General features: G+C 42.8%; 3 protein-coding genes across 5 annotated transcripts in view; all 3 read right to left on the bottom strand.

The window, feature by feature from the left end:
* Window positions 1-3,319, bottom strand: part of gad3 (glutamate decarboxylase 3) — a 20,202-nt gene extending 16,883 nt beyond the window's left edge. For both annotated transcript variants that reach the window (XM_076294891.1, XM_076294892.1), the window contains exon 1: window positions 2,965-3,319. The gene's annotated coding sequence lies outside the window, so the exon portion shown is untranslated. The remainder of the gene's footprint in view (window positions 1-2,964) is intronic.
* A 2,482-nt stretch (window positions 3,320-5,801) lies between these two features.
* Window positions 5,802-12,378, bottom strand: cunh5orf22 (chromosome unknown C5orf22 homolog). The gene is made up of 9 exons (XM_076294890.1): window positions 12,094-12,378; window positions 11,712-11,857; window positions 11,381-11,530; window positions 10,702-11,113; window positions 9,587-9,649; window positions 9,042-9,163; window positions 7,636-7,702; window positions 7,374-7,513; window positions 5,802-6,326 (listed from the first exon to the last, which is right to left on the bottom strand). Exons 1-9 carry the CDS (start codon window positions 12,166-12,168, stop codon window positions 6,167-6,169), a joined length of 1,335 nt encoding a protein of 444 aa, XP_076151005.1. The 5' UTR covers window positions 12,169-12,378; the 3' UTR covers window positions 5,802-6,166.
* A 31,821-nt stretch (window positions 12,379-44,199) lies between these two features.
* Window positions 44,200-69,467, bottom strand: cdh6 (cadherin 6). Of its 2 annotated transcripts, none has more exons than XM_076294888.1 (12): window positions 69,379-69,467; window positions 58,322-58,649; window positions 56,567-56,861; window positions 56,132-56,251; window positions 55,116-55,289; window positions 54,453-54,640; window positions 53,764-54,011; window positions 52,677-52,813; window positions 50,655-50,776; window positions 48,997-49,117; window positions 48,178-48,429; window positions 44,200-46,287 (listed from the first exon to the last, which is right to left on the bottom strand). In XM_076294888.1, the coding sequence occupies exons 2-12, from the start codon at window positions 58,538-58,540 to the stop codon at window positions 45,752-45,754; spliced, it is 2,412 nt and encodes an 803-aa protein (XP_076151003.1). In that variant the 5' UTR covers window positions 58,541-58,649; window positions 69,379-69,467; the 3' UTR covers window positions 44,200-45,751. The 2 variants fall into 2 exon arrangements, with proteins under 2 accessions (XP_076151003.1, XP_076151004.1); XM_076294889.1 differs by lacking the exon at window positions 69,379-69,467 and adding an exon at window positions 69,166-69,321.
* Window positions 69,468-72,089: the final 2,622 nt, after the last annotated feature.

The following is a 72,089-nucleotide window of genomic DNA, read 5'->3' as shown; positions in this document are numbered from 1 at the left end:
ATCTGAGTAGGTGGTTATTATTATGAAATAGCCCATGTGGATTAATTTTGTAAGCAAACAAAAAGTGTAAATAAAGCTACATTTTCAATATTTTAAATGCTTCAAGGTACAGACCTTTTGCTCAGTCTCTCAACCAACTTTATAGTCAGCTGTAATGGATTTCCAACAGCCTTGATGGATACATTGTGAGCATTTGTTAGCTGCTTGTCTTTCACTGAGTTTATTGAAAAGAATGAAGTTGGCTTTAGTAATATCAATTATCGGCAAAGTTGTCATAGAGGTATAAACAGTGAAGAATATGAAATGTGGCACATGGAAATAATATATTTCTAGAGACCTTGTCTTGTGTCATACTTTGGATGTTGTAGGTAGGCCTATTGTTGTACAATGTAGTAAAAAAAGAATCAAATAAAAAACAATGAATAAGTGTGTGTGTGTCGAAACTTTTGACTGGTAGTGTATGTACTATCATTTACAGTATTAGTCCTGCATTTAGGTAAGCTATGGTTGTTAAGCCTACTGTAAAATTGATGTGACAATCCACTTTCTACATTGTAAAACGTATTTTACATTCAAACAGTGTAGACAAATCAGATCTGTAAAATCACCATAAAGTGTCAAAATGGTATATAATGTAAACATGTAACACGAGATTGTAATGAAGCATATTAAATCTGAGGATTTTATTCTCTGTTGGGTAACATATGCTTTGAACAAAATACTTTTTGTCACACAACCATACAGATGATTTCAACACAGTTTGCTACTGATCAATCACCACTGTCATGGTTTCCCTGTTTTGTACACATTTCTGCAGTCATTCATATGCTCAGCTGTCATCCCTGATCCTAAATCCATCTCCTCTCCAACTCCTAGCTTTACTTGTAATTCCAAATTGAATAGAAAACCTAGCTGTGGAAAGGTCTTTGTAATGGTTACCTTCTTCATGTGACAGAGGCAGGAGGTAATAATGTCACAGCTTTTTTACTTTCATTAAATTATGGACAAATCGAAAATATACTCAATTATATGTGTACAGATTACAAACCACACCTGTTTACAAAACACTGCCTCAGAAATGGACGTTCTTCACTGATTCTTTGAAAAGTAGTATGATTGTGATCTATGAAATGTCCTGTTGCTATGGATGATAACAGAGTTTGCTGAGTCAATTTCCTCTGCACGGCGACAGTAATAGGCAGTTCATTACAGAGCATTTGTAGAATCGTGTCGGTGCTTGACATGAGATGCGCCACAGTGACGGCTTAATGAAAAAAAAACGATGCTGTGCCCTTTCCCTTACAAACATCCCTTACTCGTGCGGAGTGTGAACACCTTTGCGACAAATGCACATAATATTTCCATACACACGCACACACAGAAATCAGTATAAATTCACAAATAGTGTATGCATAAAAGTCTTAAAAATGCTTACCAAAGTCTGACACAATGAATATGATGTTGCACGCTATTTGCTATTACGCTAACATGCTATTTCAGCTCTGAGGGAAATCAACCCCCCTTCCCTCCCTAAGGGTTGTCCGACCTGTTTGAGAGCTGAACTGGGCTGGGCTGGTGCTCTTGGCCCTTCGCACAACTGTCAGCTCCAGATGACTCCCACCTGTGGGGCCCATACGCCTTACAACACCACCGCACAGCAGCCACAGCAGTTTTGCTACTCCAGAGCTAACGTGCGATGCAACTTGCCATTAGGGGAGACCGGGGCTGGTTGGAACACTTTTCACTCTCGGTTATATTTCTCCCGTCTTACAATGTGTTAAAATGGTCAAATTGTGTTTAACTGAAAGCTTGGGATCTCAGGTAAATACTGTATATTCAATGTCAACAAATGATCCCTTGTTTTGAGTTATATATGATTAAAGTGGGGTTGTGCACATGTGCCAATAACGATGTTAAAACAAAGATTGATGATGTTTTTATGTGTAAAATACACAGTTTGTAAATTTGTCACAAAATAGCCATAGGTAATGTATGTGCCAAAATCAGTGTACCAACCTGCCCCGCCCATATTAAAGCGGTGGTTCGGAGTAATTTCACCCTAGGGTCCTTTGCACCATGACCCCGAGAGAGCTACTCGACCAGGGTTTGACCGAGGGAAAACAGGTTCTGGGAGGGTGTTTGGCTCGGGGTCATGGTGCAAAGGACCCTAGGGTGAAATTACTCCGAACCATCGCTTTAAGACAAACTTTTTTGCACAAATGCTGTTAGCCTGCTAACATCAGTCATCTCAGGTTTTCAAACTTCATTTTAAATTACAGCTGAGTCCCCTAACAATCAATTATAATGAATACATTTTTTATATTCTTAACTATTATCCTTCTAGGATGGTTTTAGTGGGAGGTACATATTCTACGGAACCCTAGAGGGGTCATTGCAAGATATATATCCAGAAAACGCGCACTCATTTTACTAAATTATGTACACATTTTACTAAATCGTGCGCACATTTTACTAAATTGAGCACTCATTTTACTAAATTGTGCTCTCAATTTAGTATATCGTGCTCACGATTTAGTAAAACGTGCGCACGAGTTAGTAAATTGTGCACACGTTTTTACTAAATTGTGCTCTCATTTTAATTTATGTGCGCAATTTACTAAATCGTGTGCACGTTTTACTAAATTGTGTGCACGTTTTATTATAGGAAGGAAAACAGAATAGCTTTTATTAAATGCACAGGTTAACTAACCACAATCAGAAACAGGATATTTCAGTAACGCAACCCACACCTGTTACATGATCAGGTTCACCATGTTATTTATGGAACTGAAATGTGATCATTTTATTTCCTTGATCCTTCTCCTGAGTGACACCCCCCCCCCCAAAAAAAAAAAAAAAAAGTCGCAAAAGCTCCCAATGCTGACATGATTTCATAGTGTGGATCAAATGTCACAGCAGCTCTCTGAGACAGCACAGCAATTCAAGGATGTTCAGTAGACTCACCTCACTTCCTGCTCTTTGTGAAGTCTGGAGTCCTGGTGTGCCGACTGCACTTTATGCCTACTGTCGATGCCAGATCATACCTGTCAGATTTGTTGGCAGTTTGCCCTCACAAAATCAAATGATGATTGTATAATGTGGCCCGTGAGGATCCCAAAGGCAGGTATGCAATTTCCTTTTATTATTCTAAGACCATAAATAGTAAGTTGTCTTGGTCAGATGCCATGTGATGAGAATAGTGTCCATTTATATACTGCTGAGTTTGAGGGCAGTGCCTCTTATCTGCGGCCTGCAGCCATAAATTGGCCCTGCCCTAGTATCTCTGTTCATTTCCTCTGAAATGTTGTTTGTCCGGCTACTGACAACACACTAACATTTCCCTCAGGCATTTAAGAGTAAACAGTAGTGGCAACGCCTACAAAAAAATACATAAAAAAAGACATTGTTTCATGATGCGGTTTAGAATAAGTTTGTAAAGGTTAGGTGAAGTAAATGTTGAGAATGTACCCCAACCGAGAGATGCACTCTCTTCACAAAGTAGTCTGGAAACCAGGAAGTTTGGAAACCAGTCTAGTTCATCTACACTAATTTTGACAAATTAAATTTGCTCACCTCCCACACAGGGGTGTAACCAAATTCGCTAGCCTAGAATAATAAGGTTCTATCTGCATTTTGAGTAGTTCTGAGATATTGAGCTTCAAATTTTTAGAATTCCATATTATAAAATGTAATGGACTGAAACGGAAATCTGTACTGTTCATGTTATATGTGAAATCAGCATAGTCAACATAGCCTATCATCAGTGAAGGCATAATTTCTGTTTACAATTAGTACTTTAAAACATCTCTTAATACAAGACAGGACTTTATTTGAATAGATTGAATTATTACGGTCTGAACGTGGCATTACGCTTTGCTGCTCTCACATTGGTATTTTACATTGGTATCATCCCTATCTTACAGTCTGGTGAGCTTTTAGACCGTAGAGGATGCCTCATTATGACTGGTTGACATCGATGGAGTGACAGTGCTTGCAAGCTCCGTCTCTCCACCGATGCGGTGGGGTAGAATGGCAAGACCAAAGGCTGTGTGTGTACACAGGAGCAGTGATTACAGAGCCTCATTACAGAGATTAACACCGTGAGCTCTACACGCAGCTCATTTACAGCGGAGAAAATAAGTATTGAACACGTCAAAATTTTTTTCAGTAAGTATACTTCCAGTGAGGCTATTCGCATGAAATTTTCACCAGACATTAGTATTAACTTAGGTAATCCACACATATATAAAAATCCAAACATTAATGTTTAAAAGTAGAGTTATGAGTAAAAAAGTGGAATGGCACAGGGAAAAAGTATTGAACACACTAAGAAAAAGCAGTACACAAAGGCAAGGAATGGCAAGGAACAAACTGGAATCTATAAGTATTTAGAGAAATTATCCCTCCTATCTGTGCAAATTGATATAAACTGGGTTAGTACATACTGGTGGGCTATAAAAAGGTTTTTTGTTACCAAGGTGTCACACAAGAAACATTTCATGATGGGCAAAAGCAAAGAGCCCTCCTAAGACCTTTGCAACCTTATTGTTGCAAAACATATTAATGGAACTGGTTACAGATGCACTTCAAAACTTCTGAATCATCCAGCAAGCAGTATTGGAGCCATTATCTGCAAGTGGAAGGAACATCAATGCATCATCAACTGGCCATGCACAGGATCTCCTTGCAAGATTTCTGACCAGGAAGTCAGAAGGATAGTCAGAAGTGTAGCCGAAGATCCAAGGACCACTCAGAGAAAGCTCCAGAAAGACTTGGAGGCAGCAGGTACAATTTTTACAGTGAAAATCATAGGTAATGCACTCCACCACCATGGCCTCTACGCACGCTCATCCCGCATGACTCTTTTGCTGAAGAAAAACATGTCAAACCTCGTTGAAAGTTTGCTACACAACATTTGGACAATCTTATGCAATACTGAGAGAATGTATTCTGGTTAAAAATGTAACTTTTCGGATGTCATACTACACACCATATTTGGAGGAGAAATGGCACTGTGCATCACCCTAAAAATACCCTACCAACAGTGAGGTTTGGAGGTGGTGGCATCATGGTGTGGGCTGTTTTTCATCTCATGGTACTAGCAGACTTCATACAGTTGAAGGAATGATGAATGGAGTCATTTTTTTCTGGGAGAATCTTTACATCCACCAGGATGATGAGGATGAGACATGGCTAGACCTTCCAGCAGGACAATGATCCTAACCATTCAGCAAAGGAAACTCTCAATTGGTTTCAGAGAAAGGAAATCAAGGCCCTGACTTCAATTCAATTGAACAGTTTTGGAAGTTAACTAAAGATCAGGATTTACAAGAGGGACCCCTGAAATCTTCAATATTAAAGGACTATCTGTTTAAAAGAATGGGCCAAACTCACACCAGAATACTCTGATTAGTTTCATCATACAGGAAATACCTTGAAGCGGTCATTACAAATAAAGGCTTTTCCACAAAGTATTTAAGAAATTTCAGCAGGCGTGTTCAATACTTTTTTCCTGTGTCATTCCACTTTATTGCACATAACTCTACCTATGGACTTTAATGTTTGGATTTTTATATGGGTGGATTATCTGAGTTAATACTAATGTCTGGTGAAAATTTCATGCAAATAGCCTCATTGGAAGTATACTTACTGAAAAAAATGTTGACGTGTTCAATACTTATTTTCCCCGCTGTACATGCTATCATGCAGATGGCATATACATACTCCCATGTGCTGATCTTCAATACCCAATGCCACACAAAGACACAAACCAAAATAAAGCCATCCTTAGTGTCAGTGTCTCCAGGACAACAAACCGTGCTTCCACCTTTTATTTCAGGTGCAGTTGAACTCTTAGTGATAAATACATAATTTAATTCTGTATTAAATTTGCATACAAATCACTGTTAGCTCTCATTCCGAAAAAGTGAATATACAATGAGAAAAACTGGACATGGCTGTTTATTCACACACCTATGCAAATTCTAGTCTATTGTTCATTACTCCTGTATGTCTCGTGGTGTACATCAGTATGCGCTCTCAGGCTCATTTTTAAAGCAAACTATGATCATTTTTCAAGAAAAGTCTGTGGCTCTGAAAGCAAGTGAGAAGACAGAAGGGGACAGAAAAAACAACTCTAGACACAGGTGAAAAATGAGCTTTTCCCTCAAGTGGTTTGTAAGGAGCTGCTGGCTGCTGCTGCTGCTGCTGCTGACTCATAGTCTTTACACACAGCCAGTGAGCCATACAGCTGCTCCAGGATCTCCAGCATCCTACTCTGAATAGAGTCCACTTGCTCTGTCGGGCAGTAATCATCCAAACTGGACCTGAAATTGGAAGCATTTAATGGTGATTGGATGTGCGGTTAGAATATAGGCTGTATTATCACATAATACAAAGCTCTCTACTCCACGCTGCTGTTGCTGCCGCGCCGGCCTTGTGTACTACTGGCCCCTGAAAGAAAGTGAAGTTGATTTAAGAAGAAAGGGAAGAAGCAAGTGAATTTGATTTAAGGAGAGGGAGAAGACAAGACACTGTGCAGAATTGAAAGAAGCTCATTTTTCTAGAGTGAGGCTCATTTCTGAAGGAGAGCCGAGTTCCTGCTCTGTGCTGTTACTGAGTTATTGAAGGGCAGCCATCTGCTCAGCATTCCACCGCAGAGAGTCAGGCCTCCTCTGAGTCCCAATATATCACTTAGTAATGCAACAACATGCTCTGGAGCACATTATACTCCAGGAAGCTTAACATCAGTCAATATCTGTATTGAATGGACATTTCACCATTTATCAATCTTTCAATCTCACGTCTTACATGTAAGATTATTGACCTGATTATTTCTACTATGTGTTTGCTTATTAACAACACCTGGCTTTTATATGGCTTTTTAGTCTGTGGTACTGCATGTCAGTGTGGGTTAGTCTGGTGTGGGTTAGTCTGTGGTACTGCATGTTGGTGTGGGTTAGTCTGTGGTACTGCATGTCGGTGTGGGTTAGTCTGGTGTGGGTTAGTCTGTGGTACTGCATGTCGGTGTGGGTTAGTCTGTGGTACTGCATGTCGGTGTGGGTTAGTCTGGTGTGGGTTAGTCTGGTGTGGGTTAGTCTGTGGTACAGCAGGTCAGTGTGGATTAGTCTGTGGTACAGTATGTCGGTGTGGTGGTACAGCATGTCGGAGTGGGTTAGTCTGTGGTACAGCATGTCGGTGTGGGTTAGTCTGGTGTGGGTTAGTCTGTGGTACAGCATGTCGGTGTGGGTTAGTCTGTGGTACAGCATGTCGGTGTGGGTTAGTCTGTGGTACAGCATGTCGGTGTGGGTTAGTCTGGTGTGGGTTAGTCTGTGGTACTGCATGTCGGTGTGGGTTAGTCTGTGGTACTGCACCTGGACATGGTGACGAGAGTGGGCTTGGGTAGGGCCTTCAGGAAGAGCTCCACGGCGAGCAGCAGCTGCTGGATCTCCCCGTCACTGCTGACGTGGTGGGGCAGCTCGGACAAGTCACAGGTCTGCCCAGCCTGGTGCACCTGCAGGAGGTTCCAACAGCATCACTGAGACATCACCGAGAGGCCAGAGCTGGAGGACTAGCGGCAACTACCAAATTGCTGATGAGGGAAACGTTATAACTAAAGTGAACAGCGGCAATTACCATTTCATAGTCCGGGGACTCCATTCGGCTCTTAAGACTACTCACAAGTTGCACTAAAGGGCCCATTCTGAAATCAGAGAGAACAAAGCCGTGCTGTTTTATGAGTAAGCTCCACTAGGGGAGAGTGTCAGCTAAGACTGCAGCTGATCCTGAAAAAGATATAACCACTGGCACACATCAAGGCATGAACAAAGAGAACAAAGCATGAATACAAATACAAAGGAAGACTTGACATAGAATACAAACTGTGTGGCACATGGAAAATAACACAATTGTAACAAGCAGGCTACACCAGGCTAGTAACTGAAGCGATCTGTTCACGGAGCTTACTCTTATACTGTAACTGAAGCGATCTGTTCACAGAGCTTACTCTTCACAACAATTGCTGAAACAATTAGCTTCCACAATAATCAATGGAACTGGCCCCACCAGACGGGAAACCGGTCTTCTAAAACTATTTCTACGCTCTGCGAACGGAGCGCTTCAATTCCGGACCCAATGTAGCGCTACTGTAAGACATAAGATTAGTTCACATAAAGTGATAGCATTGCAATGTTCCATATTACTACATCTCTACAAATAACTGACTTGTGCAAGGAGACAGGAGACTGACAGACAGACAGGCAGATCCCGATGGAAATTTATGACCCTCAATCATTTTAGAGTTGAGAGCATCTCTAGCCATGCACCACCAGCTATACCTCGGAGACAAGAAATACTATTTGCTGACTGGCTGGCAAACTTTACAGTAGGGGATATGAGCCACTGGGCTTTCTTTTGAGGAATGCCTATGTGTTCTCTATGTAACTATCCACATTGCCCATCATGAAAATTTGACAAAAAATATTCATCTTTTTTTCTTTTATTCTTCGAAATAAGAGTACAATTTCAAATGATTGTTCTTCCTCTTAAGTTTCCATCACAATCATCCCATAGCCCCAAATCTCCACTGTCCTCAGAAGATGAGGCTGTTGAGTAACTTGGCATACACATGTGTTTTGTTGCTTCATTATACTGTACATCCTCTGCTGTGTAGGTTTCACACAACTATGCTTGCTGCATTAAAGGTGCTCTTAGCGATGTTGGGTAACGTCACTTCTGTTGACATTCAAACAAATCAGAGCTAGCTCACTACACCCTCCCCCTCCCTCCCGTGCAATTAAAACTCTTCTTTTATAACGCCCAGCTGGTGTGCTCCACTAATTTCTATACTGTGTGAAATTTTTCCCTATGAATGTGTCCTACCACATTTAGAAACCACTATTTGCAGAGTCTCTCAATCTTTCATCTTGCTCCAAGTTTTTTTTCAGCACACAATCAGACACGGCTCCTGCTGCTCAAGCAATGCTGTCCAGCAGACAGGTCTTTGGACTTTAGCATTTGAGGGCATGCAAAGCCATGTTTACCCGGGGTTAGCAGCCCAGCGCTCCACCGTCTCCTGGCCGTCGTCCTCCAACAGGTCAGCGAAGGCTGCTTCCAGATCCTCCAGCTGACGCGTACGTCTGTCCACACACTCACACAGCTCCTCCTGCGGAGAGGCGGAACAGACACCGGACAACCAGCACAGAGTAAACACACAAACAATCCCACCGAAAAAATAAATTGGGTCTTTCATGCGATTCAACATGATTTCAGTAACTCAATTTTGCGTTCACAAGACTAGCATGTGCTTTGTGATTGAAGTAGCTATATGTATTGGATATGGCTTATTACTGCATGTTTATACAGCCAGTGAATCATCACACAATAAACCACTCTGCAAGTGTGCCGATGACGACTGCGAAGGACAAGGTTCTTGTATTCCTGATGGTTTGATAACCATCCCTTTGACCAACCCTTTTGATGGACAACTCAGGCGAGAGTCGCCCTACAGCTATGCAGCGATCATTAATATGGCTCTCAGCAGGTATACATATTTCACACAATGTCCTTGCACTTGAACTCCTTTTACCTCATTCAGATCCTCACCAGGTTTTCGGAAACCGTACAGCTCCTGCAGAAGCACATACTCTTCCTGTGAAGAATAATAAACAGTACAGAGTTGGGTCTGTTCTATATATAATTGGTGAGAAATGGTGTTAAGATTAAATATTACTACTTTATATAGACCCTTTCAATTGGATAAACAAACACAGGTGTTCCTAGGGCATTTACTGTGGCAAAGAAAACAACACTGAGCTAATGTAATCTTGGGGACAAACTCACTTAGTGCTGCTCTAGCAAAGAAAAGCAACACAATCATGCCGGTGTTGTGTCTGAGTCCTCAAAGCCACCTTGCTTACAGGAGGTGGACATCTGAAGAGAACTAATGTTTAAGGCATTTCTTAATCAGTTTTATCAATCTGTTTGTTCTTATTTCTACACAGGTATTGTTTCAGTTTTATTTCTTTATGTCTTCACTGTCACTGCGTTTTTTTCCCTTTGGTAAATGTTGTCTTGTGTCTTTGTCAATGTGTTATATTTCCTCTGGTTAAATAAAGGTAAACATAAAAAAGTGTCCGAGTCCTCAAAGCCACCCTGCTTACAGGGATCGACATCTCAAGAGAACTAAACAAAATGAAAGTTTAACATTTTGAGTCACAATACCTCCAAATGAGTGTTTCCCTGAACCAACACTAATTTTGTAATGTGTAAATTATTTTAATAGATCTGTTTCTTCCTTTTCATCTAATGATAGTGCCATTTGGAAAAAAAACCCTGTGCCATAGTTATAAAAGTGTTTTATCAGAACCCTGTGCCAGGATAAAGGCCTGGCCACTTTCACACATGCTCTGCTAAAAGATTAATCAAATTCTTATCACAGAGTGCAGACCTCATCACTCCACTGATACAAATGATCCTTCAGCTGACAGGCAGATTACTGAATTAGGCAAACAGTTTAGTTTCTTACTTAGAGAGACTGCCAAGTTGCCAATAGTTTAATGACACTAGTGAAACGACTTCAGATTGTTCGGGGACAGTTATAATTTGGGGCTGGTATCTGTTTAAAGGCTATATGGCAATGTACAATACAGGCTATTCATACTGCAGGACTGCAACTTCAGGACTGCAACTACAACTGTTTACCTGTGTATAAATCTCCTTGAAAGGATTCTTGCATGAGAAAAAGTCAAGGTCAATGTCAAGGATATACGAATCAGACTGCCCAATCATTGACAGCAGACTGTTCACAATTGTGTCTGTTGAGCCATCACTATTCTTGCCGCTGGGCTCTGCTGTCTGAGCTTTGTTTTCAGGGACAACCCTGTCCCCCTGTGGATCTGATGAGGAGTTACAGGCGTCCTTGTTCTCCTTACAGTCACCTGTTCTTAATTGCTTGGCAGAAGTTATTCTCGTGGCGTCATCATCAAGCTTATAAGTAGGGTCCGTAACAGGGTCCACTTTGATGACACTGAGGTGGAGAGGCTTGGGGTTTTCCAGTTGACTGTGAGGGACGTACAAGGCATCGCTCAGGAAGTAGTCATCTGTGCTGGTAAGTCTGTAAGATGCACACAGGAGGCTGATTTAGGCTTATGCCTGAGTTTAAAAACAATTTTCCAACATGGGATACCAAAATGTCAAGTTAAATACTATACTGTGTATACACAGTACAGTATACCCTACAGCATTGAAAACAGCAGTTGAAAACCATTATCTATTGCATACGTATCAAGTAGGCCTAGCATGCCAACTCATTCAATCCAGGGCCTATCTATATTCCATGACTAAGGATTGTGTTGAAATTGTTCCGAGGTAGCCTAATGACCTGATTGTAGTTGTGGATGAGTCTCGTCCTACAAACATAGAATGCTCTCCTTCTTTGATCTGCTGGGCCCAATATGGATGTAGCCAAGCAACATGAGATATATGTCCAGCATACACCATCGGCATAATCCAGTTCTCAATGCTCAGCTCACTGTATAGGAAGAGTTTTGTGTGATGATGATCATAAGCATTGCAGCCATTCAAATGTACAATCGAGCAAATTAAACATTAAACACGTTAGAGGTTACTTTTCAAAATGCAATTCTACAGTACAGCACAACATTTGACACTTGGGATTATAAAGGCCTACACTAAGTGTTCAGTTGGCTCACCTCAACAAAGTGTCTTTGTCGAACACAGTATCCGCTGGCATGTTCACGGCGATTAAAAGGTCTGGGTGCGAGTCCAGGTGAACCATTTTCACATTTTTCATTGGAAGGTGTCTTGAACCAATAGCACGGTATATATGACGCACTACCTGTAAATACACATAGGAATAGAACTGAACTTCACATTTAAAAAATCCTGCACGATGTCAGAATGTAAACTTGAGTGGGTAGCTGGGAAATAAAAAAAAACATAAAAAGGACTGCACTCTGCTTGATGTACGCTACTATATTTAGTAGGCTCGTCCTTCCAGTTCTAACGTTATGGCAACTTGTAACACTACACCACCACTAGGCCTACGCTTAGTTTGTAAATCAGTTTACTTACATCGTTGTGGTCTTCCACAATCCAGACAGGCAAGTCTGAATAAATACGTTTCATTGTGCGTCTAACGATACTCATGTTCAACACGAGAGAGGAAAAAGACAACTAAACAGCTCTTTTGTCTCTACGTTAGCCTACATTAAGGCTAGTTTACCGCGAAGAGATGCAACAAACGCAAAACACATTGGGGGGAAACTGGCTTACACCCACTAAATGCTGTATTGGGATACACTTTACCACTGTACACCAAAACACGCTCAAACCTAGCGGTAACTTGCTTGTACAGGGCTCTGCTTGTAGCCTACTGAGTGTCCGGCACTTATTTTGGCTCGTGTGGAAACATTGAGATTTCCATACTCATGCCCTCGGAGACGTCATTATCGACACCTGTTAGCCTATAATGTAATCCTCCTGAGCTATCAAATAAACAAAATAATTGATTACTAATCGAGTACCCCTACATTTCCGGTTGCTGAACAAAGCGAGCTGTTCAAACAATCGGTGTCAGATAGTCAAGGCTCCAGAGGCTAGGCAAGAGACAAGAGCTGAGCTGAGAATATGTAAGTAGAACTATCTACTGCATCTGTTTGTGTTTCTGAAGTCATTTAGGAAAACAAGATTAAGGCACCCCTTACGAAAGTAACTGTTAATAAACAGTTTTTTGAGTGTCAAAACAGCTGTTTTTGAAGAATCCTTTGCTGCTGATATGCAGGAATGTATTAGGCCTAGGCCTATAAGCTTATTTTGGAAATGAAAAAAAAAAATGTATTGCAGTATTGTAGGCTACTAGCCTAAAATGCAGTATTTGGGACACGAAACTGCACTGTACTTCATTATACTTCAGAAAAAAAAACGTTAGACTTATTTCTCTCTCTCTCTCTCTCTCTCTCTCTCTCTCTCTCTCTCTCTGTGTGTGATATCATTTGCAAGCCACTGCCTCTTCAGGGACTAAATTAAGAAATTGATTTCAGTCCTTTTGCGACTTTCTTCAGTATGCTACACAAAGTACAGTTTCTCTCTGTAATAATAACTTCAGTCAATCACCATGGTTTCCAGACCTTCAATACTGTCTAAATTAAAGCTGCAGTTGGCAAGATTTTTTGATCATATTCTCTGAAACCGACACTATGCTCCGACAGAACAACATAAATCAGCAGGCTTTAGAAGAAAAAAAAACAGCACCCGGTTCTTCTGGTCCAATCAGAGCAGGGCTGTGTGAGATCTGACTGTCAATCACAGTCTGGTGCAGACTGGTGCACTGACGAGCACAAACTTGATGAGGGTGCTCGGTGATATGGGGGAGGGGCATGAGAGTTGTAAACATTCAAAATTGTGGCCAAGTCCCCTCAATCTGTCAGACTTGCCAACTGCAGCTTTAAGTGTTTATCCATAATGGTAAAAGTTTTCTGATGGCATTCTTATCTTCAGAGACTGTTGGCACAATGATGGCAAAAGCCATCTGATGGAGAATTGGATAGTTCTCTGGGAAACTAGCCTACAGGTGATGACAGATCAGATGAGATCATCTGATGTTGTTGTTTTTAAAATTAATTTGCATGTTTTTTTATTGTATTACATTCATTAAACACCCATAAAATGTAAGCTAGTTTGAATGCTAATTGGAACATTGTGATGTGATTATATACAGTAGACAATAAGTTGTTGCAATACATGATGATGACGCCATCATCGCTAATGCCTATACAATGCTTGTACATAACTTATGATATATTTGTAAAGTCATATAAGGAGTGAAAGGTTCAGGATGTAAGGATGGTTATGACCAGGTGCAGTACTCAAAAGGTTGTGTGCTGTGTGTGAGCCATTTTACGTTCCCAGAAATCAACAAAAATTGCAACCATGTGTTAGAGGACTAATCATGCTATTGTAAATACAACCCCAAATCAGAAAAGGTTGGGATGTTGTGTAAAATGTGAATAAAAACAGAATAATCTGCAAATCTCTTTATTTAGTTGCAAAAAGGACACAGGCAACATATCAAATGTTGAAAATGACAAATTTGACTATTTCATGGAAAACATGTTACATTTGAATTTGATACCAGCAACGTGTTCAAAAAAAAGTTGGGACGGTGGTGGTAACTAGATGCCTGAAAAGTTGTGTAATGATAAAGAAAACAAAAGGAGGAATGTTTTCAAAACTAATTAAGGTAACTGGTAACACAACTGGGTATGGGAAAAAAGCATCCCAGAGAGGCAGGGTCTCTTAGAAGCTAATATGTAGGGGTATTCATCACTGTGTGTAAACCTGTATGCACAAATAAGTAAAGTATAAGTATATATACTCTTTTGATCCTGTGAGGTAAATTTGGTCTCTGCATTTATCCCAATCTGTGAATTAGTGAAACACACACAGCACACAGTGTACACACAGTGAGGTGAAGCACACACTAATCCCGGCGCAGTGAGCTGCCTGCATTTCAAATGATGAAACAATGTCATTTTAATGCTTCTTAATATGAAATTGTGAAGTATTTGAGGAGTTCATGCATCTAACATTCAGAGAATCCAGAGAAATCTTTGCAAACAAGGGAAATAGCTGAAAAACAAATTGGATGGCAGTGGATTTGGACCTCAGATGGCACTGCATCAAAACCAGACCTGTTTCCAAACCTGTCATTGTATGGACTCAGGAAAGCCTCTGATAACCATTGTGCACAGTTTGATACTCAATTCAAAAATTCAAAAACTGCATCCAAAATTGTAACAGCTCAAACAGCCAAAATTGTATTGAGTCATGATACAGAACATTCCACTGTCTTATCTGGGCCTAAACTTGTTTAAAATGAATTGAGGCAACATGGAAAAAGGTCCTGTGGTTAGACCAATCAAAATGTGCCATTCTTTTTGGAAATTATGGACTCAATCATGGGCTAAAGAGGAGAGGGCCTATCCAAGTATCCAACCTATCCAACTTGTTTTAGTGCAGTTCAAAACCCAACATCTATGGCGGTGTGGAGGTGCATTAGTGCCTATAGCATGAGCATCTTGCACATTTGGAAAAGCACAATCAATTCTGAATGATGTATACAGGTTTTGAGCAACATGTACTGCCATCCAGGCAATGTCTATTCCAGGGAAGATCTTGGATATTTCAGGAAAACAATGGCAAAATTAATTCTGCACATATTTAATCAGTATTTCTCCATAGAGGAAGAGTAGGTGCTAAAATGACCTGTTTGCAGTTCAGATTTGTCAAATTAAGTGCATCATAGAATGAAAAACATGCCTTAGAATACTGTTGAGCAACTGAAATCCTATCGGGGAGTAATGGGACAACATTTCATTCTCAAAACAGCCACTGGTCTCCTCAGTTCCTAAACATTTCCAGGTGAAGCAGCACAGTGGTAAAAATGCCCTCTCCCAACATGTTGTTGGCATCAAATTCAAAATGAACATATATTTTCCATTAAATGGTCCAAATTTTCATTTTCAAAATGTGATATGTTGTTTTGGGTCCTACTGTATATGGGTTCATGAGATTGTTCATGAGATGTTCACATTCTGTTTTTATTCACATTTTACACAACGTCCCAACTTTTTTTGATTTGGGGTTGTACTATGATGTCATCATAGGTGTTTCAAAACTTTCAAAACATTCCAAGTAGACAACACATTTTCTGCCTTATCATGCCTTATTATTTTCTGCCTTCTCATCAAGTAATTGCAAGACTATCCAGGTCACCAAGTCATCACCTCAGAATCAATCTGAGCGCTCAGTATGAAAATCAAAGTAGAATGTGCACGTCAGCGGAATGTTCCATTAGCTCGCTTCTGTCGTGTCTTTTCATGTTTAATGCCATCTGCTTTTGACCTCCTTAGTCCGTTTTCTCTGTGCGGTAGCCTCTGGTGATCTCGTCTTCTCTCCTCCTGGAGAGTGTGTCCACACAGCAGCAGAGTTCGCGTCACTGGTGCCTGCTATATAGACAGTTAGGCCTACTTTCTCTCTCTCTTTCTCTCTCACTCTTTCTTTCTTTCTTTCTTTCTGTCTCTCTCTCCCCCTCTCTCTTTCTCTCTCTCTCTCTCACACACAGTCTCTCTTTGTCTCTCTCAATAGGAGAGGCATGCTCCTATGTTGAATTATTCTTGTGGTGTAATGTGTCTGCCTCTCTCTCAAAAAATGTTCTTTGCGTGAAGGAGACAGGTGAGAGAAGAGAAATAGAGGGGAGTTTTTTTCACTGGCAGCTCTCAGATATGATCAGAGAGCGGCAGAGGCATGATCTGCTCTTCAGGATACAGATCTGGGTCCACTTCAGATGGGTTATTAGTTCTGACTCACAGACAGGGCCCTGCTGAATAAATGATGGAAGACTGATGGCTTTCCATGTTCATTCTCTCCCTTTCCCTCCAGGGCTCCCTCTGCATTTCTCTTTCTCCTCCACATACATTCTGACCCCCCCCCCCCCCACACACACACACACTTCCTGAGTGTGCTTTCTTTCCGGAGGCCACATTTTTATGTGCTCTTCATAGACCTTTTCAAAGCCTATATGTGCATAAAAGCAGAAAAGATAATGTTGCTTAAACTTTGTATTAATGCATTATCATTTATCATGACTAAATGCTGTACCATATTTATAATCATCCTGAAATATGTCAGCAGGCTGTGAGATGGTATCAAAAGAATTTATCAACATGTCTCCACAGATTAACTTATACATCATGTTGTGTCGACCAGTCATGAAAACTGGGTCTAATTCCAGACTCTTTTCTTCAGTGGTTCCATGTTGGTGGAATGAATTGCCCAGTGCTCTCCGTTCCTGTGGTAGTTTTGGGTCATTTAAGAGGGGTCTAAAGACATTCCTATTCAACATATACTTAGTTGTTTAAGCGCTTATGTGTTATGGTTTGTATAATGTTGTTTTATTTTAATTGGGCTGTTAATTAATTTGACATTATTGTTTATTATTGATATTCTCCTTAATGTAGTCTTAGCATGTCATTGTTTTTATATTATTGATTGAATGGACATTATTGTTTATTATTGCCTTTCCCCTTTTTTTTTTTTTCATTGCTTTTTTATTAGGCTATTGATTGAATTGATATTATTGTGTACTATAACTATTCTCCTTACTATATTTGACCTACATTCTAATCTGTTCCCTGTTCAATTTTAAATATTATTATGTTGTTTTGTTTTTATGTGTCGCTTTGGACAAAGACGTCTGCTAAATCCATAACCATAACCATAACCATAACATCAGTTATCCCTTCCGTGGTCTGTCTGCATATATTTTCAGAGATCAATTATTTTTAGAATTTAGAATTTAGATCAATTATCTATCTATTACCTATCTTGTCCATAAAATCTAAGATAGAACAGCTACTGATTTGACGTTTTCCCCTCCTCTACGCACTGTTGTGTGTGGTTCTGCACCCCCCAACCCCCCCCCCCCCCCCCCAAGGCCCCCAAGCTCTCTCTCTGTAAGCCCCCCACACACACACACACACTCCTGTGTTGCTTGAACACCCTTGTCACATTCACTAGTGGTGGGGACACGAGGCCCCTGGGGCACTGTGATTGGGCACAGCATCAAAGAGCACAGTCCAGCGCAGGTGAGTGGGTGGCCGGGTAAGTGGGTGGCTTGTCTTGTTTGACTTGGGGGAGCTTGAGACTCTGGTGAGAGACAGAGAGAGGGAGAGAGAGAAAGAGAAAGGGACCATTCCCTGCATGTGCCACTAGTGACTAAAATATTCCACCGAGTGAGAAGACCGAGGAGGAATGACGACTAGAGGGGGATCTGTTTGTCAACCGTGTCCTACCTTTGACTTTTCTTCTTTTTTTCCTCCTGTGAGCACTAATGTGCTTCCTGCTCTAGTTTTCAGTTTGAATGTCTTGAGTCTCTTTACTGCATTCTGGTAGCTATAGAAACAAATGTGTGGCTTTGAAATACACAACACAAATGCTACAGTATGACTCACAAGCATTAACAGTCAGAAAAGATATAGCCCACTGACTTGACTTTGAGACTTTGAGTTGAGTTAATGGTGCACAGTACCACCATCATACTCATCACTCACCTACAGACAAACATGATTGGACTATAACTGTCAGAAATCATGATGAAGAAAGACTGGTGTGTATTGACAGATACAATATACCCATGAGTATGTGTATGTACTTATGTGAGTGTGTGTACGTAAAATGATTTATAATTAATGTATAAAATGAAGTTCTCAAAATTGCTTTCTAATGTATATGCTAAAATGATAGACGTGTTTTGCTTGGAGGACCTGCATTCAGTAGGCAGTGGTGACACATCATTAGGCAAGCACACACACATGTTGTTCACAGTGTTCTGTCTCTAACCCTCCCCCCAAACCCTTACAAGCTGTAGAGATATCCTCCTAATATGGCTTCAGTTAAACAGTAGTTTGTTTTGCTATATATATATATTTTTTTTATTTTGATTGATTCTTTGTTCCTAGCCCTCATGGGCTTATTAGACACTGCAAGAATACTTTCACTGTTATCTCCAGATAACCATGTGACGTAACACAGAACCCAACATAACATAACATGGCTAAACCACTAAAAATAAGGATACATACACATAGAGATGGCTTGTCATATGGTATACAAAATACTTTCCGCAGAGACCAGGCCTTTTCTATAAACTTTGCCAAAGCAAAAACATAATTTTCAAACAGCCAGCATAAAATATCCCTTTCATATTTCCAAAATATATCTGGATTTTTTAACTGAATTGATTCAAAAAGAGAGTTCCTTAAGTCACAATATAAAGGACAATAAAAAACAAAATGAAATTCATCTTCCACAACCTGAAGATCACAGAATTCACACAAAATAAGTGTTCAGGTGTACCTTTAAATCGACCCACTTCCACTGCCAGAGGTAAGGTACTACCTTCTTCTCAATTGAGCACTGCCTTCTCTTTAGATTAAGGAAAATATAAGGTTCTGTTACAAAATCATTCTTAAATTGAACATAATTTCTAAGTTTTGGCTTCTTCCATATGTCCTGTTTCCACTGATCTACATATTTACTTAGCAGTCCTTGTCTGACAACATTTATATTACATTGCAAATTATTTTGGTACATTATATGCAAGTCAGACGAAGACAGTATTATTGAAACCTTTCCAGACCAGGGGTAATGCTTTGCTCTATCCCAATTAAAAACTTTCCTAGTTAGCCTTTCCTCTGGGAGACTGACAAGGCGGTTCCACAATCGCACCATTTCACACATTTGTTTTACAATACATGGATCCCAACCTGCATCCCCATTAACCGCTACCATTGCTGCGTATTTATGCACACCAAGAAAACACCTTAAAGCACGGTTTTGAACAGAGTTACAGTCAAGAACCTCTTCAAAGCCCCAAACTCCAGCAGCATAAAACAAAACGGAGTTGACCAAAGATTTATACAGTTGTGTAAAAGTAGAGAAACCAAGATCTGTACATAATTTCATTTTACTCAACCCAGAACCTAGAGCTCTTCCAGCAGACTCTGCTAATACTTTCCTTCCCTCTGTAAATTTCATATTTTCATCAAAAACAAAACCTGCTATATGCTATAAATTAAAATATAAAAAATATAAAACACCTTTATATGAATTAAAAAATAATGAAAGTAACACAATTCCGAGTGCACAATGGCAATGTCAGATACTCCCTTCTCCTTATTGTCAGTCAGTGTTACATCCAAATGAGTTTGAAGTTGTCATTGTATGGCATTGTGCTGCTTTACAGAGAATGTGGACGTGTAGGCTACAGCTTATATGCTCATGCTGCTCTTACCCTCACAAGCTCTCTTAGCAAGCAGTGCTTCCCTCTTGACCATGTAGTTTGTGAAAGGCTATGTTGTTTACCATAGCCCTGCTATTCAGTGGGCCGCGGCTGAAGTGCCCTTGAGCAAGGCACCTAACCCCTCACTGCTCCCCGAGCGCTGCCGTTGAAGCAGGCAGCTCACTGCGCCGGGATTAGTGTGTGCTTCACCTCACTGTGTGTTCACTGTGTGCTGTTTGTGTTTCACTAATTCACCGATTGGGTTAAATGCAGAGACCAAATTTCCCTCACGGGATCAAAAAAGTATATATAGGCCTACTTATACTTATATACTTATACTTATGCCTGCTGTTCATGTCTCCAAAAGGTGTACACACTCCACAGTACAATTTTATATTGAGGAGCATATTCTCCACAGCTCACAGAGACATGAAACGAGTTGAATGAGGAGAGATACAGAGTCGATGCAGTATTGCTTGTCAAGTGCAGTATTTCCCATGGATGACTTCCAGGGACATCAATCGGGCAGTAGATATCTTCCAAGCTGAGAAATATAACCACTTCATCACACTTACCATCACACTTACTTTTTTACTGTCTGTGTATGTGTAAAAACACTACAGACTCATAGATTGTAATTAATTTAATTTAATCAGAAATATGTTTACCAACCTGGAATTATAATTGTGATATCATACACATACATCGGTCTTGAAATGTAAAGGAATTATAGCCACTGAAAAGATTGAGCAACTTGAAAGAAAAACCGATTCAGTGTATTCATTTCATCGGTGCAAAACACATTTGCTATTTTTGCCTGTTTATGTTTTCTGTGAAATCCGCACATTTTTTAAAAAACCTGCAGGGGGCACTGTTTAACATGCTAAAACTTCCCGTGACTCCCCACAAAGCACACCGATTCAGAGGGAGCAGAATTACAATAGGGACAATACGCACCATCCTGGTTCAATTTAGATCATTGCTATATTTCCCTCTTTCTCTGACAGGTCCTGTTCAATTGTCCAGACTTATGGCTTATTTGGCTTGACCTCATAAATCAGGTCAGACCATATGGGCTCTGTGTTTCGTCTGAGACTTATCATTATGTTTCGTCGTCGGCACCACATCCCTCCTGTGCAGACTCTGTCTGCAGTGGATGCCACCAAATCTCATCTTGCTGTAATTCCAAGAACAGGATTGACGGAGTCGTTAAAGGCAGGGGTAAAAACAGCTGTTTGCTCGGCAGCACTTGATCTCTCGCAGCACTTTCATCAGCTGGCTGTTTGTGTCAGACAACACAGTAAGCGATATGTGGCAATTGTTTTGATGGTGCTCTTTCTGTGATGACTTTTTCAAAAAGTAATCTGCTGTTCGGCTCTTCCTTCTCATTTGATCAGCTTAATCTGTTTATGTGGTAAAGGCCTCTTAACATTCAATATGTCTCTACTTGGAAATTCCCAGTAATTTGGTATGGCATGTATGTCATGGCAAGTGTGGCATGCTTTCTTTTAGCCATGTCAAAAAAGACAAAGAAGACCTTTAATCCTCCACCATGTGTGTTTGAAGGTCTGAGAGTTTCTTCTTTCATATCTGTCCCAGTCTCATGCCAAAATAGGGGTGTACGTGCTCACGACCAGTCCAGTGTAATGAAATCACCATGAGGCCCTCTCATCCCAAAGCACGAGAAAATGATCCTGCGCCCTGCTTCTGCCGGCCTTTCATGACGGCTAAACCATTTTACCCAGGCGCCATGCTTGGGCTTGGAAGGCATGCTGGTTGAATGGGCAGTGAGAAGCAGTGATGATGCGCACTTAATCTTGTTCTCTGGTCACAGCCATCAGCCTTCCAATCCTTTACAGGGAGCCGCGTGCGTCCCCTTTGATAGTGAGGCGGCTCCATGGGACACCCCATATGCACGGCAATGGGAGAGATGGACAGTGCAGATACCTGTCCCCTATTGGTCCCCTAGTGACATCATGGCCCCGTTCTCATCTCCGAGTGACCATGTGGTGCTGGTCCTTGCATCTCACCCCCTTTCTGAGTCTGATAGGCTGGAGAGTGTTTTTTTCCCCCAAAAAAGAATAAATCAAGTCCAGCTGGGAACTCAAATCGGGAAAGTGAATTTCCAACAGACAACCAAAGTGGCCTAATGGAGGCGCGTACCCGCACCATGTGGCACACATGCTTAGCAGACCAGCGCTTTTTAAGGGTGGCGGGGCGGTGTGACCTGTAGACCGTCTGCATGCCAGGGAGGTTTGTTGTTATCTGGTGCGATAAGGCTCCTCACGCCCCCCCCGCCCCCCGCGCTGTAGGAGGACATCTATCAGGCTGATCCAGTGAGGGCTGCCAACAGCAGCAGTACACTAAACAGCATGACGGTGTCAACATGGTGCCGTCGTTCGCAGCATTACCACTGTATTAAAATAACACGGCGATGCAGCAGCTTAAACACCTCAGATGAAGGACACACTCAGCACCTCATGCATGGCTCCTGCTGCGCAGAGAAACAGCATAGTGGCTCTTCAGACAACACTGCTTATTCAGAGCCCAGCAAGACACACCATCCAGCCCTAGAATGTGAAGGACCGGCATTCAGGCTGCCCACAGTCCACATATCTCCCCAAGACAATCAGCGCTTTTCAAAACCGAGTGCTCTCCTACAAGATTTCCTGAAAATAAATAGAGCATTTGCTCCTCTTAAGTGAAAATTCTACCTGGCAATGCAGAGCATGCACAGGCTGTTACAATGGCAGGAGAAATGCCATCTGTACATAAGAGCTACATCCTTAATTTTGAATGTTTCTTTTGAATTTCTGAAAGTCTTGTGCTTGCTTTTCAGAGTCATTATTCCTTTTGTATGTCAGGACATACACAACTATATTTGGGTAGGAGGCACAGATGCTGAAGCTGAGGGAAATCTATCTTCACATATTTGTCCTCAATCAGAATGCCAACAAAGGACGAACTCCCATGACAGAAGTTAATGTTGTCCACTTCTGGAAATTCCCTTGTGAATGGTATTAATTGTGTGTGTTGGTGTTATTGTTGGTAGTATTTGTGTAAATGTTGTTTTGGTCATCTTGTTTCTCTATATTTTGTCTGGTGTTTTCATTTCTCCAGTTCTCAGTAAATAGACAGTTCTCTCGTTCACATCAGGCTGATTGGAGCATTCATCATACTAGCCCAAGCCAGGGATGTAAACCAGAGAAATAAGACAGAAGAAACATATGTAAGACATTATTTCTCACCCAGAAACAGAGACTAAATGTGATCACACCTCTGAGATTGCATGGGACACTGTTCATTTAGATTTGCAGAGAAACAATGCTGTCCTGCTGTCCTCTGAAGTCAAGGATAAACATCACATGAACAGAATTATGTGTGTAAGAACAACCTGAGGAGTAATTGCCCAAAGACAAACAAAGGTCATCCTAAAGCATCCCCTTACACAGGTGCTGTTCAGCACTGTTGACAGTCTACTGGCTTTACTGACATTTCCCCTCATGGTGTTTATTAATGCTCACAGCATACTGTAGGCTATGTGATGATGAAGAGTATTTTTAGGGACTGACATTAACGAGAGCAGGGCCATGGAACATGTTTTTGCGTCTTGTCTGTACACTTTCACACAATCCAAAACAGCATCTTACCTGTTTTTTTTTTTGCTTGTGATTAATAGAAAGCAAACAGCTAAATATGGGAAATATGTTTCTTCCCCTCAAGTGCATATAACATACAGTAGCTCTGCAAATGAAACAGTGTTATCATTACACTAGTTTTCAATTGCTTTGTTTTGTTTTGTTTTGTTTAGCAACGGTGACCATAAATGAGAAATTATCCGATTCAGACAGAGATAGCAGTTTGCCATGGTTGAAATATGAAATATAAAATATGATGGCCTAGCAAGGTGCATGAGCCCACACTGATGAGAAGGGAGCTAGTGCAGGCGGTTACGGCTCTAACACATGGTCATGAATAATTGTAATATCCTCTGGTATGCTATGGCAACCTTGAATTTAGATCAGATATGACCAGTGTCCATATTAGAATTCTCAGGTGGGTGGAACAATCTTACACAGTGGTAGCAAGTAGCCCCTACTGAACACTTATATGACAAAATAAGATAAGATATAAGGTAAGATATACAGTACCGTATTGCCTTGCCACACAACAATATTGGTGGTAATTGTTGTACAGAAAGAGCCCAAACCAATAAGGAAGAAAAGAAAGGAAAACTAAGTAAATAGTTCAGAATATATGCAGGAGACTCTAGCTGCACAGAGATGCACATTCTTATTCTTTAGAAAAAAATGAAATATGTGCTAGAATTATGATTGCCTGGTGCCTCATATGTTATTAATTACCAGAGTTATTACTGAAAGAAGGGACCATTTCAGGTCAGACTACTTTATTAAATCAGACATGATTACTCGTTTTCCCCTTCACTGCAGAGACATGTCAAGTATTTTATAATTATATAATTAACTGTGTCACCCTGCACATACATAATACTGGATAGCACACTATATTAAATCAGCAGAGGCTGTTAATGAAACCTAATATGAAGACACATAAACATAAACACTGCTTGGATGTCAAAATGAGACGTCTCCTCTGAGTCCCTACCCCTGTACTGCGGTGACAGGAGCAGGAGTGTTGGTTAGCACCACAGGAAATCAAACAAGTCTCGCTCCACACCTCAGAGTGGCATGACTAAACTTCAGGCTCAGAAAAGGAAAGCCAAGTGGGTTTCTATGGTTACTGGGGATGCAAGTGAGTTGTCAGTCAATACGTCGTAATTAGTTTGTATTGTTATTCTTGGTGTTTTTGCATAAATGGAAGATTATTTCTCATGGGTTAAATATGAAACTGCTATTTGATCCCAAACACACTGCTGTGAAAGGTCTTACAAAAAAGACCAAAAAGAATCAAAGAAGGAAAGTGTGAAAACCCACAAATCCACAAACTATCGTGTCTTTTTTTGTGCGAGTCTTTCAGGAGCACATCACAGGATGGGTGGCTCAAAGCTTCCTATGCAAATGCATGAAACTGTATTCATCAGGCTGTCATAGCTTGGTTGATCTGTGAGTATGTGGGGGTTGTTTGTACACTTCCTGTCTCTGAATAGCCTCCCATGTGGACTCCAGCACCGCAGTGCTGCACCCCTGTCAGACCTTTTGTTCCCCTGTGTCACGTGTTTTCCATGCTATCTCTAACAACGGCGGCACCACCCCATGATAAGCCTCTCATTTTCATTTCTATCAAACACGGGAAGAGGGAAAAAGTCAATTCTGCCTCTGTTTTATGTCTCTAATTTCCATGATCTGTGGATTATGGTCGACTAGCAGCCATTCGGGAGCAGATGGTGGCGTTTTTATGTGCCATTCTAAGCTTCTTCCTATTGAAGAGACCAGAAAAGGGATTATCTTTGAGTTGCTGAAAATTATATTTTTTTCTCTCATAGAGAAGCTCTCATGCTGTGAGTTGCATTTATCTGTTTTGCTGCAGAAGATGGTAAGCTACCTTTGTGTTTCCTTTTGTGGTCTTTTATGGTGGTATAAAGTGACAAAACACATTTCTCCCATACTGATCATCAAGCCCAAAGACAAGTGGAACAAAAGCGAGGAAACCAAACGCAAGACAAGGGCCAAGTGACACACAACTGACCAGGGTCAACTTTATACCACCACTAGTGTCCTAAATTTCTCAAGGCCAAAGGTATCACATCAGAATGACAATTCATTATTCTCCCACAATGCATCTCATTTCTACTTTGGGCAGAGGTGATTTCCACACTATCCAAAAATGACCTTAAATGGTGTCAAGTTATCATACTAAGAGTAATTTGGCAAAAACGAGAGTAATCCTCCATTATGAGCTGAGCATAACCACTTTTTAAGGAGGGGGGCATTACAGTCAGTTTATAGCACTAGGCTAAGCTCACTCTCTCATAATAATGGCAGCCCATATGGCGGTGATATCTGAGGCATTGTTCTGCTGTGCCTTGGGTAAGATTACAGAGGCCGTGCCCTTTCTAACAGCTGTTTAGCCTTTGCACTGAGCGCCCAGGGCCACCGGCGTTGATGGGAGTGTTGCTGCCGCGCTGCGCATGGAATAGAGATGCATATCAACTCCCACCTCAGCTCCAGCTCGCCCGTCGAGTGTTCAAGGACACGTGCCCACGTGCCGCCAGACAAGTCCCCCTGGCGCCCCCTGGAGAGCCCCCCCGCAGCGAGGCGGACGCGACACCACACTGTAGGCTCTCCGCTGTCCTCATCTCATCTCCGCTTCGTTTAGATTTTAAGGACACTTCCTGGCGCTTGAATGCATGCCTGTAGCTGTCAGTCATGTGTAGTGCTTGAATCGGTTTAATACTGTCACAGTGTCTGCTGCCATGTTCTTGCAAGAATGTGAGCAGCAATAACATTCACCCCCACCCCCCTGATGCTGATTGGCTGTGTGTCATCGACACTACTCAAAGTGCTATCTGAGAGCATCTTTCCCGTTCAGGAAGACCCTTCAGACCCCTACACCTCTCCCCGCTTCTTTATTATGTTTTGCAGCCTCTTGTGTCACTGATGTGCGCTGCAGTTGAGCGCCGTGTGCGTGACACGATGATAGATGTTGCAGACATAACAAAGGGAGGATGGTGTAGACGACTGTCAATCCGTCTCCTCGGAGACGGCGGGTGATAGAGGTGTGGCAGGGGAGAGGGGGCTGTGCTCGGACAGGCCATGATGGATGGCATGGAGGCGCCGGACGTGGGCTGCGCCCCTGATGGAGAGGGCGAGGTGTGCCCCGACAGGTTCAACCAGTGGGCGACAGGAGAATGTGTGTGGTTGTGGGCATGTTTGTTTGTGTGTGTGTGTGTTTGTGTGTGTGGTTGTGAGCATGTTTGTTTGTGTGTGTGGTTGTGGGCATGTTTGTTTGTTTGTGTGTGTGTGTGTGTGTGTGTGTGTGTGTGTGTAGTGTTGCCACAGTTACCTTGAAAAAGTAGTCTGATTACTGATTACTCCTTTACATTCAGCAGCTCCCGACAACACCCTACACCACCTCAACATAAAAATGACAACTGGTTTTGCCAATGCTCACTTTATTGGAAGTGCATTTTAACAGTAACATGAGACATTCCAACCTGGTAGTTTGGACTTTTCATGTAGCCTTGGCAACTAGCCCTCTATAGGCCTGAATAATATGCAAGTTAATGCTATGCTGCCATGGGCTATGCTAAAGTCATCTGATTGGTTGATTTAGCAAAACAGTCCAATCAGGATGCTCTCTGTCTTGGATGCGCTTCAGGCACACGCACCCTCTCTCTCTCCCTCTCCATCATGTGCGCGCTACACTCAGATGCACACGCGATTTGAAGTTTCGGTCTGGCGTATGCGCTCTTGCTCGCTCGCTCTAGATTCCAGGAGATTCCGGGCGTCAGGGAGCCGCTATCAATATGCGGGAGACTCCGGGATCTTCCGAGCTAGACAGCACTTTGTAGCCAGCACGAGTGTAGCCTACAACATACCTTATGTTGTCATGTTTAGCTGACACAAACTCAAAATAATGACTGTATCTCCAGTTAGAAAACGCGCATCTCTCTCCTCCCTCCATTATTGTTTACGTTTGTGTCACTGCCTGGTATTACACGTGAGTTGTCCTCATGCTGAAAACGTGAGCATACATGACATTAATGCCCGAGACAAGAAGAAAATGGCAAAAATATTAACACACAGTGATTTGGTAACTTTAATCTGATTACTGGTTTGGAAATAGTAACACGTTGATTACTCGTTAGTGGGTAGAGGGTGGGTAGAGTACTGAAAATCTATACTCAAGTAAAAGTACAATTACTCCCTTCAAAAGTTACTTGAGTAAAAGTAAATATTCCCAACTGAGAAATATGCTCAAGTAAAATTAAAAAAGTACTTTGTTAATAAATGTTTTGTACATTTTTATAGTTTTGATTTTTGAAAAGTATCTTTTACGCTTTTCTCCTCATCCATAGGCTAATCATATAGGCAAACATATTTTAATTCAAATATATTTTATTTAACATACTTTAATATTATTATGACCGCCGCTAGCGAAGCTAGCGAAGCGGTCATATAGGGATTGTCAAAGTTTTTTTTTTTTTTTTTTTTTTTTTTTTTCCGTCATCTACTTCCTGAAATTTTGGTCAACGATACCCGGGGCACCGAAACACCAGGGCACATGAAATTTGGTGGGTATGTAGCCCCACTAGACTTTTACGGAAAAATTTCGTTTGGTCCCCGGGGGCCACTCCCCCTCCGCGCTGGGCCCCCCGAAACCCAAAAAATGCAGTTTTTCCTCAATAACTACCTGAACCGTGGCACCGAGGATGAAGAAATTTTTATGGTATGTTGGTCTCAAGGGCCCACATCAACTTAGCCCATAATCACTCATTTGTGATTTGCACCCCCCCGGTAAAAAATGAAAATGCAATATCATTCTGCTTTAATCGCCCCTCTCTTCAGTAAAGACGTTCAGAACTGCACCAAATTTTATGTGTATGATTAACCTGACATTCTCTGGGGGTATGCCAAGTTTCGTAGAATTTCATCCATGGGGGGGTCTAAAAAATTAAGTTATGTGTACATTTAGTGACTCTACACTCATTGGCCTGTAGATGGTGGTGCACACATATACACATGCACACACACACACAGGCACCCACATACTATCGGTATTAGAACGGCCGATACATAATTACAAATTCAGTAGGATTAAAAGAAAGCCAAAATAAATATTCATCATCATCATCATGGCTGCATTTCCAGTATTGGCGATAAGTAGTCGTTTGTCCACTAGATGGCGCATCGTTGCAGTGAGACGTAATTTTGTTGGAAGTTAATCTTAAATGGGTTGGAAAGACACTATGCTTCCTACAAGGACAAGACTGTAGGCTACAGTAGTTTACCGCAGAGAACGTCTAAGGGTAGGATGATTTCTGCATGACATGTAATTCCCATTTCCTCTTGAAGCCGAAATAAATCTGAGAATGTTTATCGGACATGCTTGTTTTTTACTGCAGGTAGGCTACGTTAATCCTATCAATAGCAGAACGTAGGTAAAATAATGTTACCGTTAGCATGGTTGAGTGATGGAGGCCAATTTGATTATTGATGTATTTGTAGAAAACCATAAATGCGTTTATAAGCTACCAAGCAAATCGATAACAGCACTAATTGTATCTTTCGACTGTCATCTCATTTGCTTATGACCATAACCTAGGCTACTAACAGGAGCTAAGTGAGTTAGCCACAACACGTTCGCTACGTGATGGTTTTTTAATGGAAAATATATAGGCTACCTGAAAGATAACCTGTCTATGATCCCGTAATGATCTACAATCTCCATTTAAACCAGATGTTTTAGAGTGCACGTTGAGATGTATTCAGGGCAGGGCTGTACCTACACATATTTGTTGCACGTGCTACAAAAATCATTCTTTGCGATGAATGATTTAGTACCAACGTTACAAGGGTCAGATACAGTTTTGCCTATGGCTATTCCGTGAGACTGAGGCGCTTTTTGTTTGTTCGAAGTGCGTGTTTAGGGTGTGAGAGGGGAGTCGATGTGCTTTGATTCCAGCTTGGTAGTTGTAGTCTATGCGATTAAAAAACACGTGTGTGTGAAGTATCCAAACAATGATAACGCTTTCATTATGGCTGCTTTAGCCACAGACCTTGAGCTACTGTACAGTGGGTTGGGTTCCGTTTAGAAGTGTCCACTTCATTCGCCCTTTCCGTGATTCACAGCTACGTGAAATGTATTACTACTGATATGCAAAACTATTAACTTTTTCGCCAAGAGGTGGCAGCTTGATACTGTAAGGTGTAAGCCATTGGTTCCAACGGAGATTTTATTTGGGTCGCCAGCATAGCCTAGCGACAATTTGTGTTGTGTAATAGGCCTAGCATAGGGCCTACCTTATATAGCTTATAGTTTGTTAACAGTCACGGTTTTGTCATAACTCCCTCTATGCATTTTTGCATTTAGAATAGCTCTAAAACCGGGGGGCGAACACGTCGCAGGGGGGGCGCCAGTGCGTGGATATCTCAATCGCAAAATTAAACAATATTTCTATCGGGCGCCTACCATGGACTAGGCTGGGTGAAAATCAAAAGATTGCGTCAAAAGATTGAGCTTAACCATTGACCTCATGGTTGCAAAATGCAAGGGAACATGAATCAGCATATTATTTGCACAAACAATAACGGAGAGTAGCTCTTCAACTTTGCCCGTTAAAATGTGTATGAACAGTCTCGCAACGCATTTCATGAAGGCCCTTTGGACATGTCAGTTATTTGCACCACTGGGAAAAACGGCATTTTGTTTTAGACTACTGGTATTTCATTTGTGCATTGACAATAAAGCTGAATATCATTTGAACTAGATGACTAAACTTATGCATATGTAGAAGAAGAAACATTCACAAAAATCCATGACATGACCTCTCTTCTTGATAGCTGTTGAAAACTGCATGGAACTGACAGGGATTGTTTTGTTTAATAATAAATAAATAAATACATTATGCTGCTACCTTCTGCTTTTCCCAAATACAATGTAGCCTACAGGTGTACCTTTCATCAGTCCAGTTGCAATGGATGGACTGTGATGAACTGCCCTACTTGTGATTGTTTAGAGATTTTAAAGGTTTTATAACAATGTTACAGATTTTTTGGCCCAGAAACAAATCTATTCACCTTTGCAGCGCCAGTAGGCTACTTTGTGTGCGGAATGTGTGCAAACACACATTTCAAACAAGCATACACAAAAGTTTCAAGAGTGAGGAATGGAGTAGAAGATGGAGACAAATTCATTAATATGATTTATTTTCGCGGAATGGATGTGCAGGACTGAGCGGCGGTCATATTTTGTACCGCTACGCGGTACATCTAGTTTCACACACTTTTGTCTTGTCATAGCCAGAATAAGCGTTAAGTGGCTATGGATTGAAAAGCAGTCACCTCCAATCCATTGCCAGCTGATTCTGCTTTGCGTTGCTAGAGGTCTGGTTATAACATCACCATACAGACAATGTGGCCCAAAAACAATGGCTATATTATAGGTAGAGATATATTTAGGCTACATATAGTACAGGCATGTACTATACACTCTGTTTTCTCAGCCGACTGTCTCATGTCAACATTGAGGCTAAACGAATGCTAGGTTTTTTCTAACTTGTGTGCTCGATTTCCAGTGCATTTGCTTTGCTTGCATGTAAATGAAGTTGAAGGCCTACTTTCCTTGTCCAATGTGATTGTTGAACGAGGCCATAAATGAATATAGGCGAAAGTTTCCGTGTCATACCTCTCATCTTGTTGCTACTCTGGCAGTCTTACCAAAAGATGCAGCATGCAGCTGGCAGGACGTCATTGCGTTAACTGAGCTGTTAGATACATATCTACTTCCGTGTAGTAGGCTACATAGGCCAGTCATTACTCTTATAATCGTGGGAAATGTAGCAATGCATTCAGAGGTGCGCTTTTCTCCCTCGAGATACTTTCTCCTCCAATAATAAACTTGTACTCCTAAAGAAAGGCAATTGAAAATGTTAAATAGTAGATTACTGGCTCAGCTTGAGTAAGAGTAGAAGTGCCATTTTGAAAAAGGAATAGGCTATGGAAAATACGGAATTTTTATTTTTGTTAGGCTACTCATGTGCGTTACTTGTAACGCATTACTACGACGGAGTATTAGGGCCACACATGAAGAAAAAAATATTTTTGCCATGACAAGATTAAACTCGACATGTCGACATTAAACTCAACATTTCCAGAATAAAGTTGAAATGTAATGTCGACTTTAAAGTCGCTATGTCGCCATTAAACTCGACATTTCGAGAATAAAGTTGAAATATCATGTCGACTTTAATCTCGACGTGTGGACATTAAACTCAACATTTTGAGAATAAAGTGATGAACGACCGCTCGGGACAATTGAAAGGGAGGACGAATGAAACATTACAGTTTACTTCAAGTGCAACAATGATTAGACATAGGCCTATATGTGGACAAAACATAGAACATATTAACCTCCATTGCTCAGCCAAATACTTTCCTGTTAGGTCCTTATCACGGAGTTACAGGCGATAAATGCGATGGTCAAAAGTAAACGTCATTAGCAGTGTAGCCTATTTATTGTAGGCTAAAGAGTGTTTTTCATCTAAAGGTTCAACTTCATGCTTGCACTAGACTAGGCATAAGTGCTCTCTCCAATCCTAGACTTTCACATTGCTTGTTTGTTTGTAATGGATGCAAAACAGCCTATTGCTAGAATGAAGCTGTCCTCCCGACCAGGCAACCCCATGTAGCTCATGCACACGCACACAGAGTGCATAAAGTACATGCACACATATTCCCTCACGGGATCAAAAGAGTATATATACTTAGGCCTATACATATCTGTGTTAGCCTCCTATATTTATTGCAGGTGAGACATGGAAAAGTAGTTTTAGAAAAATTAGTTTTGCCATGTTAACCTATGGAGAGTGACGGCCTGTGGGTCATGAAGGGCAGTTATTTGGATGTGCGGTGGCCTTACGTAAAACAGACTGAAATAACATTTTGTATAGAAACATTATATCATTGGATACATGTATTATTCTAGCTATATAAATGGCATAGTGCATGGTATTCCATAACAGCGAGATACAGCGCTTCACGATGACGGCAATGAGTAGTTAACAGACAAGACGCAATCTATCTGAATATCTGCAATCTATCTGAAATAACATCTATTTGAAGCCTATTATTCATGTCACATATTGTGTGTTAGTGTAGGCTACATAGCTTAAACTGTAGGCTATGTTTAAACTGTATTTCGAGTTTAATGTCAGCATGTCGACTTTAAAGTCGACACGTCGAGATTAAAGTAGATGATATTTCAACTTTGATCTCGAAATGTCAAGTTTAAGGTCGACATGGCGACTTTAAAGTCGACACGTCGAGATTAAAGTCGACATGACATTTCAACTTTATTCTCGAAATGTCGAGTTTAATGTCGACATGTCGACTTTAAAGTCATCATGTCGAGTTTAATCTCGCCATGGCAAAAAAAAAAAATTCTTCATGTGTGGCCCTAATACTCCGTCGTACATTACTAGCCTACCCACCCCTGCTCCTTACCGAAAAATGTGGTCAGATTAGAGTAACGCATAACGCGTTGCTGGCATCACTGTGTGTGTGGTTGTGGACATGTTTATTTGTGGGTGTGTGTGTGTGTGTGTGTGTGTGTGTGTGTGTGTGTGTGTGTATATATATATATATATATACATTTAACACATATATATATGTGTGTGTGTGTGTGTGTGTGTGTGTGTGTGTGTGTGTGTGTGTCATCCAAGGGTTTGAATGAGTCAGGCTCATCGTCTGGCCTCACCCTGAATGGCTGCTGGTTTGACTGCTGTGATTGTTTGGGTGATGGCGGTAGGCTCCTCCTGCACACCTAGGACTGGTTCCATAACACCACCTCACAGGACTCCAGCTCTCTGGCAATGTTCAAATAAAGAGCTCTGCTCTGACACACACAACACATATATTTTGAACCGCATGTTTCACTGTTGGTGATAAGCTGTGGCACACACATGTAGAGTTTGTTTTGTTCTCTTTTACATTTCCCCATCTCCCTGAATAGGCTTGGGGTGCAACCAGGGAGATGGTAAGTCACTATTATGTGACTTCCATGTAATGGTAGGCATTACCCTTGAGTTCTGTGTTTGTGTGTGTGTGTGCGCCTGTGAGTTAGTGTATCTATGGTTATATTCCCATTTCTGACATTGTATTTTTGCATTTGTGTGTGTCTTTGTGAGAGGGTTTGAATGTGATTGTGGATGTGCTGTCATTGCTGTTTGGCTTGCACAAAAACAAGAGCTTGATTGATGTGGCCATTTATTATAAAAACCACTAAGAGACCACAGCATTGTATTCATGTGATGGCTTGTCACTGCTTGTATTTGTGGGCTCCATCAGACGTATTTATCTTACGGGAAAGCACTCACAGCAAGCACAAGGTATATACCATATAATATGGTCACTCTGTATGTGAACTCACACAAATAGTTTACAAAATGGCCTCTTGTGAGTGAGAGGGGGGGCAGACAAAAAAAAACTAATTGTAGCAGCTGAGACCTGGCCTACCACTTGGGGAACACAGCATTAGCACATATGGAGAAAACAAACATGCTAAATAAAGATATATATAATTACATTGTAACAATTTAACAATTCATCCTTATGAAATCCAATGCAGCAAGGCTGTCTTAAAGCGCAATAGACAGGGGTGTCGTCTAGCAGTTGAAAACATTAGGAGCTTAGCCCATAGAGTCTGGTTGCTGCTCACTTTTGATAAATTAATCCACCGCCTCTAGCCTCAGTTGCGCCACATTGAATATTTTGTACAATCATATTTTGTCAATTAAAGAATGTAATGACCTGTTGCCATCTTGACATTTCTGTGTGCTATTAAAAACGAACTATATAGCCTATAGCCACCTAGCCTGGCCATCCCCTTGATACGCTTCGCTTCGTCAAGGGTCTAGAATCTCGGCTACTGACGAACGTTTACAAGCTGGAGGCGGGGACTCTGTAGAAGTTTGAAACGATTGGATCTGATTTCACCCAATCACTAACGTTTGGCCGTGACGTATGTTATGCGCCAGCTTGATCGTGAAGTAAGCTACGCTACGACGCTCACCAGAAATTGTGTGCACTCTATACAACAACCATTCCCCACCAGAGCGAACAAGATGGATGTAAATGACTGATGCCGGCTTTGTGATACAAATTTAAAGGGACACCAGGCAACGTTTTCATGTTAATTACTCATCTTCGTAAGTCGGTATATGGTTAAATGACTCATTACAGGGCGAATGAAGACTCTCTCGCCCGCCCCTACTGCCTGTAGGAAGAATATCCCGCTTGCAAGTTCAGTGTATCGTACCCAGCGACCGAAGCAGTTTCAGTTTCCATCCTGCATCCACAGCACAGAGGGAGGCTAACGAAACGCTAGCGATTGTAGCAAACGTGTGTATAATGGCAGAGCCGGCGAAGAAGCAGCGAAAACCCTTGACGGAAGATGCAAAGAAAAGGAAAAGAGCTTCAGACTGAGTGAGGGGGAGTTTCGTAGAGAAAAGGCATCAGGCTTGCCTGGTGTCCCTTTAAGAGTTAGTGGAAGAATAGCAAATAGCAGATTACCATTCGACAGTAAGGTTGAAAATAACATATTGTAATGCCGATGAGAAGTTAGGAGACGGGGAGGCTGATAAATCGTTCCAAAACTCTGGTAATTTATTTCCTATAGATGTACAGGCTAGTGCACGGGCAACAGGAGGTGTCCACTACCAGTGTTGGGCAAGTTACTTCAAAATCGTAATGTACTATGCATTACTTATTATTGTCATTTAAAAGTAATTTGTTACATTATAATATTACTGTCTCTGAATTGTAAGGCATTACACTACTATTGCATTACTTTTAAGTTACTTTCACCAAAATATCTAGAAATATGGATTTGCCATTCTAAATGCAGTTTATTACGCTCAATGCAGCTTGCTCTTCCAATGGAGGGAGATGTGGTATAGCATAATGACTGAGCTAGGCTTAAGGCAACAGTAGAATGCAATAGGCGCAGTGCTCATAATGCAATACAAGGAACCATAATAGTCAGAATGTTAAAAACCGACAAAAGGTCAAAGTCTGGTAAATTGTGATAGAAATACTGTAACTTTAAGGCCTAGGCCTACTCATTAAAATCAATAGAGAGCCTACTATATTGTAAATCAAAGCTTAAAGGAACCGTATGTAAGATTGTGGCCAAAATGGGTACTACAATCACTTTCAAATTACTGTAGAGCGGTGTATCCCCTTCCCCTCCCCTCTGACTGGCAGAGTTGGCAACCGGATGACGAAACACTACTGACTTTGTGATTAGTAGATAGGTGGAGGGTGGCGCATTAGGCCAAAACACAACATGACAACATCAACATCAGTTGAGGGCTGCAACTTCACTTTTTAAATGACAATATCCTGGCCAGACTACTGTTGTCAGTGATATAAGTATTTGAAATGAACATGATTTCTTAATGTCTAGTGACATATCAGGGCAATTTTATGATGAATTGAAATACAATTTTTACATACGGTTCCTTTAATAAAGACATGTCAAGATGGTGGCCTGCTGGCCATTTCGGTGCCCTAAGTGAGTGGCTTTGAGTGAGTGACATTTAAATGATAACTCAAACACCTAAAGTAAAATAAAAGGCCTATTATTTACAGACCATTACTGTGTATTTTTAAACATTAATTTCTGAAGAAATGCTGTTTTACTTATAAATGGTGCACTGTCACTTTAAGAGCATTGATCTTTACGTTGTCATAATGCCCTTTTGCCAGCTCTTGTTTACAAGCCTTATTTGTTTGAGTTACATTGATAGCACAATATTAACAATAATATGCACAATGTTAAGTTGTTTTAAGCAACCTTCATTGCTTTGGAAATGGAAGTATGCAATGACATGTTGCTTCACATTTCGTTTTGCGAATACAAGTGAATTATGAGCCTGGTATCCACCTAGCTATCTGAATGGAATGGGTTTCAGTCGACTCAGCATATCATGTGCTTCATGTAGCCTAAATGCTTGGAAAACGAATGATTGAAGACCCACCAATTCTAGTACTACGTGGTGATTGAGAGAACCCAAAAGGTATCAAACTTCCATGTAACTTCGTGTTAGTGCATTTTGACATTGTAAACGTTATTGATGAAGAGTGAAACGCAGTTTGCAGTAAAGCTACTATTCATTGGTTACATTTGGGTGCCCCCTCTGTCCTTTGGTGCCCAACGCAAAGTGCGTGATGCGCGTGGTGGGAGCGGTGGCACTGCCAGGCTACACAATATTTTTCTGCATTTCTATCCCTTTATTCTCTTCAATTTAAGTTCACAGCACAAAGCTGACATGCACAACAGCATAGCTTGTGTTTTATCAAGAATCAAAAAGATTAGCGTGGCACTACTTTAGATGTTTCATTAATTTACTTGTGCTATTTCGCGAGCTGAGAGATCTTTCGGTTTCGCACACAAAGTGCACTACTAACTATTATGTTCTTCATAGCCTTGTCTCTGACAAGCTGAAAATAATGAGCGTCTGGGTCTGCAGCACATGCTGTAATTTAATATCGAGGCTACTGCGCGATACAAATCAAACTTTTCCCAAATCCGTAGGGAGTAGGGCCACGACATCTTTGCCCGAAATAAAATGTGTTAAACACTTCTTTTGTTCGGACTTCAATTCCTGAATATTTGGAAGCGTAGCCAGCACAGACTGAATTGCTTCATTAACTTCCGCCATTGCCAACTCCTCTAGGAGTACAATTCAAACACAGCTCACAGAATCTCGACGTCGTCTCTCACAACTCCCGCTTCCTGCTTGCTGATTGGCTCGGGGTCGAATTGTTCATTGCGAGCGAGGCCAATGGCCGGAATCCCAGACAGAGTCGTGGAGGGAGGTGAAAATCGAGCAGAAGTACGTAGGAAGGCAAGGCCAGGCTAATAGCCACCCAGCAGAGTGGAGTTTTAAATAACAAGATGCATCGTTCATGTTATGCTTAGCTTAAGGAGAACGAGTCATTGAAAACTCAAATTCGATTCTACAAAGGGAAAGTAAGTAAACCGCAAACTGTAGGCTATAGAGTGCAGGGCAGACCTAAATCATAGCGAGAACTCCAGGAATCAAAGGAAGTGTTCACCTACAGTCTGATGCCTCTCCAAACGCAGAAATGAAGCGCAATCACACCATTACGTTAAGACGTGTTAAGAAAAAAATATTCATATTTTGCTTTAGCCTAATCCAATGAAAAAAAAGTAATCCTATGCGATCAGTAGGCCTAGATGCACAAAAAGGGTCATGGTGTATCTAGCCAGGCCTACGCGCATCACAATTACCAGCCAGTTCCAAACAGGTGAAGAGGCCTCTCCACTTTGCTGTTTAAACAAAGTCGAATAAAAAAGTCCAAATCTACACACAACGCAAAATCAATTAGTAAGCTGACAGGACATTTATATACATGGCATTTAGGCAACCTTTATTGCAACGTTGGCACGGCACGATGTCCAGACTAGCTCAACAGTAATTTTCGTTTTTTTGCGTCCTGCCTCGTCATGTTGGCCGTAATATCTGGATCGCAAGAGAAGAAAACCTGGCTGCTCCCATTATCAACCGCAGCCCATTCCTTATATTGTTGTTTTGTATTATTTCAATTATTTTTTAAATATCTAGTCATGGCAGACATATTTCACAAATGTTTTAAACAATGCAATTACCCGTTTCCACAAACTCAACCACATATTTTTTGTGATTTTGTTCCAAAGACAATTCAAAGATGCTATCCTTGGTTCTTTGGCATCTATATAGGCTGCCGTAAAATCTGGCTCCTGTTGCACAGTTGCCGTAACAACATAATCTTCCTGTGAGGAATGGGAGCTTGAGATTCAAAAAGCCGCCTCTCAAACGATGTATTAAATTCTCCTGTACATTTGTATTACAACCAGGGCGAGAATTGCCTGGAAACGCAAGAGCTGAGATGGCCCACATGAAATAATCAGGGTCGACATCTGTGTCTGCCCACGGCAATAATATTTTCAATTGTTGAAATAGCACATTTATTTCATGGTTGGGCGATATTATAATTAAATTCATTATAGTCTGATAATTGATGTCTCGTCTCACCTTGTGAAAAGAATAATCTTTTCCAGCTGAAGCTGTGTGCCAAGCCACAAACAGTACTGTGCCATGGCAGGATTTCCCCCTCCACTCCCACACACAAACGTCCACAGAGGGAGTCTGTAGAGCAACACACAAGGCCTCCACATCACTCCAAACAGCACAAAAAGACAGCGGCTGTCGAGTCCCAAATGGTCGTGGGGAACAGAGTTGTTGACAGAATATGGCCTTCATTTTCCTCGCTGTTACCATTCTTATAGCACTGCACAAACTAATGGAACTTTACTGAGCCAGCAACAGAACTTCTTAACAGGCCTATTATCAGAACCTTTTTTCTACTTGGCAATGCTCATTTCTGAAACAGGGCGAGGTATGAATATTTTTTTCTTCCTCATGGAGAAAGACGAATATCATATTTCTTGGAAATGAATGAGCACTTTTCCTTGAAATCCTCATCAATCCCGCTCTTTGTGGATGTGATGGGGGGCTAACTTTGATCTCTACCCTAGTGAGATTTCATTCCGACACAGTGATGTACACCCTCCTTGTTAAGGACATAGCCAACGGTAGGAGACGCCATCCCCTATTGGTGTCAGAGAGAGAGAGGGGGGGGGGGAGAATGAGAGTGGGGAGGAGATAGAGAGAGATGGAACAAAAGGAGGGAAAGAAAGAGTTAGCAGCAAAAGAGATGGAGTGCAGAGAACATGGATGAGGAATGCTCTCCAGAGTCGTATAAAGCACGGGGAGCGGACAGCTGGCTGAGATAGATGGATAGGTGCTCCTCTCTTCTCTGCCCCTCCTTCGCCTGCCGCTCACTATGGGAACCATTTTATGATGCCTTCGGAGGGGATGAGAGATGGCTCCTCACATATATTGCTCTTCCACAGGAGACTTTTAGGGACCCAACAGGGTTGGGCGAGCTCACTTCTATTACATCTCATCCTGTATTTAAAATGTTTTTTTCTTTTAAAAACAATACTTTTCAAGAATTTTCTTTTCAATCTTTTGTTTATATCGATGAACACGGATGAGGTGATAACCAGGGCATGGCTGTGTTTAAAAGCAATAACATAACCACTGAACTGGTTGCTTTGTAAGTGTCCAGCTCTGAGGCAGGAGGATGCGTTAGCTGCTTTTATGATGCTGATCGCTGTAGATAACTTGTCCTTGGAGAGGGAGCGACTCATAACTCCTTCCCGTTGGGTCTGGCTCTGTTTGACTAAACACCTGAGCCCAAGCCGCACGTTAAGTGTCGTGTGCTCCGCTCTGAAATTAAAACGAGGAGCTCGTAGAAGAGGGTGCAAAGACACATCGGAGCGTTCCAGCACTGGGAGCTTTGCAGTCTGGAAGAGAGTGAGTGAGTGAGGGAGGGAGACTGGCTGTAGTCCAGCAACCCCTACCCAAGTGCCCGAAGGAACTCCGCAGAATGACTTACATAAGGTAGCCATAACGCACTGCAGGGCGGAAGAACAATCCCCTTTTTTCTCCTGTGGGATGACACTCTGTAAACCCCACATAGCATGTTTCGCTATATTTCCCCTTTGATTTTACAGCAATATTCAAAAGGCAATCTGTTTGCTACTGCTGAATATTGGCTCCCGAGGAAGCTGTTTGTTACATGAATATGCTATGCGCTGGCCTAGGCGGGAGTCTGAAGCAGTCACGGGCGCTTAAGCTGGGCATTGTAGAGCACTGGGGGCTTCGCTTGAAGGGGCCCGGGCCCTCATGAGAACTATTCTGCATGCGAGGAATAAAGAGGAGACTTGTATGCTCATTAAGATTTCAGGGACCCTTAATGCCTGCATTTCAACTGGGCCCATTGAATGAGGGTTTGTATTGTTGTCTTTCAAAGGTTCTATAGGAAAGTCCCAAACAAATGGATTTTTAAAGTGCGAAATTACAGAGAGCACTCTTACCCTGAGAGGGTCTTTGATTGAAACAGTGGGACTGACTTTGCGAAAGGGAGGGTTTATTTGGATGACGAGATGAAACACAAAGCCAGCAGCACACTCCAAGCAGTCTTCCATTGTGTTTTTATTTTTGGGTGCACTACTTCAAAGTTTGCAATTTGTCCATTTCCCTTTGTCCTGTGACCTCGAGCCCAGTGCATCCATCAGCGCCTCTCTCTCTTCTGTCACACCTTCATTAGCGGATGCTGGCGGAGTTTAGAGAGAGCCACTTCACCTGGTCCAGTGAAACACTCAAAGGTAAAGATTAGTAAGTGGACCTAATAGCCACTCAATGGGTGTCTTGAAAGGATCCCCGAGAAGCTTTGGAACACAGATTGAAGCAGTTCAAGCGTTTACTGTTCCACTGACTACTCGGTTCTGTAAGGTATTCAAATGTTGAGAGATTTTAAGTTTGTTTTTTATATACTGCTCTCTATCCTGTTAACATGTGTTGTATTGCATGGTGTGTTGCTGTGGTATGATATAAATGCTATGAAGTAATATGTTATGATGTTAATATGTTATAATGCATTATGAATGGCCCTCAGAGCTTTCAGCGCCTCTGTTTTTATTTGAACCAATGGGGAATGGAAATACTAATTCAATCAGATAGGATATATATATAATTATTTATATATATATTTTTTTTAAAATCTGTGACTCAAGGACTCAGTGTTAAAAAAAGCAATTTGAAGAACTTCTTGCTAATGGACTTTGCTTTTAGATGCCCCGACGGAACCCACAGTTCTGCTTTTTTGTACACAAGGGAGACACTTTTCCTCCTCCATGTCTCTCTTAAGTAGCCGGTGATCTGGACTTATCAGTCTGTTTTTCAGTCCTGTCCATTAAATTATAGATATGTGCAGCAACCATGAGAGAGTGCTGGAGTGACTAGGGATCCCCGAGCAAACCACCACAGGACTTTTTAACTCAGAGTACCTGGGAGGAGGCGTGGGGCTGGGAGGAGGGGAGTCAGCCGCCCTCCAGAGAGGAGTCTTCTGCATAAGACCCAGTGTGATTTCTCTCCATATTCTCTGGGAAAAAAGAAAGAAAAAAAGAAAAGTTAAACTGAGGCTAAGACTGTTGGATATATCTCACTGATCTCTCCTCCTCTCTCATCTCTACCTTATATAAGAAAAAAAAAGCTTTTAAGTGCTGATGCATTTGGAAATGTACAGTTGCATCTGATAGACAGAACACAGAAATACATTTTTGTTTAGAGCACTCCTTTTCCTGCCACTGCAGGTTTACCCTCTCGTCCTAATGGATCCAGCAGAGAGACACAGAGAAATGCCAAATGGGTTGATGGGGGCAGTTTGTCAGTAACACAAATGTGTTGAGGGTGGTTGAACCTTTTTAAGTTTTCATGCCATGACTTGAGAGGGCCTGTCTTCCAAGTTGAGACGGGGAAGGATGTTTTCACTTCAGATTTGAGTTGGGAAAAGCTTTGAAATTGTATGGCTGGAGGGAAAAATAAGAATATACTTTTTGATCTGAAACAGTTCAGTGATGGAATGAGCCCCAAATCAGAGACTTGCGCTTGTACGGAGGCCAGGGGTGCCAGTGTGGGGGCTGTAGTGGAACCAAAGAGCCAAGGCCCTCAGAGAGGAGAAGTGGGAGGGGGGACCTCATCTGCGTTCAAATGAGCAAACAGGAAGCCTCACATTCCCACCTGGGGGAGGCTATCCCACAGATATAGAGCTGTGCATATCAGACATGGGCACAGGGCACTTACTTATGCATATACACACACACATATGCACACGCACACACACACACACACACACACACACATACACACACACTCTCTCACACACACACACACACACACACACACACACACACACACACATGGAAGCTCATATCTACACCCCCTTCCCCCCACACACATGTATGACATGCAGAAATCCAGCAGGAAGTTTGTCCGATGCTTTCACAAGAGAAACCTCTGGAGCCAGCCTCTCTCCAGCACACACTCCACTGTGTCCTCTTCATTTCACTGGCTGACTGCTCAACCATGTCAAGCTGCTCTCCTCATGCGTTTCCTAGATGTAGAGACTTCCATCACTGAATGTGCACAGGCAGAGAGAGAGAGAGAGAGGCTGACTGCCAAGGGGTGACTCAGATTCTGTTATACAAGAGAAAATAGAGGCCAGTTTTTCTATATTTAGTAAAGAATGAAATGGTTTCATTCAGAACCGTTTCGGTTGGCTCCACTGCCATTTGGCATGGAGCACCACCTCTATCTTCCCTCTCCCGATGACCTTGGAGAGTTTTAAAACTCGGCATCCATGATTCTTCACAAGTTACTGGCTTTTCATAAATCCCCAAAGTCTGGATGCTGTAATTCCTTCACATCATAACAGTGAGGATACGCACCAGTTTGAACATCCCATTATAACTCAAAGACATGGAAAATTGAGAGTTAAAAAATAAAAATAAAGTTCCGCTGGATCTGCAAAGCAGAGAGGTGTGGGATTTATTAATTAAGTCAATCCATCAAATTCACACAGCAGGATATTCTCTAATGAGGGACATTCCGAAAAAATAAATTAACAAAGTGCATTTGGCACACTCATAGCAAACTAGCCTATGCAGCACAGTATCCTATATGAGTGTCCATTATTCATCAGCGCAGTGCAGAGGTAGCATTCGGCTGCGCTAGGTTAGGGGCCACTCTGGAGGATCCTGGGCTGAGCTAATGCATGCACCACGCTCATCTGGGAACCTGAGACTGGGCGGACCAGTGTTTAGCATTTATCCTCACATGATGCCACCATTAAACATTCACCGTCTTGGAGGAAGGGGGGAGCAGGGAGGACCGCGAGGCTAATGGAGGCAGACATTGCTTTGGGAATTGGAGCGGCCGCCCGCTGCACGCTGAAGGCTTTCAGGCTCCTGCAGATGTGAGGAAACTGCGGCCGCGCCATCGTGCTCTCTCTGAGGGCTGACCAGCAGGCCACCAGGCACAAGCCCCCACCCCTGTCAGACGCGGCACGTGATTCTGCCCCTTGGAAAACAAAACAAAACCAAGCAAAACAAAATAATCAGGAAGACGATATGCTGTGGTCCATAGTGACCTCTGTCATGAAGAAGCCCAGCGATAAACAAACCATCCGCATTTACAATGAACAGGATGAAAACTTAGTGTGTGTTTTTTTTTTGTGAAGATAAAACTGAATGTAATATAAAAGGGTATCTGTGTCTGGCTGTTTATTAGCCATTCCATTTGATGTAGTTCATGGTGGGTCCACGTTTGCTTGATGTCTCAAGCTAATGATGCGTCCACACAGGGCCAGAGACATAGCACAAGGCAGTTGCCATCTTACAGGTTTTGAGCAGAGGCTCTGTTGACACAGTCTTTATTGAAAATGTCCCTATCTGCTATGAAACCACACATTCCCAATCCATTTTAAAAGCACCCCTCTCCCCCTCCCCTCCCCCTCTCCAAATGCAGTGGTTAACCCAGGGATCTCAGTTATAGATTGCTCTAATTAACAGCGATTCTCTGTCAGTCTGTATGAATCACAGATGCACTCAATTACCAGTAGAGCGCCAGCACACACATCTCATGAAAGCAACTTTTGCAAATCAGTGACAGTCATTAAGGTGAAAAAAAATGTCTGGCTTTTATGGAAAAGAAACTGTTTATTTTCATAAAATCAACACATCCTCATATGAACTGTAAACTGCTCACATTTAAGTTTTACACCTCCAAAATACATCAAAAAACAATAATGATAGACATCGTGTTTCAAGGATATTACAGTAATCATATGTCTTTATAAATATTTGGTACAAAATCTTACAAGGTACAAAGCAAATTAGTACATAGAGTTGTCTAGGTTCCCAAAGTCACTGTAACAAAGCACTAGATCATTGAACCACACAGCAACCATGATCTACCACATACTCCCAATACTGTAACATGACTTTAGCCCAAAGTCTACACTTGCAGTGTCATAAAATGCTTAAGCACACGAATCTCAAAGCATGGCTCCTTTCTGGGCGAAAAAAAGCCAGCAGTAGCCAGGTGGCATCTGCCCTCATAAGACAGAACCAAATGTCCTTTGTTTCACAAAACACAGATAAATGCAATCTCAAGTTTAAGCTCCTGGTGGCACAAAGAAATAAAACCACTGAGGGTTCATAAATTCACCTTCAACGGATTTAGACTATAACATTGTGTATAAGTTTACTAAAACAGACATTTGACTTCAACTCTCAAATTGATTTTTTTAACAGGTCATCATCACCTGTGCAGTGTGCAGAGTGCTGAGTGGAGGTTAACTGAAATAAACAAATACATTTAGCACACATAAGATCCCCATCTTTATTCACGGAAAACAAAAAACAAAAACAAAAACCAAGTTCCTCAAATGGCAGTACACAGAAAATCAAAACATATACACATCATTGGGTGTTAAAGTTCTGGCTCGACATTTTGTGAACACTGCACAGTCACAAAAGAGTGTACGTCATCGAAGTTGAGAAACATTCACTGAGCATAATGTGGTCCTCATGTCTCCACTCCAAAGGAGGAAATAATGCTGATGTAGCACTTCCTCATTAAGGATGAAACACTCTCCACAGAAGAGAGGAGACTGTGTACTCGCCTGTTATATCCATTTCTATGACAGCAGAAGAAATCTGTAACCAGTTAGACATTCTCCAATATTTTGGTTTTTCGAGAAGGAAATGGACACTGTACTTAAGTCACTGAAGAAGGACTTGATTACTGATTACTGATTATTGAGATGGCCTCAGCCTTTATCACTGGGCAGTGTCCTTCACAACACATGCAGTGCCTGCAGTGCCACAGAGATGGCACAATAAAGTGAGAAGCACCAGAAAGCTTTTACAATCCTTTGATTCCCTTCATAAGGGAAGCCCACTTCCTCTTCAGTGTCTGCCTGGCACAAAAATAACAAACAAACTGCTTGATGCCACAGAAAGAGAGAGAGAGAGAAAGAGAGAGAGAGAGTGAGGGAGAGAGAGAGAGTGAGGGAGAGAGAGAGAGAGAGATTGGCGGAGAGATTTTGCGGCATCAGTTACAAAAAAGAGTCAAGGGCACTTTTGTTTTAAAGAAAAAAAACTCGGGCTGCATATTCCACTTTCCTTTACAGAAACGGATTCTGTTTTTCTTAATTTTCTTCAGATTGTTTTTTCCGTCTTTTCTCAGCGACCGCTCCGTTTTTGGGATTCTCAGGAGTCCCTATCGCTGTCCTCGCCCCCGTACATGTCGGCGAGCTTGCGGAAGCGTGGTCCCCACTCGCTGAGGTAGTTGTAGTCTTGCTCCCCAGGATCCTCCGTGGACGCCGAGCCCAGCGAGCTGAGCGACTCGGCCACTGAGCCGTTGCCCTCGTAGGCGTAGGTGGCTAGCGAGTCGTACGGAGGCGCCGTGGGGTTCAGGTCATTCTCAAGCACCCGCTGGTTGATGAAGTCCCGCACGTCGGCGTTGTCCCGCGATGGGGGCATGCCGCCCGGTGCTGCCACGCTCCGCCTCAGCAGCGGCGGAGGCGGGAAGAGCGTCTCGGAGGGCATGATGTCCCGTCGCTGTTTGGCGGCCTCCTCCATGGTCTCGGGGTGGCGCAGGGCGCCGATGTCGAAGGCCTGCGTGTCCTCCTCTCCGCCGCCCTCGTCGTTGTAGCTGACCACGTTGTCCCGCACGTCCTCCTTGGAGATGATCAGGGGCTCCTTCTTCTTCTGCCTCTTCAGCGCAGCGAAGAGCACCACAATCACTGGAGGACAGAACAGGACACAGAATAGGCAGATATTAGAGAGCAGGTCACAGCCGAGGGGAGGCAGTCAACATGGAGACAGGAGAGAGAGAGAGAGAGAGAGAGAGAGAGAGAGAGAATGTTGGAGGTCAGGTAGGTAGGCAGACAGACAGACAAACAGGAAGACAGGCAGATTCATAGATGGACAGATTATTATCCATATACACTGACTCATTTGGGAAACAATTTCATCCAGAGCTATCTGCAGCACAGGTAGCCCACGCATTCTCATCAGCAGATAGATTGGCACAAGAACAAGGGAAAGAGAATGAAACGAAATGAAATGAATGTGGCGAATGAAAGCGATCCCTGTGTCTCAGGCAGGCAGCGTTTGATGTGTGCTCCTGTTGCTCCCGCCAATGCGTGCAGCAGCCCCCCCACCCCCCGCAGCGCAGCGCAGCGCTTCACACGTGTGCCCAGAGCCACAGTGCTCTAACGACACCCTTGCACTCGGCTGCCTGACTGCCCGGCTCCCTTCACTGGCCTCTCCTCCAGCAGGAGAAAGGGCCCTTGCGCTCGTTTCACATCAATTACCTCCAGGAACACATGCATTAGCACAGGGCGAACACGCGCATTAACTTCAGTGGTCCAGGCCTGATTTGGGACCAATAATACGCCGTACTAATTACATCATTCTTCATTGTAATGACTCATACCTTTCTCTCACCGTTAAATATTCATTACTCAAACCATTGGGTCTAGGGAGCAACCTTAGACCTTTTCATGGAATGTGTCATCAGCTATCTGTAAACGCAGGTAGATTGCTAGCCTAGAAATCTAGACGCACCTTAGCGGCAGCAAATGTAATTTGCAGCCAGGGTCGTCTAGCAACTCTCCATTGGCTTGCGAGCTGGAAAAAACATACCTCGGTCAGGCCAATCACATTGTGAATAGAACCGGTAGGCGGGCTTAACATAATGATGACAGAGTTGCGACGGTTCCGTGTGAATTCCCTGCTACTTGAAAACAAAGAAGCTGGCTACTGCTGGTGAACAGCAGTCTTTCGAATCGGCTTTGGCCGCGATTCTTAAAGACTTTCCTAAAAAACAAAGATGTATTCAGAGTTTTGCCGACCGGCTATGACAAAAGTTTGATCTACCAACTAGCTCCGCTGGTGGGAAAACGCATGGGACTCATGGGTTGTAGCGCTATCCTATTGCGAGAGGGAATTTGAAAGACAAGCGTTTATCCCGCCCCTCGTATTGAGCCCTGCCAATGGTATGTTCCCAGACCCAGCTGGAGCACCAGAAGTCCTCAAAAGGATGGAGAAGATAACTTTTAGTGGAAAGCCAGTGAACTGCATGAATGTACTGGCTCCAGGAGTGTTTTCACTAAAGCAGGTGCTTGATGAAATGGATACAGGTAAACAGAAGCTGCAGTGGCCTTTCCCTTTAGCCTGCTGCGGCCTATCCCTGGCAGAGTGGGCCAGGCAGATGGACGAGAGTGGTGGCCGCAGGGGGAAACAAGCAGTGGTGTGTGTGTGGGGGAGGAAGAGATGGGGGAGGAGGAGCTGGACGAGGAGGAGGAGGTGGAGGGAGAGGAGGTGGAGGAGGAGGAGGTGGACGAGGTGGAGGGAGAGGAGGTGAAGGAGGAGGAGATGGAGGAGGTGGAGGTGGAGGGAGAGGAGGTGGAGGAGGAGGTGGAGGGAGAGGAGGTGGAGGAGGAGATGGAGATGGAGGAGGTGGAGGTGGAGGGAGAGGAGGTGGAGGAGGAGGTGGAGGGAGAGGAGGTGGAGGAGGAGATGGAGATGGAGGAGGTGGAGGTGGAGGGAGAGGAGGTGGAGGAGGAGGTGGAGGGAGAGGAGGTGAATGAGGCGAAGGCAGGGCTGGCCTTAAAGCTGGCTGCACTTACGGAGCAGGATGATGACACACAGCAGGATGGCTACCAGGGCGCCAGTGCTGAGGCCGGCCACTCCGGACTGGGCCTCCGCGTTGCACATCTCCATGTTGCCGTCGCGGTCGCACGTGCACACCCGCACCGTGAGCGTGCTGGTGCTGCTCTGCATGGGGTAGTCGCCGTCGGAGATGACCACGGCGAGATGGAAAGAGCTCTGCTGTAGCCGGCCATAGCCAGTGCGGCGGGTGAAAATTGATGCCGTGCTATCTGAAAAAGGCAGGCGGTGAAGAGACATTAGAGACAGATCTTCTATGTGTTTGCTTGAATGATCTGCAATCAAACGTGTTTAATGGTGGAGTTTTGAAGTGGGTGCTCATTAAGTAAGGCTAACAAGAGCAAAACAATGTGGTGCAAAACTCTTCTTTAATTAGCTCTGTTCTCTACAAGTTTCCGAAACATGCTGCTCGCAGTAAACAAGGGCATTTAAGGGCATTTGGGTTTGGGTTTGAAATGTCTTAACAGCCCAACAAAAGAGCTGTGGTTTGTATGTTGATTGTTAGTGTTATCCTGTTGCATTATTTTACTGATATTTATATTTTTATTTAGGCTTTTTGTGACTTTACATTGTTCATTTTAATGGTCATGTAATGTGCATTGATGTATCAAAGTCACTTTGGACAAAAGTGTCTGTTGTGAACCATAAACATAAACCTAACTACAATACATTCCCTACAGTGACAGCAATGGCATTGCAGACATGTCCATGTCTAGCCTGTGAGCTGTGGCCTATGCAGAGATTGCAGGGCTTACTGGTAGGCTCAGGAAGGGATTTACCTTGGTTGTCTTTCAGAGTGAAATTGGGTCTAAACTCTAAACTCTCCGGGGCCAACTTGAAGAAAAAGCGATGGCCACCGGCAGGATCGTCTTCATCCACTGCTGTGATGGTCTGAATTTTCTGCAAGAGAGAAGCCACAGGACAATGAATTCCTTCAGCTGAACTCACAACCTGGGAAACACATGCAGAACCCAGTAAACTTTATGTGTCTTTGAATGATAGTGGAAAAGGACAACAAAATGACAAATGATAGCCAGGACTAAGTAAAAATCCATTTCTCTGGTAGCGAAAAAAAAGTAATTTAAAATGGCACTTGAATTTGAAAGTGCCACAATTCACACGCATTTCACACATGACCAATTCTTTCCTGCCCTGATATGCGGCACTTATTAAAGCTGCCTAATAGCCTTAACCTTTACCCCAAATGAGTAGTTAACAGTAGAGAATGAGTTCCCTCAAAAATGACTATTTCCATCCATGGGAGCAATAAGAGAGGAAAGACAATTAGCGAGAAAAAAGCTTCTTCTAGTGTGTGACGGAAAAAGTCCACCTTTCCATTTAACACCTCAAAAGTGAAATAAAGGCTATTCAGCCCAAAGCCGATTTATTTGTGTCAAACGAGGAGCAAAACAAACACTGAGGCAGGCTATGTAATGAATGACTTGCTCAACCTCTAGTCAACATGTAGGACTGCTCATTAGGGAAAACATAATTAGCTTATTAATTACTTCCTTTTTGGTTGCTGCATGTAGTAAACAATGCCGGAGAAAGGGGCTTGGATGACAACAACAAAAGCAAGCGCACACTGAATGGTGGCTCATGACTGAAATGGAAAAGCAGTCTGTCTGAAAACCCAACATTCTAAACTATGTCTACCCCCCCCCCCCCCCACCACCACCAACACCACACAAACACGCATGCCAGTGCCTTTGACATGCATTTGAATTTACAGAAAGGCTGAGACTTGTTCTTGGTGTTTAACTGTGGCGAGCATAGGGCTGTGGTGCTGCGAGCTGTGTGGCATTGCATGACAAAAGGCGCAGGCTGTGGAAAGTGCAAGTGGGCGGACTGGATGGGGTGAGATGTGCAGAGATGGACAATAGGTCGGGATGAAGGCCGAGGCGGCTGGAACGTTATCAGAGAGTGGCTCTGGAAGGCTGACAGATGTAGCAGTCATCACAAAAGAAGGTCCGCAACGCCAATTCGTGGAGGTGGGTGGGGTGGGGTGGGGGGGTTGGAGTGTGTGTGTGTAGGGGGGTGATCCTCACCACCGCTGCCTATCTACCTGCACATCTCTGCGTGGGTACTTTAGCAGCCAGTGCTGGGCTGTGAAACCTGATGGGGAGTGCATTAGTGGATTTTTAATGGACGTGTCTAGCCCCTCCTGACCCGTCCTGATACAGGTTCATTTTCCCCATAGACTGACACTGTGATGAGACTACAGGTTCATTTCCCCCATAACCTGACACTGTGATGAGACTACAGGTTCCTTTTCTCCATAGACTGACACTGTGATGAGACTAGGTTCATTTTCCCCATAGACTGACACTGTGATGAGACTACAGGTTAATTTCCCCCATAGACTGACACTGTGATGAGACTACAGGTTCATTTTCCCCATAGACTGACACTGTGATGAGACTGAGTAGAAGTGTACCTGGCCAGACTTTGCATTTTCACAGACAAACGTCTCGTAGAAGGATGCGAGGGTGGGTGCGTTGTCGTTGACGTCCAAGACACGGATAAACACTGGAACACTACTCTTCTGCTCCCGATTGTCTGGTGAAAGACAAGCAGTGCTGTTAGATAAAATATGCCTTTGTGTGTGTGCATTATCTATAATTGCCATGCTTTGTATTACTGCAATTGTTGAACACTGACAACTGATGCCCACTCAAAAAGCAGAAGTAGATTTCTCATATTCCCAGCCAAGCTTAATTAAATTCCTCTTGTGATATCTGACAAAGCTATCCACACAATTAGCTGGATGTCAATAGAGTAACGGCTCAGAAGAAACGTCAGTCTCAATTGATTACCTCAGACTCCGTAACAGAGAGCAATAGGGGGAGATGAGACCAATACCTCAGTGCAACACCAGGGCAATCAAGCCATGATGGGCTTGTTATTCATTTACCTACGACAAGCCAGTGCCAACTGACTGTGAGACCAACAAGGGAGAGACTTGAGGGGAAAACTAAAGGAAGGGATTTCAAACACCATCACTGACTGGCTTTAATCATCAATTAAAAAATGCAGCACATTTATGGCTCTAATTGAAATGGTGGGCAAAGTTCAAAGTCTATTTAATAGCTATGCAAAATCCATATGGCAATTTATTCAACCCAGTCTACCCTACTCGTCAAAGGTCTGACGCATGGTCAAGGGTCCTTGGCGTCAAATTCCAACGAGAAAGGTGTACCTTCTGCGTTGTTTTCCGACGTGGGGGTCCGTCAGATAGACATTCATGTTAATCCCTCATCGTCAAATATAGACGAAAGGAAATAAATGTCCATCAAAGGTGATGCCGTCACGTTAGACTAATGATTTGTTTGAAATGATCTAAAAACAAAAATCGCAGACCATCAGAGCCATAGGCTACCTTAGGTTACTTTGATCTTGCATAATTGTATTCAGCTTTGGTGTAGGTAACGTAAGGTAAAATAATAATAATAATAATAACAATAAACTCTAACTAAACTAACACGCGCATATTTCTGTATTGCGACCATTGTAGCCTACAGTTGTAACAGCGCGTAACAGTCGTTTTACTCCCCATATGCGCTCATTATAATAGGCTCTGCTCCTGCCTAGATTCGAACTCAGAACTGCCTGAAAGTTGCAGACCTGTTCTGGGAATACGTGCATTAACCCACTCGACTGTCAGACAACGCTATCTGCTTCGAGTAGGCCTATTAGGTAGGACTGTACAGTCCTCAGTACACAGTACAGTACACTCCTCAGTCCTACTCGAAGCCTATTATAATGAGCGCATACGGGGAGTAAAACGACTGTTACGCGCTGTTACAACTGTAGGCTACAATGGTCGCAATACAGAAATATGCGCGTGTTAGTTTAGTTAGAGTTTATTGTTATTATTATTATTATTATTTTACCTTACGTTACCTACACCAAAGCTGAATACAATTATGCAAGATCAAAGTAACCTAAGGTAGCCTATGGCTCTGATGGTCTGCGATTTTTGTTTTTAGATCATTTCAAACAAATCATTAGTCTAACGTGACGGCATCACCTTTGATGGACATTTATTTCCTTTCGTCTATATTTGACGATGAGGGATTAACATGAATGTCTATCTGACGGACCCCCACGTCGGAAAACAACGCAGAAGGTACACCTTTCTCGTTGGAATTTGACGCCAAGAACCCTTGACCATGCATCAGACCTTTGACGAGTAGGGAGTGAGACTGTGTAGATTTAATACCATGAGCAGGATCCTGGACACAAATACAGGTGGGTCAGCTTCACACACCACAATATAACTTTAGTTCATGCCTGAGATACTTGCTCACTGAGTGACTGCTCTTTGCCCAACATTGGCATTAGGGCCCTTAGTGCTATACAACAATTATGAACTTTTATCTTGGGAATGAATCCTCCACTCTGACCTAGACCCTTAGCTACCCTGGGTAGGTTTGCTTAACGTAAGAAAGACACTCACTGAACTCAGTGGCAACAACAGAGATGTTATGCCAGGCTGCCTTCTCCCGGTCCAGGGACTTGAGCAGGTAGATGGAGCCGTTTCCTCCGTGAACATTAAAAACACGATCTGGATCCGTGTGTCGATCAATGGAATACCTTGAAAGAATGGAAGAGAAAAGTTACCCCTGACTGCTAATTGGCCATTTACAGACCACACAGAGAGCACTGCCTGTTGGACTCATGCACACAATAATAAGTCTCACAAAGTGGCGGCTACAAAGATAACGCTTTGGCAAAAGACAAAGGTGACTACAGACTACTGAAAATCTCTGTCCTTTGCTGCTGGCTGTCAATTCCCTCTCTCTCATCCCCCCCCCCCCACCCCTCTCTCTCTCTCTCTCTCTCTCTCTCTCTTTTAGACACATGCAATCATTCACAGGGATTGTTCAATTTCCTAATTGGCCTCCTGGTGTTTGGAGCAGTGGTGTTAGTTGTTCTGCCTCTGATGACTCCGATAATTACATGCCCCAAGGTCCCGTTCGCAGTCAGAAGAGGGACCTATAATTGCACTCCTCCGCTCGTCCCCTATTTGCTCTGCCACTCCTGGGGAACAGGCTGCCGTGGGACGAGATGGAGAGCCATGTAAATCAGCTTGATCTTCAGTGGGAACGGCACTCTGATAATATGCTCATTTGCTTTAATAATGGCTATCTATTACAATTACCTGCACGAGAGCTGTCTGGGGGGGGGGGGGTGGAGTGGTGGATGCGGGTATTAAGCGAGAGAGAAAGTCGAGCGTTTTTCATTTGTATTCGTAAACAGGCTCAGTGAGGATGCTCTGAATGAGGTTCATAAAGATTAGCAGGCATGTCTGGTTCATTATTTTAATTGCAGTGTTTCTATGTCTCGAGAATGAATGTCTCTATATGTGTGTGTATATGTGAGTATGCATGTATGTATGTATGCATATGTTTATATGTAGGTTTGTATTGTCTGTGTGTATGTATGTATGCATGTGTATGTATGTAGGTTTATACTGTATATGTATGTTATATGTATGTATGTATGTATGTATGCATGAAGGGTACATGAGAAGAGAGCCCCACCTGACAGGGTCGTGCCGGATGTCGGGGTCCATGGCACTGACGGAGCCCACGGTGGAGCCGGCGGCGCTGTTCTCCTTCATCTCCATGATGTAGGTGAAGCGCTCGAACACCGGCGGCTCGTCCACGTCCTCCACGCTGATGCGCACGGTGGCTTTGCTGACCGCCTGCATCTGCAGGTCCACCAGAGGACGCGGGTTCTGCACCTGGATCTTAAGGTCATAAGACTTCTTCCTCTCAAAATCCAGGGGCTGGAAACAAAGGTTAAGAAACAAACACAACAATGAGTAAGCTTGCCTTCCCACGCAATAACCCTGCTCAGCCAAGGACTTAAGGAGACACGGCCTCTGCTGAACCGTATTAGAACATTGGACATGTTACATCTACATATTAGTTTATCTAAAGCAATTTACAAATGAGGCTTAACATTCATTGCAGAGGAGACCTTAGGGTAACATTAAATTATATTTTACAAACTCCATGAGACTAGAAGAGGATGATAGTGCAGAAGTTTAAGTACCAGGCACAATGTAATCAAATGAGATAGTAGTAGAAGGAGGTAGAAGGAAGAAGAAAAAAGGAAATCAATGGTAAGTGTGTTGGGTGATGATGCACCATGATCTAATAAAAAGATCTGACATGGTATTGATGCAGCCAATAACAAAAGCTTCAAGACTCCAAGGAAGTTTCACCTTTTTAACACTGAGCACCCCTTCTTGTGTGATCCTGTCAGTGGTAATATCAAACATGTCCTGTCCATCTCCACCGATGATGCTGAAGTCCATCTCGGCGTTGACGCCAATGTCCCTGTCAAAAGCCTTCACCCTCCCAATGGGAGTGCCCATCTCTGTGGTCTCCGGGGTACTGAACGAAAAATCACCTGCAGTCGGGGAACAGCACACAGACACATGAGCTCTTCCGGCAAGCGGGCCAGGAACCAGGGGGACAGCTGATAATAAAGGACGCTCCGCTAGTTTCCATAACTTCACACAGATGCGCCAGCTGTAATATTAGAGAAAGGGCTTAAAGGCATCAAGCCCCTAATGCCTGCATCCAGGGGACTGAACTGCCTGTTGGGCTTTATTTTGTTGCTGGAGCTCCGGAGAGCGGGAGCTGTCGAAATGGAGGGAATTAAGTGCGCTGAGTCCCTTTCCTCCGTCTGAATCAGGATTATCACACCGACCTTGTGCACTTTGTGAAGCTCATTGTGCCATTTTTATTTGGGAAACCATTTCACTTCATTTCATTCCCGCCAGCACCTCTGCTCTGCCTTTCAGCAGTGCTGGCTCAGATACATATCCCCCACAATTTCTGCATACGTTATCATCACCGCACATAACTATGGGGATTCTTACTTGTGAGGAATCGGGGAGGGTTGTCGTTGACGTCAGTGAGCGTTATGTTGACGATGGTACTTCCTGTGAGGCCTCCCCTGGATCCGCCCATGTCCTTGGCCTCAATCACCACCTGGTAGTGCTCCCGCTGTTCCCTGTCCATGTCAGAGGGCCCCAGGGCTGTCCTGATGATGCCTGAAGGAAGAAAAAAAACTTCAACCTGCATACTGTCTGGCAAGCACATTTTACACTGCACATATCTAACCACATCAGGAGAGATAAGGGCTCTAGTAGGAGAAGACTGACCGGATTGCATGCGAGAGACGGATTTGTATTGATTTCTCCAGGACATTACATAGGTACACAGTCACCTTGCGTCTGATGGAAATCAGTGGCTGATTGACAGATAGCTGTCCGCACAAGTAAACACAGACAGCGGCTATTGTGCTGCACGGTGTGACGACCGCTTGTACAGCTGTGTCTTTGATGACGTGACTTGACCAAAACCAGTGGATGTTCAATGTCTGCTGTGTTAAATCATCAATATATGAAGGTCTTTTAACAATACAAGGAGGTGGTCGATTTAACCCTACTGTCCATACACAGATGAACCCTGGAGCAGATCTTTTTTTTGAATGGCGTACATGTCTCCAGATTACCCGTCCTCGCTGATAAACACGCAGCTTTTTGCAGTCTAGAGCTCTTAGAATGTCATGTCCTCTGGTGTGATACACACATCATCACCCAGGGTGCATTTGGGATAAACCATATCAGTGGTAAGCTGCCTGGTAAGCTGCATGGGGGGGGGGGGGCTTTTGTGTTTCCATTTCTCTCTTGTTTAAACATAGACCTCAATGGGAGATGTTCCAGATTGTACATTAGAAATGATTAAATTCGCTGGCTGTTATTATTATTATCACTCCATTTTTTTCTACTAGGGCAAAAAACACTGTGAGCCTGGACAATAATACCAGCTTCAGCCTGACTGGCCCTGTTTACTCTCCCAGTTGGCTGAAGGAAATGAAAAGGGTACTGACCTGTGGCTGGCTCCACTGAGAAGTAAGGATGACCCTGGCTGATGCTGTAGGCCAGCCTGGCGGCCATGCCGAACATTGAGTCGTCTGCGTCCTCGGCTATTACCTGGGTCACGGATGTGCCTGTGAGAGGCCAAACAAAAACTCCATCAAAAAAAGGGGAGATCGTGTTTTATGGCTTCCCAATCTTGTAGTGTGGCTTAAAACGCCATCCTTAGGGTCAACACCAATAACATGAACCATATTTGACCTTGAAGTGTTTGCCTTACACCCATCTTAGGTTTTTGAGTAGATATTACTTGTACTAAAATATTTAAAGATAATTTACAGACACCAGGGTGTTGACGTCTACATATGTTTTGTCTCCATCAGTTAGAGGTCAGAGAGGTCACTAAGCTCTCATCTCACATATGACAGTCAGCGTTCAGTAGTGTTTACCTGCATTCGACCTCTCTGGGACGGTGGCGTAGTAGACCTCCTGAGGGAACTTTGGCTCGTTGTCGTTGATGTCGTGGACCTTCACAATGAATTCCGTCTCTGGCTCCAGTGGGTAGCCCGTTTTCCTGTTGACGGCCTGGGCCCTCAGGATGTAGCTGGCCTTGGACTCGCGGTCCAGACTCCGTGTGACGTGCAGGTCCCCCGTGTGCTCGTTGATAATGAAGATGGTGCCCGCTCCTTCCCCGTTGAGCACGTACCTCACAATCCCATCCTCCTTATCCATGTCGGAGTGCAGCTGTTAACGGAAAGAGAAGGTGGTGTTCACATGGACGAAATTCGGCAGGGAAAATGGAACGAGCTCCCGTGGTCCTGAAGCTCTCAAGTCGCACTTAGCAGAAGTCAATTCAGCTCAATGCCAGTCACTCACAGGTGCTAAATAAGAAGAAGGTGATAAAAAAGTAATTTCCCATTAAAGTAATGTCAGCTTGATTGCATTTTGTGCTACAACAAAAGGCAGGATGTTCAAGGCAACTGCTTTTGATTGCTTGTGAGAATCAAACGAACATGCAAAATGTACACACAAAATGGCTTTCTACCCCTAACATTGCATTCTGAAAATGGCATCCTGTTTCCAGAAAATAAGGGTTAATGAACTTCCTCACCACATTGACACCTGAAAATGAAGAATCACATACCGGTAATTTGCATTTCTAATTAACTTGCAGTCAAAAGATCACAAGATAAAAAATAAAAAAAACTCTGAGGATGTTATCGCTCAAATATGTGCACATACAGTAGGTTTCCTAAAAGTAAATAACTCACTATAACTCACTGATCAGTATTAAAGTGAATTACTTTTGAGTTACTTTTCAGATACAAAAACAATGGCAGCTTTTCACTGTGTGTTTTAAACACATTTCATTGGAAAAACCTCAATAACCATCTGTCAGTGTTACAGCAAAAGTCAAACTCAAAAGCTTTTTTATATAAATAAATGAACACTCTGAAGATAGACAGCTGTGATCACGGGCCAAGCCACATCGCTGTGTCCTGAATAGGAATTTCTCTTTCATTTGTTTTTGATGCTAATTTGAACTGAAGGAGACTGTGAAACCTGGAATTTTTCATCTCGCTCACTTCCCTTTTTTCTGAATTCCCTCTTGTGCTGACTACTCTCTCATTCCTCTCTCTTCTAGGGTGAACTACACATCCATAGTCCTGTGCTGATGATTATTATTCAACCTTCAACTCTTTTTAGTCATAAAGATTTAAAGAGAACATTCATGCACAGTTGTCAGGCATCATGCAGATACCCCAGATATTTCGGAGTCTCTGCAGAAAGAGAACATTTAGAACAATTCATCTGGAACCAAACATCAGACGTAAAATGCTACATTTATTTCATTACATTTACTGAAGTGACTAGTAAATTGCAGTCTACTTGTAACAGTCTTTTGAGTGAGAGAAAGGGGCATTTCACCTACAGCACAGCAAAATATATTCACTGCCAAAAGATTCACTTTTGTCAGCTTTCACTTTGAAAAACTTGACTATACCCCCACCACGGATTACACCTATTAATTGTTCTGCTAGACAGTTTCCCTAAACAATGATCAAGTTAATTCATCTCTACACTGCCGTTCACACCCTCACACTTCAGCTGAATCACACTGAAATCACACCTCACACAACTGCCTATCAAAGATCAAGCCCACTGAAGATGATCAGAGCAAGTTCAGGTCCAATTCACCATACCTTGCCTATGTAGAGATTTTCTGATCCAGTATACTCCTCCTGCAGGAAGAACTGATTCCACATCCAGCCTCGCTTCGCTCGCCTAAGAGGCACTCCATGTTTTGATTTGTGTCGGTCCATTTCCTTCCCCGCTACCCCCCCAGAGCCCTGAAAAAAGACCATGCCGTCCACACCAAGGGTCGCGGCGGCCCACAGCAAGAGTGCAAGGTAAGTCCTCATGTTGTGTTCCGTGGAGTTAGTGCTGAGCAGCCCGGGGATCCTATCTGTTGAGGCCGTAGAACTTTGGCAGGCTCATAGTTCGCTGGATGAGTTGTGAGATAGGGCGTACCTGTGGGAACAGGACACAAACATTACATTGAGAGCTGGCATAATAGGAAGACAACACCACAAAAAACAACAACATTCAGTTCTTGCTGTTTGGATGCTTTGGGGGGGGGGGGGGGGGGGTTTCTGGCATTGGATTCCCCATATATGAAAACCTCTAAAGGCACATTCATGTTTCTATCTTGTTTAGTAAAAAAGATAAGTGCTTAAATAGATTTCAACCTGGTGGTGGCGGCCATATTGGATTTCTCCATTTTGAGGCATAATGGAACAGTTTTTAAGCTTGGCATACAGCACCTCTCAATACCCCTTAATCATGTATGCCATAAATTAACACAAAATGCATTCAGCACTTTAAATAAGTACATTTTCAGAAATTCTGCCTATTCTAATTTGGAAATGTTTACTATATTGTATACTGTTACATTCTGTGCTTTACTCCACTGTGGGTGTGTTACATATGAGCGCTGTATATTTGCATGGAGTTGTAGGATTTACCAACGGAATACATTCATTGAGTCCTAGAATTTTATTTGTTTTATTTTCTCAGAGGTTTCCAAATCAACCAACCCCTCTGGATAAGTGCCATGTTATGCGTAATGAGGCTATAATATGTATCGTTGCAATTGTCCCCATTTCCCTCTCAGAGGACCTGGATGGAGATGCAGTACAAAGGGCTGCTGCATTTGAAAGAATTTATGAAAATGAGGCAGTATTTCATTCCTACACACACACACACACACACACACACACACACACACACACACACAAGATTCGCAGACTGTGGGAAAGTGGGGTACCTTGTGACCTATTTAAGAGGGTTGGAGATTAACATGGAGACAAATACAAGATTGGAACACACACTGTGTTTACATTCACCCACACCACAGAATTTGTGCTGAGTTTAGTGAAGGTAGAAAGGCAGGAGACATACTGAATGAAATAAAATAAAATTAAAGATTGATATCTAGTTGATGAAACATGCACAGTTCCGAAGCATATTCATGCTTAATAACTTATATAAATTCATAACTCCAAGCGACAACTGCATTCCTATCTCCTACAAGGAAAAGTGTGTGTGACTTGACTTAAAAAAACCCAGAATATTCTTGAAAATAAAAAAATAAAATAAAAATGAGAAAAAACACTTGATAATGAACTTCTAGAGAATGTGTTTATGAATACATCCACACCCACAGCCTGTAACCAGCAGCAGTCTAAGTAATGCCATAGGGAGTGAGAGTCAACACAGGGCAAAAATGTTTAGAACAGCAACAGAACAAATGCTCTTTAGTACAGGATGGGGATGCACAATACTAGATTGAAAAAATATAATGTCCGCAACACTGCTTTTGACTCCCAATTATTTAATGCACAACAGGCAACGTTTCGACCCTGCTGGGTCTTCTTCAGGCAAAATTTTAGTTTTAGTATAATTTTCTTTTGTCCTGCACCTGCCAGAAGGTGGGATGTGCACACAATGACTGTTTGCTGATGCACAATACCAGAACATCAATACACATTCACAACCTCTGGTGTTCTGTTAAAACATATAGGGGGTGGGGTGGGAGGTGAGTGATTGTGTGTGTGTTTGTGTGTGTGTGTGTGTGTGTGTGTATGTGTAGTTCCCTTAATTCATAGTTCATCATTATTATAACTAGATGTACCGCAGAGCGGTACAAAATATGACCGCCGCCCAGTCCAGCACATTTTTTCCACAAAAAGAAATCACGCTGAAAGGCCTATATGATTTAACTGTCTCACTAAATTGCATTATCCACACTCAATTCTCACTGGTATCTGCTAGACAACAAGTCCCAAAACATGATTAGTTCATAGATTTCACATGTAAAATTCATTTTATACAACCCCACCTCCATCTTGCCTGTTCATAATTCTGAGAAATTCTTGATTGTTTGTGTTATGTTTATGTTATGTGTGTGGGTGTGTGTGTGTGTGTGAGTGTGTGTGTGTGTGTGTGTGTGTGTGCGTGCTTGTGTGTGTGCCTGCGTATGTGCCTGTGCATGGAAGCGTACATATGTCACTCACTGTGTGAGTATATGTCATACGTATGATTACTGTGAATGTGTGTGTGTGCGTGTGTATCTGTTTGTGATGAAATGGGTTAACATGACCCCTGGAGGCAAATATACGGAAAAAAATGGTCATCCTAGGCCCTACAGTTCTCAAGATATTCACAGAGAACTGTGTCTGGCCTACCCTCCTTTCGGGGGGTCCAGTCCAGCGGGGGGGCTACAGATCAAAACGAAAAATGACGGTTCCATGCTATCCATGTGGGGGTACATGCCCACCAAGTTTTGTGTACCCCGGTCTTTCAGTGTCCCGGGAATCCTTGTTGGTGTACGTCACTAAATGTACACATAAATTATTTTATTGTAAGGCCCCCCATGAACGAAAGTACACAAAACTTGGCATGCATTCGGAAGGTGTCATAATGATCCTACACTTTCAATTTCGTGCAGTTTTGACCATGTCAGCCAGAGATATTGTGATGAAAACACCTACATTTTTGCTTTTAAATTTTTAACTAGGTGGCGCTATACATGAAATAAGTGGTAATGGGATGGGTTGACATGGCCCCTTGAGATCAACATACAAAAAAAAGGTGGACCTCCTAGGCCCTACGGTTCTCGAGATATTCACAGAAAACTGTCTCCGGCCACCTACAGGCCAGTTGGTGTATAGGAACATAAATTAATTTATTGTGTGGCCCCCCATGAACGGAATTCCATGAAACTTGGCGTGCATTCAGAGGGTGTCATAATGATCCTACACTTCCAATTTCGTGCAGTTTTGACTATGTTAGGTCACAGATACCTGCGATTACAACACCTCATTTTTACTTTTTTGTGTTTAACTAGGTGGCGCTATACATGAAATGAGTGGTTATGGAATGGGTTGACATGGCCCCTTGACTTACAAAAAAAAAAATGGTCCTCCTAAACCTTACGGTTCTCGAGATATTCACAGAAAACTGTGTCTGCCCTACCCTCCTTTCGGGGGGTGCAGTCCAGCGGGGGGCCTACAGATCAAAACGAAAAACGATGGTTCCATGCTATCCATATGGGGTTACATGCCCACCAAGTTTCGTCTACCCCGGTCTTTCAGTGTCCCGGGACTCATTGACGGAAATTTGGACATGCGAAAAAGAAAAAAAAAAAAAAAAAAAAAAAAAATATGACTAAACCTATATGACCGCCGCTTCGCTGCGCGGCGGTCATAATTATGTGCATATTTACATGTATGACATTATCACTGAGGTAAGGCTGCCTTGATTTTCACTTGTTATTCACTAATGTTATTTTCTTCCTGCATCAAAAAGAAAAAAAGAAAACACACGGCGTTCCCCTAACCCTGGATAATCAGGCATCAGTCGTGTAGCCGCTCCCTGTTCCCACACCGCGTCTGTATCTATGCGTGTCCTCCAGCAGCAGCCTGGCCTTGCTCCCCTTGCCTCTTCCCCAAGTAAAAAATTGCAAATGTGATTGCTGATAATGGTGAGGCAAGAGGGGGGTGTGGGGTGTGTGTGTGTGTGTGGGGGCTTTGAGGCAAGGGCATGCCTATGTGTTTTTTAGTTTTTTTTCCCTTTTCTCCCCCTACGCCTTGCATCACATTGGAGTGCCTGCGGTTTTCATGATTAACAGGGTGGCTGGTGACATTTGCATGTATTCCTTCATCAGTGTAAAAATGCCATAGGTCAAATTTGCCTGCGTGACGGCAGCAGAGGGTGACATGAGGGAGATTCACCGCCTTTAAAGCCACTGCAGTGAGGCCAACATCGGCCATCTGACTCAAATACATCTATTTATTTCACACAGCCACACAAGATCACGAAACTGCCAAAATACCGCTGCATGGTGTTTGCCACCCATTCACTTCCATTAGGTCGAGCCTTATGAAATGCCCTTAATTGCATATGATAACAATGGACGTGGGGTGTATTGATTTGCTGTCACATCAATGAGGCTGACTGCACAATGTGGATGTACAAGTATGTTCAAAGAGTGCATGGAAGCATATGTCTAATCGTCTTAAGTGTTCTTTACAGCCTCCTGGAGGTCAGTGCCTTATTCATCGACAGCATACAGCCCCTCGATTCCTAAGACCCCCCCCCCCTCCCCCCCAGCAGCACGTTGACCTGGTGGAACAGTGGAGTTGTGCGGAGGGGAAGTTGACTAAAAATGAAGTCGCTCTGGCACACGGGGAGTCAGCAGGGATTAGTGGCGTTTGGGCCACAACATGTCTGCTAGTTCATTTATGAGTCCGTCCCGCTGTGAGAGAGAAGCCAGGGGAGGGCTGTGCGATCCCCCGCTGCCCATACGCATAGTGATAAACGCAAAAAAGCCTTCAGTGTGACACAGGGATTTCATGCTACGATGTGTCTCTGATGTCTGAATAATTCCACAAAATCATTCCACAACGAAATGTCATCCCAAGAAAAAATGCTTTGATTTTACTGTGGGGGAGCGCTGTATGATAGCACAACCACCTTTCATCTCAGAATCCTCAGGATATTTGACAGGGGCAATGTTTGTTTATCTGACCTTAAAGTGTTTGTTTTGGGCCCTGGAGAGGATGTGGTCGACTCGTGAAGGTGGAGGAAGAAGCATAGATGACAGAAGCTTTGAGCCTTCTCATGAAAAGCTCCATGTTCTGTCGCAGCTCCCGCACAACACTCCGACTGACAAATTAACGAGAGCGGCCTATTTTCCTCATCTCACACTCAAACACTGTTATTTTCAGATTAGCCAGCCTAAAATCTTGTCTTGTCCTTGAAACTACACTTGTTCTCTTTTTAATGCCTTGTTTTTTTCCGCCTCAAAGACACAGTCCCCTTTCCGGCTTGGAGGGACTGGAGACTGTGGGGATAAGGGGAGCGAGGGAGGAAGAGAAGCGGGAGGAGGAGGTGGGGGGGGGGGGCGGTGAAGCGAGCTGACAGGCGAGAGGAGGACGTGGAGCGGAGACACCTGTGGAAGACATGGGGAGTGTGCTGGCTGGGTAGTGAGGGCAGGAGGGCGTGTGTGTGTGTGTGTGTGTGTGTGTGATGTATGTGTGTGTGTGTGTGTGTGTGTGTGTGTGTGTGTGTGTGTGTGTGATGTATGTGTGTGTGTGTGTGTGTGTGTGTGTGTGTGTGTGTGTGTGTGTGTGTGTGTGTGTGTGCTCAGCATGGGTCCTGCTGAATGCCCCCACGACACGCCAGAGACAGCCATGGTAGTCCTTATGAATCCCAAGGGAGCAATTAGGAGTGAGAGAAGGAGAATGTCAGCCACAGGCGGCAGAGAGAGAGAGAGAGAGGAAGGGAGAGGGGGAGAGAGAGAGAGAGAGGGAGAGAGGGGGCGCGACAGGTAACGAGTAGTGCCGCTGGAAAAGCACAGACGAGCAGGTACGCTAATATGAGCTGGTGTCACAGACATGCATCACCCTCGGGCACTTAATGAAGAAGGTGGTCAGAAAACCCTCCATTAACTGAAAACGACTGGACCAAATGCACTCTGACATAGGCGCAATTACCCCCGCCCCCACATACACAACCATCCCAGTCGGATCAAGGACAACTTCATTTGGTGGAGAAGAACAGTGTCAAAATATGTAACATTGCATTCCTTTTATCGCATACTGCATGTATTTCATATTTGGTCTGCATGCATTTAATACACAAGTATGGGTCAGTATTTGGAAATACCTCCTTATGCCAACTAGCACTCAGTGGACGCAAGCCCCTGTGAGCAGATAGCATTTCATTTCGCTGACAGGCCCCCCGACCAGGCTGGCCAGTGGAGGCTTGGGCACAGGGTTGGATGATTAGATGAGCACAAATCACATTTAGGTGGCAAAGTCCAAGGGAGAGCTGTGATCCTATTGCTTCTACTGAGAGCTTGAGCCAATCAGCCTACTCAATGTCGTCCCTTTGGGGTTAGTGGGTTGATCAATAGACATTGATCTATCCGTGGAGGTGGGGTGGGGTGAGGTGAAGAGAAGTGGCTGTCTAGACAGCGAATTTTCTGAAAGGGTGTTCTGGCATCACTTTCTTGGAACCTTCTTTGGCTTGGCTTACTCTTAACCTAAATTGATTTATGAGCCTAATTCTAGATAGACATTCTGTGTTTTGTGCTAATTGTTGTTGCACACACTCAATATGCCTTTCAGGAACATCTGAGCTGTCACCTAAGATCATGGGTGCCTAGAAAAAGCGTTATTTTTTATTTATTTTTTTATTTTTAATGATTGTCCTGCCTTGTCTCACTTAAGTTATGATGTTTAAATGGCGCCTTAAGCCTACCAATGCCTGTAACAAAATTAAATAAATAAAGGAAATACAGAATTACATTTGGAGATTAATCCAAATGTGGTTAAAGTTGGCAGACAATTTTTTTTGTTTACCACTCTTACTCTAGCTCCAAAAAAACACTCACTGTGCAAACTGTGGCTCCAATCTGGCCAATATGGCTGACAAATGTTAGTGAGTGTGAGTGCATCACAATGCCATGCTGCCCATGGTCTTTACAATCATTGAAGCAAACAGTGGTCTTCTCAGCGTGTCAGCATAATGGTGTCTGCGGAAGACAGTCACACCATGAGACACACTATAATCCCAGGCTGGCCACGCGAGAACACACACACCACACCACACACACACACCACCACCATCACTGGCACAACTGTAATCTCCTCAGCAACATGTGTGCCCTAATCTGAACAGGGAGAGATAATGGCTCCAGAGGATATGGGTTCTGCTTTTTCCATTGCTGCTTCTTCTTCTTCTTCTTTCCTCTCTCTATCTGTCTTTCTCTCATGTCACCCACACTCACGTCTTCCCTGACTGCTGGGCTAGACTGGGTATTGTGCCACACAGCTATTGTCAGAGAGGGCTGCGTACACCAGATGGGGTGTCTTAATTATGTAAGGGAGATGGCCAGTGAGTGATCTGGATACAATGTTGTACAATTGTGTTTTAGCAACTTCCAATCTGACAATGTAATGGATGAAACGAATCACTACTCAATGTCAAATGTCTTCTAATATCAATGCTGAAACAGACATTTATTCAAGAACCAACCAAGTAGAATCGAATCTATCTATATGGGTTAGCTAGCTTCAGTGCCTAAGATGTGGACTGATGACTACTAAGTGTGTGTGTGTGTGTGTGTGTGTGTGTGTGTCTGTGAGGGAATGAGGGTTAGACTGCATCCTCTTTAACCCCAGGTCTGCGTTCACGAGGTGTTTGTTTGTGCCTTCCTCCTGTGAAGAGGTAGGAGGAGGTGGAGATGAGGGTGGAGAAGCCGTGAGAACTGTAGCTTTACGGCCGCTGAGCAAAGACCACAGCAGGAGCCTACAGGTCACTGCCTTCCCCTCCACATTGTAATACACTCTTGGAATGCAGTCATCTATTGCAATGCAAATGCCTGTGTGTCTGGCTCTGAGTTACTGTGTGTGTGTGTGTGTGTGTGTGTGTGTGTGTGTGTGTATGTGTGTTTCTGTTTGTTGTTGTTCTTCCATACAATGAGCAAACACACAAATCACACAGATTTAGAAGCTAAATAGAGCTGTAGAATCTGCCAGAGCCGAATTGACCGTATTGCTGTTAATAGTTTATTTTTACATGTCTAGCACAACCAGGCGGCTTGACAGTACCATTAACTTGTCTCCAGATTTATTGCCACTTGCGTGTTTCGGGGTTCTTACTTCATTAATCTTGACAAGTAATGGACTGACAGGCCCCTCACTATTTAAGCCCTATGAGTCCTGGTCAGCATTTGAATGTTTCTACTTAAGCTGAAACCCCCTCAATGTGTCAGAACTCATCTTATTCTATGCCTCTTACCGTGCATTCTTAAAGCACTAGTATCGCAGGATTGCTACATAATGATAACAATGCTTTTACTCTGAAAGGTCCAACTAAACCATCTTAATAGCAATCATATAACCCAATTTGATATTGGATTTCCTTTTGTTAAATGGCCCTGTGATTTAATCTCCACAATGTGCAAAGAGGAGGAAATGGCTGATCTTGACATTCACTGACATTGACAAAAGGCTAGAAAAATATGGAAATTACCCAAACCTAAGGCTAAATTAATTCAAAGAGAAACTGAAAAACTTTCAGGGAGCATTTTAGTGTCAGGGAGTCAGCAAGGCCACAGCAGAGATGCTTTCATGAGAGCAACTGCTTTTCTTTGGTTCTTATCCCTCCCACACAAGTGACCAGCGCCCAGCAGGACTACCCCCACCTGGAGGCTGATCTAGCCAGTCTTTAACGTAAACCATTGTTCCTTAGCAATCCACCTTCTGAAACACACATTTGTGCACCCTTAAGCATGGCTGTGACCTGCTTGTCCATACGCCATGCAGAAAGCTTGAATCATTGGGTAACAATATCTGTGGTCAGGCCTGGTGACCTTCCAGCCAGATACTGACACAGAAACCGCAAAAATGCATAAGAGTTACACAGGGCTCATTTAAATTATCTCTCAAGACTATTGATGAAGCTGAGAAAGAGTACTCCAATTTCACTGCTGAAGTCTACTTCATCACCTCACTGTGCCCACATACTGTACAAGTGAAGGACTATGGGAGCTGGGCAACTCAAAAGACAATTAAGATGATGAATGCACTATATATATAAAGACTAACTGGACTCTCGTTTCATCATATTTTACCGCTTGATTACTTCTCTTATGGTAAACGAGACAAATCATATGTCAGACCTCCTCTGTGTTACTATGTGTAGTAAACATCCCATTTATCTGTTTATTGAATTATGTAACAGGAAATCAACACCTGCTGCAGGGGGTCTCGTTCACTTTACATGTGTAGCATGTTGACAATATGCTGAAGAAAGGAAAGAGTGTGACGTATAAGAAGGGCTAGGGCTAGTGCTGGGTCAGTCATGTATTCTGTCTTTACTGTCTCTACTGTAGGCACCAATTAAACAAACTAAACTAAGGACAGCACTTACAAGTCACTGAACACAAGTTACAAAAACATCTAGACCACACATAGGGGCTATTTGATTCTTGTTCCAGAAATGGATTAGAATACACAGAGTTAGCAGACACTGGAAACTTATGGCTAGAAATGTGAAATATGCTATATCTCTTCATGAGAGCAGAAGTCAAACGCCACTAGAGTTGAGACCCATGTCAGAGGTTACACACTGGATTGACCTAGGGAGTTGAGGGTCATTGTAATTAAGTAGTAGAGGTCACATTTGTCTGACCTTCTTCTGGTTGCTGAATAAATCTTAACTCAAATGCTCGCCATTAAAATTCCTGATGTGTTTAGCTGAGCGCATTTCATCCATCAACGGGTGAATCTGTATTTCTAAACATTAAACTGAATATGATTCATTTCATAAAACTGTAATGGCTGAAATCACTCCAGAATAATTGCTATTAATTTGTGTCCCATTTTCTCTCAATCAGTCTGAATTATGAATATGCTCTGCATGAAAATGTAATTTGATATATAGTACTTACTTTAGATAATCTTGGGCAGGATTAACTTTACCACAGATCAGTATCCTGCTTGAAAATCTACTAATAGTCCACGTTAAACGGCAGTAAATACACCAGCATCAAACCAGCGCAATATATTATTAGGCCTAGGCCCTACATCCATCCAGTTATCACAGTAATCTCTCTCCCTCACTGTCTCGTCTGCAAACATACCATTGGAGATAGTCTACCATTGTTTCTTAAGAGTAGGCTACATAGAGAGAACATTGACCTAATTACCGCACAAGTTCGTTAGCCTACACAGCGTTCTTTTCGCCCACTCTGGCCTAACGTGGACCCCATACAGAAGGGTATATGTAGAAAGTACACTTATGAGAAATGGAGAGCTCTGTATCGTTCATAACTAGGCTACAAACGTGTCCAAAGCAACAGTCTAACCCAGACTGCATGTAGCTTTGTTTCCACTAATTAACGAAACATGAAGAGACAATGTTATGCCTTCAATTGTTATACGTAGCCTACGCTAAATACTCGCCTTACTTTTCACAGTGTTTTTAAAGGGTAGCCTAGTTCCGACGATGACAAAAGTGGAGCGCAAGTTAAATAGTTAATTGTAGCCAAACGTTACCTGCCTCCAAATCATTTCTGTTATCTGCGGACTACTTGTAGAGGAAATAAACAATTGCATAGTAACAGACACGTATAACGATTTTATACTAATGCTTCCCAGAAAACAGTTCATTCGCATATCTTAGACAGGTAGGCAGTTGGGGAGGCGGCAGTGTCAAACGCAAACGTGCTATCCGCGACCATGCTGTGGATGGCAACAAACCAGGGGGACATAAGCTGCGCGCTGTTCTGTAAAAGACGAAGTGACAATGTGAAGGCTAGCCTATAACTACAATTCATTTTTCTTTTGCCAAGACCAATGCAGGCTAGTCCAAAGTTAGACAAGCTAGCTATATGTCAGGTACATCACAAAAGGAGAGTCATTTCGGGCTTCGGTCAAACTTGTAACATAAATTAGCTTAAAACAAAACTTACCTTAATTTCCCATCCAAAAAGTCATGATATTTCGTTATTTTTTCTTGTTGATTCGATTATTGAAACATGTTAAAGCATTTCAACATTATCAAAGCACATAATCCATGGCGACGGAGTGGCAAAATAGCAAAAACATAAAATAAAATAGGCTAAAGAAATAACACTGCACACTATCCGTTATGTTACACCTTAAGTTAACAAATGAGCACTCACCACAGTTATCAAGGATAGCGGTAGAAAGTCCGAGCGTGGATGTGTATCCGTTGAATGTCGCACAAACACTGAATCCTCGCGGGCTGTCTTCTCCCTCTCCCCTCCCACGGCATCACACCTCATTGAAGGCTTCTGAAGTCGTACGGATAGTGCTTCTGATTGGCTGTCATTCGTCTCTCCCTGTTACCGAAGGGTGTCATTAACAGAATTAACGGAGATATAGTCGGTTTAGAGGTAGGAGGCCATTATCGTATTCGATTATGTTTATTATCATCCGATTATCATGTGCGAATTGCGTATTGAATACTATTCAGTCTGTAGGCTAGGCCACTTAAGATATTATGACCAGTTATTTTGTCATACAAACTATTCTTTACTCTTTTAATAGTGACAAGAATTCATTATTTAATTAATATCAAATATCACATTTAATTTAATTATCTTATGTGGTTATATAGTGTTCCAAAATAAGTCTTTATACTTAGATTACTTTCAGGGTAGGCTATAGCCTAGTTTGAAAACAAAACTCATTCACTAGAATGGGAGATTAGAAAAATGACCAGTAGGCCTAGTCGTCGACTTCTGGCTCCAGTTGGTGGGGTCACATTGCATTACCTTGTGGTCATTACAGACGTATTTTGTATAAAGTCATCAGTTAGTCTCCCACCTTAACTTTGTTAATCTTTGACTGAAGAAAGGATTCCCCCTGCTGACCTGAACTGAAATTCCATCAGCCAAATTAACATTCCAGTCTGTTGATAGCCATTTAAAAAGCTTAGCTTAGTAGGGCCCTAAACGAGCTTGTGATTAACTGATGTGTCATGTGTGACAAGGGTGCCATAGTGAGTGACAAACGTTAACAGCAACTAATAATGTTTTGATGGCCTGAGTCAGTGGGTCATGCCTGACCACATCAGATCCACGGTCAAAATAATCGATATAGCCTACAGCTGGGAAGTCTGTCTTAGCAGCAGTCTTTCAAGGACTTTGGTAGTTATGTGATGTAACACGTGATTTAAGTATACATAGCACTAAATAAAATAAGCTCAACATTTTAGAGTCACATATTGGTAATAGTGTTTGGAAACTGCATATACTGCTATATGCCTGGCAGAATGACAGTTGGCCACACGCGGTGGATGTGTTGTGCTCAAGTCGAACGTGGCCTAAATGCTGTATCTGACATGGCTGATGCACATCCCGCTCAGCTGCTGATGAGGCAGAAACTGTTGCCCAGCTCAGCATGAGCAAATTCAGGAAAGCTCAAACTTACCAAAATATGACCGCTGCACACAGTGGCTTGTCAACCCACAGACAGACATGGCTAAGAAAACAGAATTTCCAGTGTTGCAGAGGTTGGTGATGACTAACCAACACATAATAGTGTTGCCATCAGTATCAGGGACTGATTCAAAAAAGGGAAAAAAAAGAGATAGTTAAGTACATCCATTGGTCGTGACAAAATAGTCATTCAGAATTTTATATGGCCAGCAATTTCTATTTTTGTTTTGCAAAGGCTTATCTAAGCCCTTGTCTTAAAAGGGATTACTGTGGTAAAGTGATGAAAACCATCAACATACAGTGTTGTGCCATGATAAGGGGTGTCGAGGGGGGAGGGCCACACTTTGCATCCATCATGAAAACAGCCAACCAATACACAGCCCTGAATGTGGTGCAGAATACCTCTGAATGCATTGTTGTTAAACTAATAACGACGTCTGTATAAAATAAACATGAAAACCTTGAAGTTTCCATGGATGGGGCGGCACTAACAAAGATATAGTCAGCAGGTCTATGGTGGAAGCATTTGAATTGCTATGAGATAAATTGTTTCAATGTTTTTGTAAAAATGGCTTTTTTGCTAATCCAGGTCTGCCAATGTGAATATTTTAGAGGATTCGCCAAAGCTTAGGACAGCAAACGATAATCCGCTTTAAATCAGCCACAGCATATTGGCTGAGGCTTACGCTTTGTACCACCCAAGACAAAGTCAAGGAGCACCGTCAGCGATGAGGAAGAATAAGTGGTCCGGATCTCGTCACTGGCTGTGTTTGAGCAGCCTGATGTGATTGTGTGTGCCGCGTGAACCTCAGTGTATACTCTAGCGTTTAATCACAGACACGCTCATCATGTTGATTTATGAGTCTGTATGCAGAGTCAACATGCTGTAAACACATTGTTTTTCTTCCCCTAAATAGCAGCATTGTGCACTGAATGAAAGAAGGCGTTCCGTGTGGGGTGCATTTGGATGCCTTTGCAACAATGTGTATTTACAACAGGGTTGTTAAAAAAGGCCTCTTTCTCTCTCGCTCTCCCTCCCTCCCTTTCACTCTCTCTCTCTTACGCACACACACTCTTACTTTCTCTCTCTCTCTATTTCCCATCTCTGTCGTTCTCTCTCTCACTGTCGTGGAGAACCCCCAGCCTGTCAGTGCAACAGTGTGAGGGGAGTCAGGCAGTCTTGCTGAGTGTGGAGAATCACTGCGACTGACCTGGCTCCACCGACAGAAGGAGATTTCCACTCCCAACTCAGAGAGCTTTTCCCGGCGACCTCGGGGCTACATCATGGCAGCAGGAGGAGAAGTTTGTCAGACAAGCATCTCAATAGACTTTGTCATGTTGTGTCTTTTGAAGGACTGTACAAGGGAGGAGTCACAGAAACAGGGAGAGACTTGGGGGAGGGGTCTCTCAAGCTAAGCTCTGTGGCAGTA

The sequence above is a fragment of the Alosa pseudoharengus genome, unplaced genomic scaffold (genome assembly GCF_046254945.1).
Source record: "Alosa pseudoharengus isolate Yale_2024_CS ecotype anadromous, Long Island Sound unplaced genomic scaffold, YU_APseudo_1.1 YU_APseudo_1.1_scf_2, whole genome shotgun sequence".
NCBI lineage: Eukaryota > Metazoa > Chordata > Actinopteri > Clupeiformes > Clupeidae > Alosa > Alosa pseudoharengus.
Note: the sequence above shows the minus strand (reverse complement) of the source record. Positions and strands in the feature narration are given on the sequence as shown.

What these genes read in the sequence shown, in the direction of transcription:
- cunh5orf22 (XM_076294890.1), bottom strand. Translation starts at nt 12,168, where the DNA reads ATGAGTATCGTTAGACGCACAATGAAACGTATTTATTCAGACTTGCCT. An exon ending in AGTCCCCGGACTATGAAATG is followed by an intron (nt 7,514 to 7,635) that starts GTAATTGCCGCT and finishes AACCTCCTGCAG; the next exon opens with GTGCACCAGGCTGGGCAGAC. An exon ending in ACTCTCGTCACCATGTCCAG is followed by an intron (nt 6,327 to 7,373) that starts GTGCAGTACCAC and finishes TTCCAATTTCAG; the next exon opens with GTCCAGTTTGGATGATTACT.
- cdh6 (XM_076294888.1), bottom strand. Translation starts at nt 58,540, where the DNA reads ATGAGGACTTACCTTGCACTCTTGCTGTGGGCCGCCGCGACCCTTGGT. An exon ending in GGGTGCTCAGTGTTAAAAAG is followed by an intron (nt 54,012 to 54,452) that starts GTGAAACTTCCT and finishes CTTTGTTTCCAG; the next exon opens with CCCCTGGATTTTGAGAGGAA. An exon ending in GTGTGTCATCATCCTGCTCC is followed by an intron (nt 46,288 to 48,177) that starts GTAAGTGCAGCC and finishes TCTGTCCTCCAG; the next exon opens with TGATTGTGGTGCTCTTCGCT.